Source organism: Coffea arabica, chromosome 10e (genome assembly GCF_036785885.1).
Source record: "Coffea arabica cultivar ET-39 chromosome 10e, Coffea Arabica ET-39 HiFi, whole genome shotgun sequence".
Taxonomy (NCBI): Eukaryota; Viridiplantae; Streptophyta; class Magnoliopsida; order Gentianales; family Rubiaceae; genus Coffea; species Coffea arabica.
Window position 1 is genome coordinate 18,319,224 of NC_092328.1, and position 72,089 is coordinate 18,391,312.

Below are 72,089 nucleotides of genomic sequence, written 5' to 3' on the forward strand. Positions count from 1 at the left end.
TAATACCATTAAATATTCATGAAGGCTCTAGGGTAATATAGCTCCCCATCTTCAAATGCAAAACGCGATATGAATAAGTAAATAAACAAAAGTAAATAGACAAACCATTCATCACATACACAAAAAACGAGAAACGAATACGAGTGTGAAATGCAAAACATTCTATAAAAGAAAAATGCAACATAAAACATCCAAATATGATAAGTGAAAGGGTTAGAAAGAGAAAAGACAACTAAACCAAGTGCTTGGACTCTCTAGCGTCCCCAATGGAGTGGCCAAATTGTCCTGCGCCCATTTGTCGCGATGAAAAAAAATATTTAAAATCATATTTACAAAAGATGTGATTTTATTTAAAAATAAGTGAAAAAGGACCTAGAATGGAACTTTAAAAAATGCGACAGTTTGGGTCCAAAATTTAATCTAAAATGGTTTTTAAGAAAAATAGGAGTCGCCACTCAATATTGAGTTTGGTGTACCAAATCACCCAAAAATATTTTTGACAAAAATAAAATAAAATAAAACCCTTTTCGACAACTTCAAATCTTTGAAAAAACAAGAGAAAATGAGTTTGAGAGTCACGGTTAAAGAAAGAGAAAGCAAAGGTTCAACTAACTCATACCTAAGGCACCATTTCAACCTAATCTAAGGTAGTTGCGAGATTTAGATAAAATTTTCGTAATCTAACCCTTAAATTTATCACGTTCGAATGTTTCGTACATGGATGCAAATCTAAATTTATAAAAATGTTGAGAGGGACAAATTGTCCATTCAAGAGTTTAATTGATACCAATCACATTAATTGCGAAGGTCAAAATTGATTTCTTGAAGGGGTCACGAGTATGCGAATGATGAAATTAAAAGAAAAAAAAAAGAAAGTTAAATTATGTATAAGTATGAGTGATCAAAGGAAAAGGAATGCAACATAATGGGTACAGGAGACAAAAAAAACTCGTGACATAATTTTTTTATACAGGAATCAATGGGGCATTTAAACTGAAGAGTTATAATCACTCATATCCATGTTCAAAGAATAATTCTCCTAATATGTACAAGCAAATGAATTAACTTATTTTACGATTTCTTAAATGAGATGCAATTCTAAATGATATGATTAATACATATAGAGGGTAGGGGGTGGAAGATAATATAATAGAAAATATCATGCAAATGAGAAAAAATCCAAAAAAATGTGCATGAAAATGTAATGAATGTCATGCAAGGGATGAATCTAACGCATGAACGATCTAAGAGTCTAGCGTTGGACTAACCCATTTCTAAAGAACCTTACTAGCGTTGGACTAGCAAGTAGACGGAGGGAGAAGTCACAACTAGCATTGAACTAGTGTGGTGACGCCATGCATTAATAATTTATAGTAAAACAAATAAAGCATAAATTAAAACAAATAAACACATAAGAGCACGTAGCACGTAACACGTAAGTATAATATCTAAATGCAAAAAAATCCTAAGGAAAGCGGGTAAAGCATATAACACATAAGCCACATAAACATACAAAACCTACCTATTACAACGAGGAATCTAACTACAATCTAAAATGGAGAAATATAAAAAATAAAACCTATATATTCTATCTATTACAGTATGGGACCTAATTACAATCTAAAGTCGAAAATATGATAAAATAAACCTATTTATCCTATCTATTACATTGGTCTATCTAATTACAATTTTTCAAAAAAGTATTACCTATCTATTACATCTTGAAGTATTTAAACACCTCTAAAATAATTATAAAATTAACTAAACAAACATAAGAAAATTTGAATGAACATTTGAATCAAATAAATAACAAAGCATATAAAAATATATAAACACATAGGAGCACATAAGTGTGACGCCCCCACTTCTCCCCAAGACGAACCAAAGGGTATCCGCGGGACGCCTGCCCAACTCTCGCCAGGACTCAAGCAATTTCCGTCCAAACTTAATACAATACTAGACGTTACGATTAAATATCATAAATACAATCAGTGCGTAAGCATTCAAGCTTATCAATATTCAACATCTGCCCAATCATTACATCGGGATCTCGAAATACATCAATATTCAAAATATACATCAATCACAAGTCTAGCCCCAAAGTGCAACGAAAACCCTAAAAACAAGAGTACGCCAAGAGGGGTTTCTCTAACATTTCTCCAAGTCCAATCCTGTTAAGGAAAACAAATCTATAGGGTGAGCAAAACGCTCGTGAGGCCAAGAACACACATGCAAGCACGTAGTCCAGATAACAGTCCCAAATAACAGTCCAAGAGATAATTACAAGTAATTAATAAAGCCAGTGAAAGTAAGCAGAAACAATTCAAGGATATAGTAGCTCTCAGGAGCTAAGTTCCACTTGCTTTGCCAGTTCATTCGTATATCTTCCCGCGATGACTCTCCGTCAACCGGGTTGATATTTCCAAACCGTAGATAACCACTTACTTCTCATCCGTCCACCCTACATCGCTTCGGGCCCGCACGACATTTATAAGGTTATACTCCACGAGTATGCCAAGCAAGATCTCTCAAATAGATCAAGCTTATCATGTGATTCTCATGACTCACCAAGGTACCCGACCAAGCCCATGCCGGCTCGAGTTCCAAGGTCGGCCTATGAGTTTGGACGTCCCCCATGTATCATGTAAGTGTCGAGGAGATTCACTCCAACGACGTATGCAACCATAGCATACAATGTCATGTAATAAAGCATTCGACAGGTTTAAGCATGTATTTCAGGTCATGTAAATCAGGCAAAACATTTTAAGCATGAGTCATTTGTTTCAAATGAGAACGAGTGCGATAAAGTACACACTCGACTCCATTTTTCAAAACCAAGTAGGCTAAGCATGTAATCAGGTAAGCCAAGCATGAATCAAGTCCATAGAGTTCAAGTAGCCATACACTTGACACTCACCGAGCAAATCAAGAAGAAATATTTTCTGGAAGTTCAAGTGTTCACTGTTGGATCCTCTTGAAGGTTCTCGAGTGCACCTGAGCAAAATATAATGTATTATCATTCACGTGCCCCAATTATCAAGGAAGATTGTATGTTAGTACAATCTAAGGAAATTTCATGAAAACGAACCTCAGTTACTCGTAAATCGAGGTTCAATTAGAGTTTCTTAAAGTACAAAAGCGATCGAGTTTTCATTTCGAAAAATCAAGTATAAAATGTTCAAGTAATATCGAAGGAATAAGGAGTGCTTGAAAACTCCCTTCCTTTGGAATTCGGAAAATTTTCAGTTTTGATACGATATTTTGAAAAATCGTATCTCACATTTTACATGTCAAAAATTGGAAAACTTGGTACCATTGGAAACTTATTTGAAAGTACTAAAAGTTCTTAGAAGACACTTTTCCATGATTCTAAATGGAAGACATTCAAAAATGGGCTCAAAGTTACTATTTCAGGGTACTTAAGGTTGTGTTGGGATTGGTTTTTCGCTAACTTTGGAAATTTGGCAAAATTCACACGTTGCGAGCTAGCCTCTGAAATCTATAATTCAATTAGAGTTTCAAGTAATGTTTTTAACAGAAAAAGTGGATCAAGAATCGGAGTTTCGAGCACCGAGATACGGTAGCTCAAAGTTGGGGAAAATTCGAGACTGTTGAACAAATTCCAGATTTGGGTTTCCGACTTGGGATCTTTAGTTAAGTGTCGAAACGGACTTGGATTGGTACCAAATTTGGCAGTATAATACTCCTATATGAAGGGTATCTCTCTATCAAATTTCATGAAATATACCTTCGGGAAGGTAGTCAACTATCCAACCAAAGTTTTGAAAAATTCTTAAGGCATAACTGCCTTGAACTTCTTGTTCTTCATTTCCAAACATTTGGCTAAGGAAAATCCTCCAAACATGGTTCATTTGTGTAGGAAAGGCCTAAGGAACATACATGGTACATTTGGTAGGTGTTTAACACCACGAAACTCAATTAGCAAAACCACTCCAAGTCTCAAATCAGTCTAAAAGTTGGGGTTTTCAAGAACAGGGCAGTCTCCGTATTTTGATCATAACTCACTCAATTTAACTCAAAATTCAGCATGGTTGATAGTGTTGGAAAATAAATTCATAGGGCTAAAATTTCTCAAAAGAAAATGTTTCGAAATTCAGTACACAACTAGCTCGAAATCGAGCTTCAAATCACAGCTTCTGTATTTCATTCGAACAGAACAGAGAAACAGAACAGCTGAATTCAAAAGAGTGGTGCGGCTCACACACATGGAACCAGAACATGAATTTTATACCGTTGGAAAGGTGGGAATATCTAGTTTCAAATGCCGCTGACGGCACTTGATTTCGACGTCGGAGCATGGAGTTATGGACGAAATACGAACACTGGTCTGAGCATTACGGGATCAGTTTCCAGATTACTAGCTTTGGGAAATAAATTCATTTGACCAACCAAAACTCAGTATTTTTCAATGAAAATTTTTATACAACTACTACAACATGTAAACAACACAATCAAGCCATTAAATCCTCAAATTTTTGCATTAAAGTGGCCGAACAAAGCAGGGGCAAAATGGTCAGATTTGGCCTTTGCACCCATCATGAGTTTCCATCAATTTTCCACCAATAATCCACTAGTTTAAGCACTAATCCAACATTATAAACATCATCAAGCATGAAATCAGCCTCCAAGACAAAGGTGGGAGTTCATAGAGCCCACCCATTTCATTTTACACCATAAACAAGTCATCCACATGAATATCCAAGCCTACAAGTGTAAATCAACTCTTATAAACCAAGTTTAGAGTGTTAGATCACTATATACCTCCTTGGTGTGCTTAAGACCAGAATTTCGGCCCTCCTTGAAGCTCCAAGAAACCGTGAAAGCTCCTCCCTTTTGAAGTTAGATGGACTCTCCAAGTAATAAGCTAGGTGGTCTTCAATTTTGGTGTGAATCTATGAAGGTTTGGTGCAAGAATTGAAGATGAAAAAAAAAGGCAACTCTTGTGTAGAATTTCCAGCTGATGTTCGGCCAAGAGAGAGACTAAGAGAGAGTATGTTTGGTCCAAATTTAGCTTCCTAAGGAAGATACAATGTGTGGTGCAAAGATCACCTCAAAGTCAACTCTCAATAGTGCGCGTAGGGCGCGATTGGGCTCGATTTTCTCTCGCATTTGTTTCACTAGTGCACTAAACCTCTAATGCACTTATATTCAGATAAATATTATTCACTCTTAATTGTCCCAAAATAATGGTCTAAAGTCCCTCAATTAAAATCACGCGTGTGAAAACGCGTATCTCCAATTTAAGCGTGATAACACGAAACTTCCGAGAAATTCTTACAACGATAATACTAATAACTATCACTTGAGTATTTAAACATGAAATTACCTAATTTAGGTCCATTGTATAAATCTTTAATATTCCAAGCCTATTGTACTCTCAATCGGGTAAAATTTCCAAGCACTATTCACTGTTCTCACTAAACGCGCTCCCAGAAATTAATTCTTGAAACAAGTCACTTTAAAAATATAACGAAGCTATATTTCCACGTAATTAGGTTCAATAGGTCTAGAAAATAATACTCAGAATAAATGAACAAGTAAATAATTAAATAAGCTCAAAATAGGGTTTTAATAGGAGTTTTACGAGTCCTCACATGAGTCGAGTATTAACTCCTTAAATCTCCAATAAATTTGTATCCATGCGTCTTTTGGAAAACTATCCACGCGTGAGTAGTATATGCTCATTTAGAACTTATTCACCTTGAAACACTCGTGTTCATTATTTCTCACTTAAACAATCCTCCGAAAATTGAAGTTGTTACCGGGACGTTTTAAAAGCATAATGAAGACATTGTTCCATACGAATGGATTTAAAATGGTTGTAATAAATTATTTGGGGAAAACAGGTGGATAAATACTTAGTTTAACCATTAATATTCGATAAAAATAAGAATTTTTTCGGGTCCTCACAATAAGAGCACGTAATTGACATTTAAATAATAATAGAGGTATCTCCCTTTTGAAGTGGTGACTAAATGGAGTCAAATTACCCTCAATGAAGGTTGTAGTTTTTTTATTAAAATTTTGATGAAATCCCAAGCTTCAATCCAACCGGTTGCTAACTCTTTTTTTTTTTTTTTTTATGTTGTGTGTGAGTGTGTTAGGAGAAGAGAGAGATGGCCGAGAGTGGAAATTGGGAAGTTAAGTTGGAATCCTCTTTTTTGTAGGTGTGGCTTTTTTTTTTGGAAGAAAGGAAGAAGCCCCAACCGAGAGCTCCTTTTCTTCTTGTGTTTTTGTATCTGTGATGGTATCTTGAGAGGTCCAAAAGTTGAGAGAGAGAGCCGAGAGATTGTATTAGGAGAAAGAGTGGAGTTTGGTTCTTGTCAAATGATGGCTTTTTTACCAAATGAAAAGAAAGGTGCATGGAAATTGAGTGTAAAAATGGGTTAATAGTGATTCTGGTAGGGGAGATGATTAAAATGTGTAAGTTTAGTCATGATTTGATTTTGATTTTTGCTTTTGATTTTTTTTCATAATTTTCTTTTCTTAAAATGAACCTACAAAAAGGAGAAAAAATATGCATTAAAATGTAAGAAAATAAATGACTCATCAAATAGAAAATATTCAAGAAAATATAAAAATTTGACAAAAATTTAGCAAAAATTTGGTGTCTACAAAAGTTTTGTGTCATTTTCTGGTGAAAGTATGGTAGCAATCTATGCAAGAATATGAAAAACTGACCAAATTAAGCAAAATATACTTTTGAGGCATTGCATGGTTGCGGAAACAAACTGTAAGGTAGCATTTGGACTAAGGGATTTGGGTGAATTTGATTTCTAATCCACCCAACTTTCCTTGGCTATTTGGATAACTTGTGAAAAATGGATTTGAAATCCACCAAAATTTGATGGTAAAAATGAGTGAATTTGAAATCCACTCAAATAATATGTCATATCAAATCCCCTTCACCGATGGATGTTGATGCAAGTGAAAGGGGTTTGTATCTCATAACCATGATGGCTCAGGTTCGAAATTCATGAGAAATGAAACGAACAACGTTGGAAGAACTTGCCCCCTAGGGGCCGGACTCGACTCAAATAGGATTAGTCGCAAATCATAAAACGAATGCAGACATATGTGATTTATATAATAAAATAAAATTCCATTCATTTAAATCTATCTTTGCTCTACAGAATCTGCGTTGTTATGTGCATGAGCCGAAGAGTGGATGGCCGCTGCCAATTGCCGTTGGGCAGAGTTATTAACAAAATATGACAACATGCAAGTGAGAAAATTATTGAGTTTACTTTGAAGAACCACACATTGTCTAAGTGGAAAAGGAGTGAGCCTTCTTAGGCTCCCCTTCCTGTAGAATAGGATAGATTAGGTTATACAAATGTTATCGTTATCCAAAAAAAAAAAAAAAAAAAGGAGTGATTGACCAGTCAATCGCCAGAAAATAGTTACTAAAACTGAAGCGGCTCCTTTGTATCAGTAACTCCGTAATAGCAACACGTAAACCTAACGGATGGAGGAGATGTGGAAGAATAAATAAAATTCAATTTCAACCATTAAACCATTAAACCTAACGGATGGAGGAGGAGATGTTTTCCAACGGAGGAGGGTGGAGTGGGGGTGAGATCTTTGGAGGACATGGTCAAGGCTTTTTCTTGTAAACTGTGGTGGAAGCTGAGGCAGCGAAGGTCGATCTGGGCGGAGTATATGTTCTCCAAGTATATAGGGGATCAGCATCCGAGTCAGGCGGTAGCACTCAGACCGAAAGGGGCATGGAAGCGTCTTATCGGTATACGCGACATGGCTGAGGCGAGTATTTCATGGAGCCTTGGCCCAGGTATGGTAGATTTCTGGTTGGACACCTGGTGCGAGCAGGGACCTCTTCAGTCATTGGTGGTAGCAGATGGTGACCGTCCTCATTTCTTGGTGGCCGAGTTTATGGGACGGGAAGGGTGGAACAAGGAGCGTCTCCTGCAGTGGCTGCCGCTGCACCTTGTGGAGATGGTTATGGAAATACCCTTTGACCTGGAGGGTCAGGATCAAATCATGTGGTCCCCATCGTCTTCGGCGGGGTTCTCGCTAAGCTCGGCTTGGGAGAGCTGTAGAAGGCGTCAAGGTAGATCCCCCATGCATGGGATGGTGTGGAATAGGGGTGTAATGCTGAAGATGTCTATGTTCTCCTGGCGTCTATTGAGAAGCTTTGTACCGGTGGATTCGGTTATCCGCCAGAGAGGGATACCTTTCGCCTCTCGCTGCTCTTGTTGTCTTGAAGAAGAAGAATCGGTGCTTCATCTCTTTGTCAATGGCCCCGTGGCTACGGAGGTTTGGGGTCGTTTTGGGAACAGGTTTGGGGTAGGGCGGCGACCAATTGAGGGGCTGGAAAGTTTGTGGAAGAAATGGGCTGCATCCCTTCCACGGTTGCCAGTCTCTCATATCAGATGTATCCTTCCGGTTCTGATATGGTGGTTCCTATGGAAGGGACGAAACAAGGCTCGATTTGAAGGTCAGACATTCTCTGCGCAGCAAGTTAGTTGGGAGGTGGATAACTTCATCCAGGATATGGGCCGTGCGGGGAGGCTGAGGAAGGCGCAGTTCTATGGAGATATGGAGGATAATTGGGCAAGGCTGGCCAGTCCGGTCATCCGTCATCGCCGGCCAATAGTGGTTTCCTGGCACAGGCCCCCGGCCCATCGGAGCAAATTAAACACAGACGCCAGCGTGATTAATGGCAGGGCGACCGGAGGAGGGGTTTTGCGTGACTCGGAAGGTAGGCTAATTTTCGCGTTTTACAAGGAGTTTGGTGAGAAGGGGGTATTGGGGGCCGAGGCGCTGGCGCTTCAGGAAGGATTGCGGGAATGTGTGACACGGGGGGTTCAGGGGGTATTGGTGGAGGTAGACTCGGCGGCGCTGGTATCTCTGGTCAACTCGTCGGCGTTGGGAGGGTGGGTGCATTGCAATCTGCTGCGTCGGATTCGCCGTCTGCTGAGGCAGGTGGTTGGCACAGTTACACACATTTACAGAGAAGCAAACATGGTGGCAGACAGATTAGCGGCCCTACAAGGTGGGCCAAGTTCGGTTTTTGAGTCAGTTCAGCAGTTACCGAGGGACGTTCGTGGGTGTCTGGCCATGGATGCTAGGGAATTCCCGTCCATTAGATTAGTACCAGGGTAGATAATGGTAAACAGGGTAGATAGTGGTTTTTATTGTATTTCCGCTGTATTTCGTGATTTTGGAATAAATATTGAAATTTTAAAAAAAAAAAAAAAAAAACCATTAAACTTTTTATTTATTCATTGTCTACCCCTCACTTTATATTAAATATAAATTCTTTTTCTCCAACCAAAACTTTTAGCCAAATAATGCAATTGGATTAGGAATGGATTCTAAACCCATTCATTTTAAATTCCCCATTAAGATCAAATTCATCGATCCAAACAGATCTTGAACATATACAGAGAATATAATGATTTATCTCATAGAGAATAATGATTTGTTTGCTCGAGATTAAAATTTTGTTACAAGAAGGAGTTTCTTAGCAAATCAACATCTTCATCTGCTAATTTCTATGTCTTCGACAGGTAAAGTGTATTTTAAATAATAGGAGGCAATTATGAGATAAGTGTAAAAATAAAAATTTGGTGGAAGCATAGAAAAGATGCAAAAAGGTTGATAAAAATTTTAAAAAATTTTAAAAGTTGGTACTAGCATAGCAAATAAGCACAAAATTTTCCCGCGACAACTAAACGTCAAGATTTCAATACCGATTTCCAGGTGGAGCCGCGAAATTAAGAGTACAATTTTGAAAATTTGATCCATCAACAGTTTTCTTTCTCCCAATATCACTTCCGCATCTGAAGATCTAGCGATCCAACATAGCCTTCATAGTTTTTAGATTCTACAGATGCACAGCATAGATTTGGGTTCTGAATATAGAGAGAGAAAACTATACTCCTGAACCTGCCTCCACGGCTCCGCCATTATCTCTGCCAGAGAAGTCCAGGCCTCCACCACAGCCGGAGCTTACTGTGAGTTTCTTCTTTGCTGAAATCATTTCATGTTACAGTGCTCTTATAGTGAATTTGAGCGATTTTAGTTCAAATAAATTTGAAATTTGTCGGTAGGTTCGAGCTGTAGAGCTTGAATTATTTGTTAAATAAAATTTTGGGGCCGGCCAAGTACACGATTGAGGGACTGATCAGGGTCGTTGATGTATATGCCTATGAGCTGTTTGATGAATTGTCTCAGTGATAAGCCTTTTTATTTGTCTTTAGTTTTAGTCTTGCTTGGTTTATTTCCAAATACCTACTGTTCATGCTTATGTCTATGGTCCACTTCATCAAATGCCCCAAAAGTGATGAACCTTTTTTTAATCCTGATGAATTTTCTTCTTTTCATCTAAACCAAGATGATACTTTATGTTTTTCTGTTTTCTTTTACTCTAGAATTTATTGTTATGCGAACACCCTATGGACTTGAATATTTCATGGAGGATGCCAAAGGCCAAGAATTGATAGATATACTTGGGTCTTATAACTTTGTGTTTGTAGTAGAATTTGAAAAGAAAGAGTTGCTAAATGTTGTTGTCTTGCAAAAAAGAGGTATCATTGTCAAAGATTGAAGGAAGTGTGTGGAGTTTGGATCAGATGGAGACTGGTGCGCAAGATGGATCCTCAGGATACTCGACAATGGATGATTACGAGTCTTTGATTTCAACAACAGATGCAGAACTCTTGAAACGTGCTTGGCAGAACGAGAAGGCTGCCCCACAAATTCTTCGATTTGAGGCCGCTCTGATTCAAAGGTCACGTGAACAAATTAAATTGATGGTATGAAACTTCACATGTATTATGCCTTCTATGAATCCCCAGATGTTGTAAATGTTCCTTTGATAGAATGTAGATATTTTTCTTAAACTGCTGTTGTTTACTTACAGGAAAAGTAGTTTCTTAGAGATTAAAGAGTATTTGACAATTTTGGAGTTGTGTTAGATAATTGTATTATAAATTATTCCCTTCTGTTCCAGTATTAGGTCCTGCATCTTTAATTGGTCTTCAGCATTTGGTTTGTATGCTGGATTAAGGTGTATGATTTTGTTATATATGGTATATTCTGTAGATTTTGTAGGTATTAATTGAACGTTGCCAAACATGCTTTAAAGAAATGATGTTTTCATCTCTTATTATTGTTTTTAGTTCTCCAGCTTGTCCACTCAAAGTTCGTCTATTATTGTTTTGCATTACCTTGATCTGTGGTAGTTTTCTTTTGAAGGTGCTCAAATTCATTGTCTTACTGAAACTTTAAACCCTCATTGTTTTACTCAATACCATGTTAGCTAAATCTTTAAATCCTCATTGTGTTACTCAATATGCGATATCTGAAACTTTTCTGTTCTCCTAAGGAACTACTGGTACTTTAAAGGAAGATCTAGTCAGAATGGCTTAAGGTTGTTGATGAGCCTGTATAGATCTAGTCAGATTATGTTTGTGAAATGGAAAGTCCTGATCATTTTCAATGCACTTTTCTTTCTTCTTTTTCTTTTCTGGCGATTATCTGTTTTTTTGGATCTTTAGTATGCCTGTATTGTCCAGATGAGGTGTTGCCTTCATGATTTACTCTGATCTGATGAACTAACATAGCATTATTTCATATGGAATTTTAAGTGCGGTAGGCTATATAGTTAAAAGGTAGCTGCTGGTACTCTCATTAAATGTTCTATTTGTTCTAAAATTGGATGTGCCCTAGTTGTGACCAAAAGCACAACAGAAGTGACATAGTTGAACATGGTGAAGCCGTGATGCAGGACGAGTTTTTGAGTTGTTTGTTTCGCAGGGTTGAATTTTGGGGTCTGATTTCTATAACTCACAAGCTGGTTTACTTTATATTTTAGGAAGAGACAGTGGGAGAATTCACAAGAAATGGCATTGATCCACTCACCGTGTCTCTTTATCAGATGGACTTGGACAGGACCATCTTTCTCTTGAGGTCATATCTACGGACTCGTCTTCAAAAGGTAGCCATGAATAAGGCCCATTTTGTTCTTTGTATTACATTGATTCATACATGCAATTGTCCTTTGATTTTCAGTTATTTAAACCAGTTTCACAATTGTCATGTTTAGCTCATATACTTCTACAGACAAAGTGCTAGATTAATTTTTTTCTAAAAAATCATCTAGAAAATGTAATCCAAGGGAGCTTTTCCTACATTACCATGTGGAGCTCTTCCTACATATACCATGTGAACTCCAGGGTACCTAGAACTTTACGAATCTCATTTGATCTGACTACTTGAAAATGAAATTGACAGAATGATGGATTCTTCCACATCTTGTGAGACATCTAATTCAAATATCTTCTGCCTGTGGATTAATTTTTCTGTATTTTCAGATTGAGAAGTATGTGTTTCACATCCAGAAAACTGCCGAGTTATGGAATCGGCTTTCCAGACAGGAGAAAAGGTTTGCTGAAAGGTAAAGGGAGAATGATTCTTCTTATTGTGAAATACATCTTGTAGGTATATTGTTGATTTGGGTGTCTTGTAATTGACTGAGTTCAGGTGTATAGAAGACATGGAAAAGCATTTGGATCAATCTGTTCTTTCAAAGTTGCCTAGCAGTTACAAGTCTCATTTAAAGCAATCTTCAAGTAGTGAAGAGGATGACATGGGTAAACCTCTTATACTGTTAGGAGTCTGTCAATTTGAGTTGCTGTATTTGTTTTTTCTTTGCTGTTATGCTTGTATGCTCGCTTTGTGTATGACAGATTTCTTTGGTTATGCATGTGAGGGAGTGTGTCTTTGTTTTGGAGTATATTGGCACAGTATGATTATGTTTATTGTCAGCTCCTTTTAAAATTTCACATAGCTTTTTCTTAGGTGATAAAAGAATTTAAAAGGCTTCCTGATAGAATTAGATGCAATAGAGAACATAAAAGAAAAAGAGAACAATTAAAGAAAATATATCATTTTGAAGTTTCCAAAGTTCCCACGGAAGAAAAGCTTATCCTCAAATTAATGTAAAAGAAAACCCATACATGACTGAGTGTTGTTGTGTAAACATCTGAAGTTAAAATCCCTACAGGGAACGAAAGGAAAATCCTGAAGTCCAAACGTCTTCCAAGAGTAAGTACATGCATGAAACAGAGCTGATCTTAAGGGGCTTTCTGGGGTATGTGACTACTTTGACTGGTCCAAAGTAGTTTCCAACTCCATTGAAAGCATACTAAAGCCCCTTTAATGTTCAGAGTTATGCTGGAAAGACTGAGCTTACCAATTATGGATTAGGCTGAATTGTGAAAATAATCAATAAAACTTGCTACTCAGTGGTTTAATTGAAAAACTATAGCATTTTGTTGTTTATAACACTCAAGCTTATAATCCACCTTGTTCTCAAGCCTTGTAATTTTTGTACCAAAGATTTTGTTTGTGGTACTTGAGCAACTTTATAGTGTTTCAACTAAATTTTCTAAAAGCAAAAGTTTAAATATGAGCTATTAAGGAACTAATTACACAACATTATTAGAAAGTTTGTTGAATTATGAACAGAAACACAGGTTTTGTGGAGTTAGGAGTTGACTGGAAAATCTGAATCGAGGATAGAAACCTAAGTATAGTTGTTTGTGCACTGAAGATCTTTATATAGTTATCCTTGGAGTAGAGGCTTTCGAACAGAATGTTATTGTGGATACTGCTTCTCTAGAAGCTTTAGGTGATCCTGCTGTATGTTACATGATGAATTCTCCAGTTCATCCTGCATCCATATTTCTTTCTTGAAACCTGAGTATAGCTTGACAACTTTCAATTTTGGCAATAGGGAAAAATGCACTTTTCATCCTCAAAGTTTGGGTTGTTGACCAATTTCACCTCAAAGTTTCACCCAAAACACATTTCATCCTCAAAGTTCCGTAATTTTGGCCAATTAAGGACAATTGACGGGAATTTGCAAATTTATCGTTAGAACCAACTTTAAACCCAACAAAAAATGGGTAAAACCGAATGGAGCCATTTTTTAACGGAACAATAATTTGCAACGGACAAAAACCAACATTCTTCTCCTTCTTCCCTCTACCTTCTCCCCTCTGCCTTTCTGCAACCCCAAAATTTTTTGTGCAGCTTCAGCCCAAGACTGCATCTCCTGATATGCATCACACAAATGCAGTAACCACATTATATAAAGATCTGGAACGCCTTCTGTAATTTTAGTAGTTTTGTCAAAACAACTAGCGTATTATTACTTCCTTGGTGATCTTTACTGAAGTTAGGGGGCGTCATGCAGGAAGTTAAATCCTTTTCGTGTATATATGCTAGTATTATATTTATATCTGGTACTCTTCTTTTTGGAGTTACTATTGTACTAGTCCCTTTAGAGCTGAACAGTTCATAAAATAGTTTAACCCTGTGGAAAGCTTGCCTGGCTTCTTTTACAGAGATCCCTTATGTGAACTAGAATTTAGTTACGAAACAATATGCAACTTCAACTCGCCTCCACCATGCATTATGCATAGGTAACAGGGTAAGGATATAAGGGGCCAGAAATTGGGGCCATTGGTTTGAATTCAACAGCTATCATATACAAGTTACTAGGTTTCGAATGCATTTGTTACTTAGCATCCCCTGAAGACGATAGCATACATTGTTGTTGCAACAATTTTCTTCAATCTTCTGATTGGAGCAGTGTAGTATTATTCATGTTCATTGCTCTGTATGTGGTATCATCACAGCGAACTGCACATTTTGCTGACTTGGTAAGTTAAAATCCGAAGCAAAAGCTTCCATCTTGAATAGCAACGTATGGCACAGCACTCAACCCAGCAATTTCCAACTCAAATATTACTGGTTCTTGGGGGAGGATGTCCACTTAGAAATGCTTTGAAAAGTGTGAGAGCTTGGGAGGGAGAAGTGAAGGGGACTTCATGGGCTGTTCCCTTAACGGTAGCATATGTCAAGTGTGTATTGTTTTTACTGTTCTCTAATCGACCAAATGATTGACTTCAGCCCCCAACCTGCAGGAGCAAAGGCCAATGCAAGTTTGTAAAAGGCCTCTGCTGCTGCATATCGATCCACAGTCATAATAGATGCCTAGAAGATTTTTTGATTAATACCATATATTAATAAAAATTCATCATGCATATTATATGTGGTAGGATTGATCATAACATCAAATATACCAGAAGCGCATGTTCCAAGCTAGCATCAAAAGCCAAAAGAAGGCTGTCAGCAAGATATTTGACCTCAGTCCAGGACCAATGGTTCTCTGATAAATTTTGAGGAACAGAGACAAGTGAATTATCTGGAAGACCACAATCATTTAACAAGTTAGGACTCTTAGATTCATCTGCCATTTCCCTCAACGATATTCTAAGAGCGCTTCACCACTTTCTTCAAGTGTTCCATCAGATTTCATCTGAGTCACTTGAACTTCAGATATCAATTCAGAAAGAGTAATAGTTACCATGACCCTTAGCCTAGCTGTTTGCGTGAAGTAGGAGAAAGAGCTCTACAACATGAAAAAGCTAAACTTTACTCAACATGTCAAGAAGCATATTTACTGCTGGAGCCATATAACTATCCTAAGTAAATCAGTAACTATACCCGGACAAGTATTTGTAGGCCAGTAACAGCTCTTTTCCTGATACTGTCATTCCGAAAAACTGCAAGACGAAGAAGATGAAAAGCAACTTGCTTCAAGAATCGATCATTTTCCCTTGCCATTAGTGTTGCTCCATGGAGTTCAAAGACACTGTTGAACACAGGGAACAGAGCTTTCCAGAATGCCAGGGGTTGATTACGAGAGAAGACATTCATAAATATAGAATTCAGGCAGTCAAGTTTCCCATAATCAGTTGCGATGCTGTGGGATGCAGCAGTTCTTGAAAATTTCTCAGCTATTTCCAGAACTTGAAGACTGATGGCCGCACTAATGTTTTCTTCCCAAAGTTCCTAAAAGAATGGAGAAGAAAGAAGGAGAAGAATGGAGCTTTTCCCTTTTGCTATTTTCCAAATTTTCGTTCGTTACAAAAAGTGGCTTCATTCGGTTTGACCCGTTTTTTGTTGGGTATAAAGTTGGATTTGACGGAGCGTGCTTCTCACGTGCAAAGTTCCGTCCAAATTAAATAATTATCCTTCATTTCCCGTCAATTGTCCTTAATTGGTCAAAATTACAGAACTTTGAGGATGAAATGTGTTTTGGGTGAAACTTTGAGGTGAAATTGGTCAACAACCTAAACTTTGAGGATGAAAAGTGCATTTTTCCCTTTGGCAATATATGTGTTGGTTCAACCATTGGGACTAGTTATTGTATATTCTTTTGTGATGTCTTGTAGTTCCTGAGCCACGGCTCGACACTTACGTCATCTGCAGAAGCAAGAGATTTTTAGGAGCCTTCCAGCTTGATGACAGGCAATTTGTTTTTCTCTTGAACGTGTAATTATTTATGATGCTTGATGTTTATTTTTCTGTTCGCTGATTTGTACTAAATCTGCCAACATGACAGTGCGGAAGAGCCTGTGAACATTGAAGCTGACGATCTGTATGCTTTACCTTACAAGTCAATAAAGCCTCTTGTGGAGACGGGTCAAATTGATCTGGTTTGAGCGTTTGGCAGCTATTCTAATGCTTATTCAGCCTACTATCGTTCTTATGTTATAAGCTAGGTATGATGAAAAACATTCGCATGTATTAATCAAACTTCCAGATTCTCCTTTTGTTACCTTTGAGTCTAGGACACCTTTCCTCTGTGAAACAGCAAGGCGGAGCTTGAATTGTATTCTACAGTTCCAGATAGGAGTAAAGGTTCTGAAAATGTTTCTGTTCCTACAGCTTTGGGACGGAAGCAGAAGAGCATTGATATTTATGGTTCAATCATTGAAGCATTTGGCAGTAAATGGTTAAGACTTGAAGAACTGGGACAGTTGAACACCAGTCTCACTTATGAGGCTTAGTATATACGGTTTATCCCCTGCCTGTGCACATTTAAGTGCAACGTCGTTCTATTTTATAGATTAAAAGGAAAAAAATAAGACTTCAATTTCCAAGAAAATATCCTAACAGGTTAAGGGCCTCTCTTGTTTATCCACATTTTTTGATTGCGGTTGTTATTGTACTACAGGATTCTTTGATGGCACGAGAGCACACATTATTGAAACTTCTATAGGTCTCTGGAAACGCAACATAACTCATAACACAACAAAAGAACTATCACTATTGCTTTTTAATTGTTATTGCTGTTGTGCTTTTGTGCTAGTTTTGGTCAGTAATGCTCAATATGAGAATAAGAGAAGGGTGGAAATGACGAAACGACAGAACAAGAAAAGTAAACGAAAAATAAAAGAGAAGAAAAGAAAGACGGTTTTATAAATTCAGGACTATTTTGGTCCAGTGATATTGTGAGAACTCGAAAAAATTATGTGTAAGCCTGAATTTATTTCATTTTATTTACTTTGTTCTTAGAAATATTATATATAACAAATAATTGGTCAAATTAAATGTCTAAATTGAAATTTTATAAAATTGAGGATTTAGAAATATCCTAGAATGGTGGAAAATTTTTATAGGAATATATAAATTGGAACAAATGAAGTTAGGAGTCGAAATCATAAAATTTCAACCCTTAGTGAGCAAATAAGCTACAACTAAAGGACCGAACCAACCTGGAATTTCAGACTAACTACCATGCAGCCAAGGAACAAGCTATTAGAATTTCATAAAACAAAACCGAGAGAGGAATATACTTGAGAAATTGGAACCGAATAGAAGCCAGACAACCATTTGCTAGTCTAAGCGGTGGAAGGGTAGAAATTGGCTGAGATTGGGGCTGTGAATAACACCTATTAAGACAGCTGTCAGGGAGAAAAACTACCAACCTTGCTATGTAAGCAGTGACTGAAAGAGTGCAGCTAAGAGAAACCATTTGTTAGGGATACCTGGGCGGTGGCTGAGAGCAAAACAAAACTACAGTCCCTCTCTTTATCAAGCTAACATCGAGAGAAAAACAGAGAGAGTGAGGAAGTGAGAGCAAGAGCATAGCTAGCTTTATCACCAAACAACCAAAGATAAGGAAGATACAGCAAGGAAGGCAGGAGAAGCTGGAATTAGGACTGAGGAACCGAGACAGAAAATTAAGCAGCCTGCAACAACGAACCTTAAGGGGGAAAAGGTAACACTCTCCATAACAACTCACTGTTTAGATAGTATAATTGGTTAAACATGAGATATAAGTTGAGCTTAGCTAGAAATTTAGCTTCTGGTTCAAGAAAGTGTTGTGCAGAAACTGTGAAATTGCAGAAACTGAGCTTCGACTGAAGAAAGAAATTCTGATTTGAAACTTAAAGGTTTATTGACTGAACAGTATGTGAACTCAGTGATGACCGACTGAAATTGCAGGTTGTTGGCGAAGGAAAATGGAAGAATGTTGTAGTAAATGTATGAAAATGCTTGTTTCTGGTATAAGGTGAAATTTAACTACAGGAACTTGTGAAAATGGGAACTATGAGCATGAAAGAAATCTGATGCAGGCTGCTATGCATTAGATTTTGCAGCCTGGTGCAGACATGGGATTTGATTTAGTTTTCTCATGGAATCTGGTCATAAACTCCTATGTTTAGCTTAGGATAACCTGTAGCTGGCCAAATAACCTCTGCTTGAGTGATTGAGACCTAAAACTGAAGAGGAAAAGATGAGGAAATATCCAGTGATAAACTCCTGCTTTGCTAGAAATTATTGACTGCAACCGAGGGGGAAAAGCTGGAAACTCTGGCTATCCTCTGCAAACTTTGGCCCCTAAACGAGTTTATAGAGTTGTAACATGTCAGAAAGTTTCATAACTCCATTCGGTAAGACAGAAACAAGTGTAAATTAGAATGTATAATGAAGGAAGCTGAATGTAAGTTATTGCAAGTAAGTTGGCCAAGGAAATGAAGCACAATGTGCAGCTTGTTACTTGAACAATTGGAAACACTTACTAGCAAACACATGAAATATGTATGATCTCTTGTCACGATTGAAAGGTACCCTGAAACTAGTAAACTTAGGAAAAGTCTAGCTAAATTTGGCAAAAAGGAAATGCAACCTGCTGTGAAACTGAGAGGGAGGAAATCAACTTTGATCAGATTTTCTTTCAATTTCTAACCCTGTAAACTTCCACAGATGATAACTAAGGCTGCTCTGTGATTAGTAATCATGTTTGGCACCATAAGTTAGGGTTAAACCGAAGCAATTAGGGAGTAAAAGCTGCAAATTAAGCTGCTACATTGTTAGAAAAACTAACAACTAATGCAAATAATGCTGACAGACTTTGTGAATAACGTTTGATTGAATGAGTTACTGGAACTAGGTGTGACTTGCCTTGGCTTATGCTGGACCGAAAGTACATTAAAGTACTTAAAGATGTAAGCAAGTAAAAGAATGAAGTTTTGTTGAAAATCTGAAGTAATATTGCTGGAATTTTGGTTTGTTGGCTGAAATGGTAATTAGTTAAGCCTTCTATGATGTTTTTGGAAACTCTAAGGTAACTAGCTGTAGCTATATACATTAAACAGCTTCTAACCACTTAATCTTGTCTTCATAAGCATTTTAAAGACTTTAGAACTTGAGGGGGCTGGTGTAGTGAAACCAAATCTAAACTACAAACAACTTAGAATCTGGTTTAGCTTAAATGGAACAAATGAAAAGTTCACTTGCTTTAATTCTTGAATATTGAATAGAGAATGGTTTAATCTTGGTTTAAACCTCTTACAAGACTTTAAACTTGGAATATATGTATATTTCTTTAGATTAAAATGATAAAGTTGATAAGTCGACATAAAATGTAAGATAGGTGTTGGATATATTATATCTTGTATTTTAAAGCCAAAACTTGACTTTAATAAGTTTAAATTATAAGGTCACAAATGATAAGTGATTATCTACTAATTGTATCTTCATTTTAGAATTATAAATTTATCTCTGTAGACACCAAATTTTTGGTGTTTTATTATTTATTTATTTACTATTCGTTTTTTATTTGTTCTATTTTTATTTGTCACAATTAGTTTTATTTACTTTTAGTTTTAGTTATTTTAGCCATTTTAGCGTAGAATTTCTCAAAGGAAAAAAGAAAAGCGTTCAAAAAATATGTTTTAGTTGTTTTAGATTTAGTTTCATTATTTAAAAATGAAAATGAAAAAAAAGGAAAATGGAATTTGCATTTTGTTGTTTCTAGTTTATTTATTCTTTATCCAATGTTAATTGTTTTGTTATTTCTTTTTATTATTATTAATTTTGTTTTAATTAATCTAAAAAAATCAAAAAAAAATCAAAAAAAATCAAAAAAAATCAAAAAAAATCACAATTCTATTTCTGCCGAATCCATTTCCACTTCACATTCTAGTATTTTCTATCCTTAGTGCCGGTTTATATCACCACGACCTCGCACCACCAATTCCATTTTTTTTTTCCTCGGCATCAATACATCCCAAAACCACAACAAGATTTTCCATCTGCCTCGTGATCATCGACAGGGAGAGAGAGAGAGTGAGCTGCAATCAGCAAGCCATGAGGACGAGAGGAAACCAGAGAAAGGGTGGAGTGAGTTGCGGCCTTGAGCTGTCCGAGAGAGGGTGAGAGCAAGAGGAGAAACCGCGGCTGCAAAATTTCCTGGTTCTGTCCGAAAGCTAGAGTGAAGCCAGGGAGAAACCGTGAGCAAGTTTCACCATTCTGCACTTCCATTTCTACCAGCTGCAATCAAGTTTCCCAGCCGCAACCACCACCAGTTCCATCATCTGCCACAGCCCAAGTAAACCTGTATTTCAGCCGTGCGTGAGAGCCGAGAGGAAGAAAAATTTTCAGACTTTCTGTGCAAGAGCTTAGCTTGCTGTGAGGTAATTTCTGGACTTTTTAGGTTGATTACTAGTGGAGGAAACTATATGCGAGTTGCATGTGAGGCTTGTACAGTCGGTGGATAGAAATCAAGCCATTAGGAAATTTCTGTTTTGGCTAAGTGTTGCTGCCGAGAAACTGATGAGAGAACGCAGCTGTATTTCTGTTTTTCTAGGACAATCTGAGCACCTAAGTGTACTTAGCCGAATGAAATTGTGATGATTAAGACCATGCATGTTAAATTGTGCATTCGGATGATGTTATGAAGCATGCAGAAATTCTGTTTTGGCTAAATGTCTCTGCCGATGAACTAATTTGGGACATGTAATTTTAATTCTGACTCCATGTGATAATCTGAGCTTAATTGAGGATCCAATTTGATAGATAACCTTTTTATTTGGTGTTGCATGTGAACCTTATGGCCAGGAATCTGATTGCATGGCTGGAATTTTTTTTATTAGAAGTTGTTGGACTGCTAAACACTTTTCCAGCTTAGCCGATGGAGTTGTTTTGGGAGTTGTATGGGTATTTTAGAATGAGATTTGCTGGAAAGTGTTTGATTCTCACTGGGTTGTGTGTTTAGCTAACTAAATGCTGGATGATTAAGCCCTGCATGAGATTAATTAGCTGTGTGTAAACCAGAAATTTGAATGAAACAAGAAAAAAAAATCTGCTGCATGCATGTCATCCGTAAATAGTTGAACAAATTCTGGAATTTTGGATACATTTTGTTGGTGACCGACCCTGTTTTGAACTGGAATTGATAATGACTTCATTTATTAGTCTTGCATGTTAGTTTTGGGTACATAATTTAGTGTTTCAGCCGAGGAAATTCGGTTTAAAGATGGACTAAAGCTGCTGGAATTTTTCCAGTGTAGCCGAGTGAAGAAGAAAAGAATTTTCCAGTTTGTTTTTGCGAATTCTGGGTTCTTATTCATGTTTGGGGGGCAAATTCCTTGTATTTGGTCTGTAAATGACAAATTGGTAGAACTGATTTGAGTGTTTGCATGCAAAGATGGCTGAGCTAAGATAAAAGGAGTAAAAAGCTGCTGCATCTTTTTGTCTTTTTGTTTTCTTTTCCATGGCTGTTTAAGGGACCCTTACGTTTAAATTGCTTGTTAAATCTGGTTTTAAGGAGAAGGAATGGAATGATTTGATGTTAAGTTTACGTTTGAGTCCTTAAAACACTTGAGCTATGATTAAACACCATGCTGAAAAATATTTGATCACGGTTGTGATTAAGAAGCTTGAGCTTGAGAAGAAAGTGCAGCAGTCTTCGGTTGCTAGAGTATGTGAAGTAATTGCAGAAACTTGTTTCATGGCTATTGCATAGAACTTGCATGTTTTTTCCTTCTAAGTTTTCTACCTGTTGAGGCGATGGTAATGACATAGTTTGCAGCTTAGTTAAAGCTATGTATGTGAACTTGAAATCTGATTTTTTGGAAAATAAGATGTGAGTTTGAGTTGGGTTTCGTTTGAGCAAGCATGAGAGAAAATATTGCAGAAACTCACTTTGAATTTGATTTACTTGCTTGTTTGGTTGTTAGATTCATGCTTTAATGTTTTGGTTAGAAGATTTTTCGATCAAAATGGTGTTAAGGTTGAGAAAATGAAAGTCACGGTTGTCTTCTGGGTTGCCGAAAGCTTTCAGCAGAAATTTCTGCTGCAGAATGTTGTTTCTCATGTTGATTTTCACGTAGCTTGCATGAAAACTGCATGAATTAATTTCTGAAAATTGCACTTTGATCCCCAAGTCTCCCCTTGTTCCACTATGGCCCAATTACATTCCATGTTCTTGCAATTAGGTCCTAAGATATTTGCATTTGAATCATTATTTGCCTTTTCTTTTGCCCTTGAACCCTGGAAGTTCCTAAAAGTGTTTGTTTAAGCTTGAATGCTTGGCTAGTGTTCATAATTGAATCTTTGGTAACATTAATGTTTCAATTCAATTACTTGCTTGACTTCATTGGTTACCATGTTTTGCTAAGGTGATACTTAAGGCAAGAGTTTAAGAACTTTGTGTTCAAATGAGCTTGTGTTCGCCTTTCTTTTTGAATTTTCTGAAATAATTTGGCTTTGGCCTTTTCTTGCTCTTGGAATTTCAAAGTTTCTAAGATGTTCCCATTGGCTTTGAATGGTTGATTAATGCTTGCATTTGGGTCCTCGGTGGATCCCTTTATTGGAAAACTATGTATTGTTTGATTTCATTTAAATTGCAATTAGGGGAGATTTAGTGACTTTGTGTTACTTTACTATTTGAGGTACCTTGACCTTTTTATTGTTTTGAAGCCATTTTTCTTTCATTTGGTCATCACTCGAAGGGGGCGGTATATTTTCTTTATCCCTTTTTGTGTCTCTCCTATGTGAACCAACATGCTACGTGAGAAATACATGTCTACTTTGCTTTCTTAGCCTTTCCTTAATTTCTTTTATTTATGTCATTTACTCTTGCTTTTCATTAAGTTATTCTTTTAATGGGGTATGTGTACACCTCTTGGCTTGTAATAGATAGGGCTTGGAGGAGCATTCAATGAAGACCTATCGAAGTCATGTGCCTAGCTAGCAAATGTAATAGTTAAGGCTTTAATTGTCTTATGTGTCTTGCATGCTTAGTTACTACGTGTTAATTTGCTTTGTTAGGGCCTTGCATCTAGTCGAGCATGCTAAATGTTATGTGCTATGTGTTTATAAGTGTTTGGCATGTCTACTCGCTTTCCATAGCCTGAATGAATGTGATGAATGAATGTACGTTTCCACTAGTCCAACGCTAGTCGGAATTCATAGAATGGGCTAGTCCAACGCTAGACCCTTAGGGATTTCCCCTCGTTAGTACATGTTTGCATGTTCACTACATTTCATGCATTTTTTTAGTTTTTATGGCATTTGGCATGTCCCTCTAACCTTTTCCCTTTCATTTTAGGCCTTTGCATTTCATGCTAGTTATAGGGTCCATTTGCCTGAGAAACCCCTTGGGTAAGGGAAACGAGCGAGTGTGGCTTCAAAATAGCCTTAGCATGCTAGTTCTCCCTTCTAATCAAAGGGAAAATTGAGATCACGAAATTAGAGGTCATTCCCGTACTCGACCTGATGCATCCCTCTAGGATCATGCACTTTCATATCATTTTCTCATTATTTTCCTCACTAATTATATATTGTAATTCACATGCCATATTCACACACTTCTTTTCCTTCTTTACTTTCTACCTCACACTTTGCACCCATTTATACCTATATATTTATATTTTCATCCATTTGCACACTAACACTTATATTTTCATCCATTTGCACACAAACACTTTTTCTCAAATTGCACACATGCACTTTTCTACACCTTGCACACTTACACTCTTATTAGAGTCCTCATTTGCATCATTCATGATTTTCTATGAGGACTTTCCTTATTGGCCGTCACGACTCGTGTGAATGGGACCAAAAGCCTCATAAGAAACATTTCTTAGATTTAGGATTGCATTTCTCATTCATTAGTCAAATCCAATTTGCAATACATACTTTGGGTAGAAAATATAGGAAAATAAGGGTTAAATCACGCAACTAGCCTTGGCTAGGTCGAAGGGGTGCCTTGGATTTTTATCCTTGCCTTCCCCTTCGTCAAATGTGACTCCCGAACCTTTGTCTTTGTTTTACGTGGACTAGGAGTCGTTTAAAAAGGGTTTCTTACTTTTTCCTATTTTACTTTAAACAATTCAATTTTTTGGGTGACTTGGTACACCCTAACTCTATACCAAGTGGCGACTCCATTTTTTATATAAAAACCCTTTTTAAACTATTTTTTTGGGTCAAATCGTCGCATTTTCAAAAGTCCCATTTAGACCCATTTTTGTTTTTATCAACAAAATTCATTTTTCCCAAATCCATATTTTTTCATCAAAAGAATTCATTTTTTTAAAATCAATAAAATTCAACAAAAAACAATTATTTTATTTTTTCCAAAAAAAGTGGGGCGCGACAATCTCAGGCGGTAGCTGTAAGCCAGAAAGCAAACCCGAGACTCGAGAGTAATTTATTTGGAATTTGGTGAGTGTTTCCGGATTTGTGTGCTTAACTGTTTATGTTTAACTGATTGTGTTTACTTAAGTGAAATTATGTGATAAATGTGCTTATTATGGAATATTGCTAGTGATTCATTGTAAAGTGTATCTCAATTGTTCCTCGCCTTCTAAGTCGGGGGTGTACTTTACGCACTCGATTTAGTTGAGTTTGAAGGTTAATAATTGACCAAATGTTACTGTAAGGTTAATAATTGACCAAATGTTACTGTAAGTGTGCATGAATGTAAGTCGCATGTGTACTTTACCGCATCGGCTGAACTGGGCCCCAAAACCCTTTGTTCAACGAACTATTCGAGCCAGCAAAGGGCTTGGTCGGATAGGACGGAAGCTTTGGGTAAATGTTTCGGTATACTCGAGTATTATCTTGAAGTTAGGAGATTATTGAACTGATTATTGAATGTAGGGAATTGTTTATTGTTTTGGAGGACATAAGGAGGGGAATTGGCGGAGTGTGCAATGATATTGAAATGAATGTACAATGATATTGAAATGAGTGTGCAATGATATTGAAATGACTCCCAAGAGGAGTTTGTATCCTTTTGAAAGTGGCTCTAATGCGAGCACCGTATCCTTTTAAAAGTGATTGCTCAGTGACGTGCTCTCTAATTCATTCAGTGAAGTGTTCCTTAGTTGTTTAATTGTATTACTTGCTTACTTTTACTGATTTAAGTGTTTATTGAATGTTACTTGTTCGGCAAACCTCACTGAGTTTTAGCTCAGCCTTGTAGTTTGTTTTCCTTACAGGAGTTGGTGGTCGAGAAACGAATAAGGGAGCTTAGCGAGTTAACATGAAGTCTTTTGAAATTGTAAATTATCTAGTATCATACCACGGCTGAAGTTTTGTATTAAACTTGGCATTGTAAAAGATTTAAACGTGTGGTTTTAGTATACCACAATGTTATCTCTGAAGTTAATGTAAGATTAATGAGAGTTTATCATGTGACAGCCCCACCTCCCCCTAGGGCGAACCAGAGGGTTCGGCGAGCCGCCTGCCCAGCTCTCGCCGGGACTCAGTCGTTCACTACAATCCTCAAATGAATTACAAGAATAAACCTCAAATATTACAATATAAATCTCCAATATACATCAAATTCTCCAAAAATTACATGTCATAAGCGAAACGTCCACGCTTCCACTGCGCCACTCTGATCCATGATCCCAATTATTATAAAGGAGGAATTCCACAACAATAAAATCACAACAAGCCTTCCTTCGCCACGAGCCCTGTGGAGGGGAATAAAATATTTTTGGGGTGAGCTAGAAGCTCAGTGAGTAACCAGTAAAATCAGTAATCAAATCGGTTTAACAATAGTTCATTTCAATGATGTCATAAATCAAATGATAAATCCAGAAACAATTACAACATGTACAAAACATTAAATTTGGAGTATCAATAATTCAAGAAACATTTACAATGGAAAGCGATAGTAACATTCATGAAAAGGATACGGGTGGCTCCCAAGCCAACTTTTTTGTCGAGTTTGATCACTGGTTGACCTTTAAGATCCTGAGCTACACAGCTCACTTCTCTTGCCCAAGTCACGAGCAATAAATGCTCTAAAATATTTTTCAAGCAATAAATGCTCTGGTTCAAGCAATAAATGCTCTCAAGCAATAAATGCTCTCAAGCAATGCTCTGGTTCAAGCAATAAATGCTCTGGTTCAAGCAATAAATGCTCTCAAGCAATAAATGCTCTGGTTCAAGCAATAAATGCTCTGGTTCAAGCAATAAATGCTCTCAAGCAATAAATGCTCTGCAAATATTCACAAGCCATGAATGCTCTATAACAAATCATAAAAATCATATTTCACAGGTATTAATAGCAACTAATGGGGTTTAGATCGAGTGCGATAAAGTACACCCTCGCCTAAGTGCCCATTCATAGTAAACTCATTTTCGTATTGAGTTACACGGAAATCCTGATCACTCACATGCAAGCACGCATGATATGCAAGAAAACAGTTCAAAAGTAACTTTGGAAACAGTTCAAAAGTAAATAATGCAAGAAACGTTTCACAAGTACTTTGGAAATAGTTTAGGGTCACTCACCTCCATGGCTCAGAAATCATCCATCATATAACATTGCCTTGCTCAAATCCAAGCCTTAGATCACAAACTTAATGCAAACAAGTCCCTTCAAAGTTCGGACAGCACTTCCCCTAAATTTGCTAACTTTTCCGACCATCATGGCTTCATTATATCCTCAGCCAGTCCCAAAGGTACACACACAACAACAAGTTCATCCAATAGCCATTCAGCAAGCTCCAAGTAGTACTAGTACAAGTCAAGTTAGGGAAAAGTCCGGAAATGAAAGTCAAGCTCAAAACCAGAAAAACAGTTTTGGACGTCATTTTGCGGTAATGGTACCAAAGGCGCTACGATTGTCGGATGAAGGTACAAGACCCACCGTTTCGAAGCTAAGAGATAGGGCTACAATATTACAGAAGGTCACTCAACCCAGTTTCGAGTGTAACCAGGTCAAAAATGCAAGAAACTACACCAGAACCGGAAAAACAGATTCACAGAACGCATTCTAGCGGAAACATCATAAATCAGGCTATCCAAGTCCAAATCCAGAAATTCCAAAGCCATCCGAAAGATTAGAAACAGGGCTACATTTCATCAGAAGGCCTCAACAACCAATTCGGAAGCAATGCCAGCCAAAACAACCAATTACAGACGCAATTCTTACATTCGGGTAAAACCAGGACAGCAATAGTAATTTCGACTTTTCTCATTCTACACTACTCCGATTGATCTGAAGTTTTGTAGGCACCTCAAAAATGTCATTCCCTACAACTTTCATGTTTTAAGCCAAGGCCAAATCATGCATTTTCATGGTCAAAAATGGAAAACTACACGAAAACAGAATTCTGGGCGCGAAACAGGTTTCATGGACAGTCAATGGTATTTCGGTCATTTCACATGCTACAGTGGTCGAATCAAGTTGAAAATTTTCAGGCAACTAGTTTATACCCTTGGCTACAACTTTCATGTTTTGGGAAAAATCTAATTCGGTAAGGATCATGGTGAAAAGTCACGATTAGATTGGGTGAAAAGACAACCCTGTTCACTGAACTCCTACCTAGACCAGTCTGGGTATTTCCGTCTTATCTCAGGTTACCCAGCTCAGATTGGGATGAAAATTTACAGGCAACTAGAAAACATCATTCTCTACAACTTTCATGTTTTGTGCTAAGGCCAATTCGGCCTCTAACTAGGTGCTACAGTGCCGAGCAGAATTGGGGAAAAATGAAACCCTAACTGGAAATTTTTGCATTCAAGCCAGAAATTTTCCACTAAAACACCTCTTTAGCTATCACAAGTCATTAATTTAACATAATCAAGAACAAAGGAAAGATGGCTAGACATGATACCTTCAAATATCAAGAAAGGTGATGACTTAGGGATTTTTCTTTCAAAACAACTCCACCAAGAGCTTCAATCTTCCTTAGCTAGCAAGTTTTATGGAGTGGGTTGCAATTTAATCGGTTGGAACTCAAGATTTGGACAAGAAATTGAAGTGGAAGATGATGGATTTTCTCTCTCTTTTCTGTCAAAATTTCGTCCAAGACAAGCTAAAATGGAGAGAAATTGGGTCCAAATTGGTTTTAGTAAAGTTAGAAAAGTCTTGGTCAAATGTCAAGGTCCAATGGTTTTGTAACAAATGGTCCTTTAGGGTTTTAATCTTATCTTTTTGTCTCTCCAACTCTCATCCATCTAAGTAACATCTAATTATCTCTTAGCACCTTGTAAAATAATCACAGTATCCCAAACTTACACTAATTGGCCGAATTTTTCCGAACTTTCCGCACTAGCGGGTCCCACGTCCGATATATGCTCTTAATTTCTCAAAAACTATCCGATACTAGAAAAATCATCTAAAAACTATATTTACTCATAAAATGCTCTGGGAACATTTTCTAATAAAGAAATTGTCAAAAAGGCGGGCGATCAATAAAATAAACCCTAGAAACTTAGAAAATTTTCGGGTTCTCGCACTCATTCTTTCGGGGCGTCACAATCTCCCCTCCTTAAAAGAATGTCGTCCTCGACATTCCACTTGTACTAATCAGATCAAATATCCCTCAAGAGTCACTCGAGCATTTTCACTCAAGCATTAGGAGTTACTCTAATCCCACTTGTCGGATTTTCATTCCTACAAGGGATCACTTACATTTCAAACCAGACCCACAGTCCGGCATCCTAAACTTCAAGCCTAGGATACTCTACAGAGATCTGAAGCCTAAGCTCTGATACCAACTGTGACAGCCCCACCTCCCCCTAGGGCGAACCAGAGGGTTCGGCGAGCCGCCTGCCCAACTCTCGCCGGGACTCAGTCGTTCACTACAATCCTCAAATGAATTACAAGAATAAACCTCAAATATTACAATATAAATCTCCAATATTCATCAAATTCTCCAAAAATTACATGTCATAAGCGAAGCGTCCACGCTTCCACTGCGCCACTCTGATCCATGATCCCAATTATTATACAGGAGAAATTCCACAACAATAAAATCACAACAAGCCTTCCTTCGCCACGAGCCCTGTGGAGGGGAATAAAATATTTTTGGGGTGAGCTAGAAGCTCAGTGAGTAACCAGTAAAATCAGTAATCAAATCGGTTTAACAATAGTTCATTTCAAATGATAAATCCAGAACCAATAGTTCATTTTAACAATAGTTCATTTTAACAATAGTTCTTATCTTTTTGTCTCTCCAACTCTCATCCATCTAAGTAACATCTAATTATCTCTTAGCACCTTGTAAAATAATCACAGTATCCCAAACTTACACTAATTGGCCGAATTTTTCCGAACTTTCCGCACTAGCGGGTCCCACGTCCGATATATGCTCTTAATTTCTCAAAAACTATCCGATACTAGAAAAATCATCTAAAAACTATATTTACTCATAAAATGCTCTGGGAACATTTTCTAATAAAGAAATTGTCAAAAAGGCGGGCGATCAATAAAATAAACCCTAGAAACTTAGAAAATTTTCGGGTTCTCGCACTCATTCTTTCGGGGCGTCACATATCAAATGTTATCTCTAAAGTTAACATGAAATTAATGAGTCCTGGCGAGAGTCAGACAGACGATCCACTAACTTTTAAGGTACACCCTAGAAGGAGGTAGGGTCGTCACAGATATTCTTACCTCAATTTTAAATTAAAAGGAAAGTAATATTTACGATCTACCTTACTTTTGGTTTCTGAAGGAGAATTCTTTTAGAGAAACTAAAAATGAAATTGGCCAATAAATACTTAAAAGTATAGCTGTCAAACAAATCCATTTAACTAAATTTACCCATACCCGCCCATGAATAGATGGGCATGGGTATCTTAAAATTTTGCATATGGGTATAAATGGTTTGCCCAATAATATCCATTTGGGTATTATTGGGTAATCCATCAAATCCAATTAACCCATTTAGAATTGTCTTCCTACAAACCTCCTCTCTTCCCTCACCTTCTTTTTTTCAAAATTTTCATTTTGTCATGATGTTAACCAATGTTTTGCAAATCGGACCGGACCGGCCGTTCGACCGGTCGAACCGCAAACTAGCCATGCCTCCGGTCCGGTTCAATCACAAAGCCAAAGAATTAATTAAACCGGTCAAGACCCGATTGAACCGGTAAAAATTGGGAGGTTCAACCGGTTTTTATTAAATAGTTATTTTCTAAAGTAAATATTTTAGTTTTATTCAAAATTTTTAATACTAAAATGAATAAAAAATTATTAAACTTTTGAATCGGGGTTGAACCGGTCGAACTATGAACTGGAAGGTTTTCCGGTTTACTCCCCGGTCCGGGTTTAAAAACATTGATGTTAACTACTTTTGTTGTATTATTATTATTATTTATTAGTTTTATCTTATCATTTTATTTTCTCTTAGTTTGTTAACTTACTCATTTTTCACCATTACCAATTTATGGCAAGTTTTAGCCTCTTTTCTTACTTTTCCAAAATGAAATTTTAAATTTACACACAGAAAAATGCTAGAGATTCAAAATTTTTGGATTAAGTTTTTATGTTAACTTTTATAGTACTTAGTTCAAATTTTTATATTTTTATTGTTTAATTATTAAATAGTATGTAATTTTGTGACATATAGTGTGGATGGAAAAAAAATTGACAATTAGGCTTATTGAACATTATAAGTAAATATTTAAAACTAATGATGGATGCAAAGGATAGTATAAATTGATAATTTAGTTTGCAAAAATGAATTTAAATGAATTTACAAAAAGTTAAAATAAATGGGTTATAAATGGGTAATTGGGTTACCGAATTCATTTTTTGACTTACCCATTTATATCCATCTAATTAAATGGGTTGACTCACTTATACCCATTACCCATTTTACCCAATCCAAATCCGTCCAAATCACCCATTTTGACACCTCTACTTAAAAGCAAGAATGTTTACAAGCCTAGATAACCGAAAAACAAAGAGAATATGATAAAACTCCAGCAAATTTACATGTCACTCTCCATAGTATGTGACCTCCCATTGTATGAAACAAACCGGTTTCCTTTATGTGGTTTTGATGTTTTTGTTGCTACTTGAGCTTGAGCTTTAGTACCAGCACACGAGGTACCAATACCACAACTTTTATCGGTCATTAAAATCGTGAATTCATTTTTTCCTTCAAAATAATGTTCCTGCAACGAAGAAAATGATCTTACAAGCTTCCTTATTTGATGGATCTTTTAATTTTTCTTTCGTATCAAAATATCAATCCTATAAATTAACTAGGATTAACAATATATCAATTAGTTCATATTTGTATTATATGCCACGAAGGAATTTATTCTTTTTTTTTTCGACAACGATAACAATTGTATAATCTATTCTTTTCTAATTTACGGGGGAGGGGGAGTCTAAAGAAGTTTTGTGTTAGGGACTAGCCGGCATACAGACTTAACTAAATCAAAAGGATATTTTAGGATCACCCTTGAATTTTTTTCATTGCAGGTGAAATTTGAACCCTACCAAAAGGGTGCTTTGGCACCACAAAGGAATTTGTTCAAGAGTGACACTTTGTGGGTTAACTTACTTTTCGTCCTGCAAGCCAGCCAAAAATCTCAGTTGAGCCTCTTGAAGTTAAACGGCTCAAATTTGTCTTATTAGACAAAAAATGGTTTTACGCATTTGGCCTTGGTTTCAATTTCATTGGCTTTGTTAATGTTCCAATTTATAAGTTTCTCTGAAATCCTCTTGTATGGTCTTCTTTATATGCCTCGCACTTCTTATTGCAAACCATATATAAGTTAAGGATTAATCATTTTTGCACTGATAGTGTATAAATTAGTGGATTTATATGCATTACATTTTATCTCAATTTAAAATTTAAAATTTTCACATGTCGCACGTATTCACTTTTGTCAGTGTAAAAAAGATTAATCTTTGAGTTGATAGTTTTACTTTCATGGATTCGTTTTTCTTACACTGACAGTATATATGTTATCGGACCTAGATTCATGACGCGTTATCTCAATTTTACAAATGTGATACTCATTTAGATGTCTAATTCCTTTGTTTATTGTCCAAAAAAAAAATCGTAAGAATAATGGTCTGACATGATGAAAGTATAGAACAATGCTAGCAAGCAAGCCATTTTTTATTATTTTTTTTAAATGCTGGGCTCAGCCCGGCAGCCAGCTATAATTTTTTTTTTTAAAAAAATATGATGGCTACTGGCTGACACAGGCCACAGCCATCGGATACGGGGCACAAACGGTTGCACAGGTGCAACCGTTTGTGCCGGTTGTCCTCATTTTGCACTGCACGTAACATTGGTTAAACACGATGTAACTTTTTTTTCACAGGATGTATTTTCAGAACAGATAGTGGTGGGCCCCACACTTGGCGCGGAAAGCGAGTTACATGGTGTAATCTCAGCCGCACAAAATTTTGAGGGCAAATCTTGGCCCTTAACCGTGCAGGGACGGTCATCAGTATGACCATCCCTGCCCCAAATCCGCAGCCATCATCTAAAAGAAAAAAAAATGCAGTACCTTATTGAGTAAATGCATTACCTTTACGTTAGGGTGGTGAAGGCGAAAGATTTACCTGGGAAGGATGTTACTGTGCCATGACACTTGGAAACTGTCGCGCCCCACTTTTTTGAATGTGATGTGTGTTGTGTGTGGTGTGAGATGTGAGTGTGTAGTGTGTGTGTGAACGTGTGCAAGATGAAAATAAAGGCCATGGGACTTGATAATGCGACGGTTTGGCCATATAAAGTTCAAAAAAGGGTTTTTAATGAAAATGGAGTCGCCACTTGGTATAGAGTTAGGGTGTACCAAGTCACCCAAAAATGATTTTTGTTTTTTAATGAAAAAGTAAATAAACCCTTTTAGAGAACTTTTGGGTCTACGTAACCAAAAGAGGGATCGGGGGTCACATTTGACGAAGGGGAAGGCAAGGATAAAAATCCAAGGCACCCCTTCGACCTAGCCAAGGCTAGTTGCGTGACTTAAACCAATTTTTCCTAATTTTTCTACCCAAGGTATGTATCGCGTGTTGGATATGTCTATATGAATGCAAAAACCTAGACCTAAGGGGACATGGGGGAAATTTCTCTTCAAAGGTTGAGTGGTGCCAATCACATTAATTGTGAAGCCCAATAATGATCCTTTGGAGAGGTCACACGTAATCCTAAATGACGTAAAAAAAATGAGTGGAATGCATGCCATGTGAAAGTGTGAGTTTGTGTGAAGTGAGAAAAATGATAAAAGTAATAAGATATAAGTGGAGGTGTGCAAATGTCTTTACAAGGTAAGGTAAGTAAAGAATAATAAGGTGAAAAATGCCATAAGGTGCATGTGTGCGAGTGATATGGTATAGAGTGTAAGTAGTTGAATAAAACGTGTAAAATGAAAGTAGTGTGAAGTGAGAATGTAGAAAGAGGAATGGAACATAAAGTAAGTGATAGTGAATGAATGAAATGCATGAATCCTATAGGAATGCAAGCAAAACGGGTACGGGGACTCCTAACTTTGTGACTTGATTTTTCCTTTGATAGAGGGAATATAAGCGTGCTAAGGCTTAGAAAAAGCCACACTCGTCTATATCCCATATTTAAGGGGACTCTTCAGGCAAATGTACCCTAACTAGCATGAGATGCAAGACCTAAAGTGAGGGGAAAGGGGAATCGAGGAGCATGCCAAATGATAAAACTAAGAAAAATGCATGACATGTAGTGAACATGCAAACATGTACTAACGAGGGGAAATCCCTAAGGGTCTAGCGTTGGACTAGCCCATTCTATGAATTCCGACTAGCGTTGGACTAGCGGAAACGTACATTCATCCATCACATTCATTCATGACTATGGAAAGCGAGTAGGCATGCCAAACATTCATAAACACATAGCATATAACATTTAGCATGCTCGACTAGATGTAAGGCCCTAACAAAGCAAATTAACACGTAGTAACTAAGCATGCAAGACACATAAGACAATTAAAGCCCTAACTATTACATTTGCTAGCTAGGCACATGACTTCGATAGGTCTTCATTGAATGCTCCTCCAAGCCCTATCTATTACATTAGGGAGACCCTACTACAATCTAAAAGGGGGAAAATGAATAAAATAATTAAATCCCTAACTATTACAAGCCAAGAGGTGTACACATACCCCATAAAGAATAACTTAAATAAAAAGCAAAAGTAAATGACATAAATAAAAGAAATTAAAGAAAGGCAAAGAAAGCGAAGTAGACATGCATATTCACATAACACGTAGGAGCACGTAGGGTCAAATGAAGTGCAAATAAGGGATAGAGTGTACCTCCCTCGAATCGATGCCTTAAATGGAGTGAAATCACTTATTTATCCTCCAAAATAAAAGAAATGGTCAAGGTACCAATTTATTTGGGAAAAATTAAAGAAAATAGGCAAACCCAAGCTCACTTGGTCATAAAGCCCCTAACGTCATGACTTAAGTGCAATTGACAAAGCATGGTAGTTAATTGAAGCAAAGCAAGCAATGAAATTGCACAAATTAAAATTATCAAGGACCAATTTGATGAAATTCTTTAATTGATTGGGTCCTAGTGGAACAAGGAGAGACTTGGGGGGCCAAAGTGTAAAATCTGGAAATTATTTCATGCAAATTCATGCAAGCTACGTGGGCAAACATTCTGCAACCAAAAAACAAACATTTCTGCAGCCAAGAGACCATCGCAAATCACATTCTTGCAAGCAGATTTCAACCTCAATACCAATTTGATCAAAAACCTTTTGACCAAAACATCCCAAAACTTATCAGAGCAACATGACACACCATTGCAGCATTCAAACCAGCACAACCGTAGAAGAAAATTCATGCCAAAGCTGGAAAAATCTATGCAAAAGGGTTCGGCAGTCCTATCATGCTACTACTCAGCAAGCATTCGATTATAACTAGCTCAATTTTTCCTTTTTAGCCCCAAACATGCAAAACATAGAAAGAGATCATGCACACATTGAATCTGAATCATGCAAGACCCACGGAGAAAGCTTCTGTTATCAAACGAAGAACTGCAACTTCAGACTAAGCAGCAAAACCAACAACTTCCACACCCCAACAATCGAAAACATAGCAGCAAACTTGAAGAACATTTCTGCCATAACAAATTTCGGCAATTGATGAAGCTTTTAGCAACAAAACTAACTGCTACTTCCATTTTTAAAATGCAGATTTTCAGACTCAAAACAAGAGTAACAAGAATGCCGCAAGAATTTCTGCAAAGCTAGGAAGCTTTCGGCAACCCATAATGAATCAGGATTTTTAACCAAGCATCAAAGGCTTTAGATTAACAACAGCTACCCAAACCGCAAGCCCAAACAAGGAAACAAAAAAAAACTCAAGAAAGCTATCACGCAAATCTGGAAAATCAGAAGCTTTGCTGCAGTTTTCAGCCGCGACTTGTGTCCAGAATTTCTAGTTTATCATGCAAACAGATTCAACAGGGAACTGGAATTCTACCTATCTATCATCAACTAAACACGCAACTTTGTAGCAGGATTGAAAACAGAAAAAATGAAGCTAACCAACAATACATGAAAGTAAACAGCAAAAAACAACGATAGAAAGAAAAAGACAAAGTGCCGCAAGTTTTCCTGCAATTTTACCCAGCCGCGGCTTTCCATTTCATCAAGCAAACCAGATTCAGGTAAAAATCTAAACATAGCTTTGATGGATAGCTTGGAAATATACCTTGAGAGATGGATAGAAGCTAGTGTAGTCTGTGAAAGAACAAAGACGGCCGATGGAGAAAGTTTCCGGCAATCCCTCCTCCTCTCTGCTTTGGCTGCTGCTCCCTTTCTCTTTCGGCCGTAGCCTCTCCCTTTTCTTTTGCTCCGAATCTATCCCAGCTTCACTCTCCACTCTCTTTCTCTCTCAGACCTCAGCCCAGATTTCTCTTCTTTTCTCTCTGTTTTCCTTAGCCGTTCCTCAAAGAAAAGCTTCCTCTCTTTTTTTTGTTTTCTTCTCCCCCCCCCGACTCTCTCTTGTCTCCTCCTTGCTGTCTCGTTTTGCCTTGCTTCCCCTAGTTTTTTTTTTTGGTTCTTTCCGTTCAAAGCTCGCTCCTTTCACTACCCGTAGCCTCCCCTTCTAGTTATTTTCTCTCCACAGCCACCAACCAAAGCTCTCCTTTTTCCTCTCCGCTGTTTCCTTTTTCCCTCTCAAAACTCCCCCTTCTCTCCTTGCGGCTACCCTAACCATCTCTCCTCTTAACCCGTTAACTCTCAAAACTCTCCTGGTTTTCCTTTTGCTTTTTTCCTTTCCCTTTCCAGATTTGCGGCTGTCAATCTCTAGCTCCCCTTCTCTCCTTGCGGCTGTCCATCCTTTTTGCTATTTATATGGGAATTTCCAACCCTAAAACAACTCAGTCCTCTTTCCATATTGCAGCTAAGGGCTCCCCGAGTCCTTCCTTGCAAAGCTGCAAAAAAAATGCAGCTTGCATGCGACTGTTGTTTTTTCTTTTTTTTTTTTTTTTTTTTTAAGTATAATATAAATATAGATAACCAATTACCTACTAATGAATAATAAAAAATAAAAAAAATAAATGCAGAAATGCTAACGAAATGCTAATTTTCTTTCTTTTTCTTTATTTTTTCTTTTTCCCTTCTTTTTCCAAGGAAACATTGAAATTAAATCCCAAACAACTAAAACATACTTTCGAATGCTTTTCTTTCTTTTTTCCTTTTTTCGAGAAATTTTATGCTGAAACGTAAAAGTAAAAATAAAAACTGAAAAGACTAAAACTAATAAGTGAATAAAACTAAAACGACAAATAAAAAACTAAATGCTAAAAATTGGTGTCTACAGTTTGCCCCTCTTTGTCTGAGTTTTGAAAAAACTTGAGACAAAGAAGTAGACACCAAATGCTTACCTGTGTTATTTGGCTGCGAATTACTCAAACGATGGGGACTGACCCCTGACAGAAAATTTTAAAATCGGGACTGACCCGAACAGGAATTTAGACGGGACTGACCAGAACAGAATTTAAACGGGACTGACCCGAACAGGAATTTAAACGGGACTGACCCGAACAGGAATTTAAACGGGACTGACCCGAACAGGAATTTAAACGGGACTGACCCGAACAAGAATTTAAACGGGACTGACCCGAACAGAAATTAAACGGGACTGACCCGAACAGAAAATGTAAATGGGATAGACCCAAACAGAAAATGTAAATGGGATAGACCCACGGGATAGACCCGGACAGAAATGTAAATGGGATAGACCCACGGGATAGACCTGGACAGAAATGTAAATGAGATAGACCCACGGGATAGACCCGAACTGAAATGTAAATGGGATAGACCCGAATAAGCTTTTAATCATGGGACTGACCCGAATAAAATGAAAATCATGGTGCACACTAGTGGGACTGACCCACGGCTAATGGCAATGACAAATGAAAGACACACTAGTGGGACAAACCCAACGGCTAGCGGCGAATGCAAATGAAAGGCACACTAGTGGGACAAACCCAACGGCTAGCGGCAAAGCAAATGAAAGGCACACTAGTGGGACAAACCCAACGGCTAGCGGTGGATGCAAATGAAAGGCACACTAGTGGGACAAACCCAACGGCTAGCGGCAAAGCAAATGAAAGGCACACTAGTGGGACAAACCCAACGGCTAGCGGCGGATGCAAATGAAAGGCACACTAGTGGGACAAACCCAACGGCTAGCGGCGAATGCAATTAAAAGGCACACTAGTGGGACAAACCCAACGGCTAGCGGCAAATGCAAATGAAAGGCACACTAGTGGGACAAACCCAACGGCTAGCGGCGAATGCAATTAAAAGGCACACTAGTGGGACAAACCCAACGGCTAGCGGCAAAGCAAATGAAAGGCACACTAGTGGGACAAACCCAACGGCTAGCGGCGGATGCAAATGAAAGGCACACTAGTGGGACAAACCCAACGGCTAGTGGCAAAGCAAATGAACATGCTTACTGGCGGGACAAACCCAGCTCCAGCAGCGATGAAAATGAAATGCTTACTGGCGGGACAAACCCAGCTCCAGTAGCGATGAATGAAATGCACACTGGCGGGACTAACCTCTGCTCCAGTGGCTATGAATGAAATGCACACTGGCGGGACTAACCTCTGCTCCAGTGGCTGTGCAAATGTCTTGACAATCGGACAGTGGGATCAAACCCGAGCCTGCCGAGGTTGGCGGGATAAAACCCGTGCCCTAACGAAAATAAAAGCGGTCAGTGGGACAAAACCCGAGCCTGCCGAGGTCGGAGGGATAAAACCCGTGCCCTAATGAAAATAAAAGCGGTCAGTGGGATAAAACCCGAGCCTGCCGAGGTCGGAGGGATAAAACCCGTGCCCTAATGAAAATAAAAACGGTCAGTGGGATAAAACCCATGCCCTAATGAAAAATAAAAGCGGTCAGTGGGATAAAACCCGAGCCTGCCGAGGTCGGAGGGATAAAACCCATGCCCTAATGAAAATTAAAAGCGGCCAGTGGGATAAAACCTGAGCCTGCCGAGGTCGGAGGGATAAAACCCATGCCCTAATGAAAATAAAAACGGTCAGTGGGATAAAACCCGAGCCTGCCGAGGTCGGAGGGATAAAACCCATGCCCTAATGAAAATAAAAACGGTTAGTGGGATAAAACCCGAGCCTGCCGAGGTCGGAGGGATAAAAACCCGTGCCCTAATGAAAAATAAAAGCGGCCAGTGGGATAAAACCCGAGCCTGCCGAGGTCGGAGGGATAAAACCCATGCCCTAATGGAAAATAAAAACGGTCAGTGGGATAAAACCCGAGCCTGCCGAGGTCGGAGGGATAAAACCCCTGCCCAACGAAAATAAAAGCGGTCAGTGGGATAAAACCCGAGCCTGCCGAGGTCGGAGGGATAAAACCCATGCCCTAATGAAAATAAAAACGGTCAGTGGGATAAAACCCGAGCCTGCCGAGGTCGGAGGGATAAAACCCCTGCCCTACGAAAATAAAAACGGTCAGTGGGATAAAACCCGAGCCTGCCGAGGTCGGAGGGATAAAACCCGTGTCCAACGAAAATAAAAGCGGTCAGTGGGATAAAACCCGAGCCTGCCGAGGTTGGCGGGATAAGACCCAGTTCCAACGTGATTTTTGTGAAGTTGGTGGCACGGAGTCCAGGCCCAACGTGATAAAGTGAAGTTGGCGGCACTAAATCCAGGCCCAACGTGACATTTGTGAGGTTGGCGGCACGAAGTCCAGGCCCAACGTGATAAAGTGAAGTTGGCGGCACGAAACTCAGGCCCAACTTGATCTTTGAAATGTTGGCGGCACAAAATCCAGGCCCAACATGATCTTTGAAATGTTGGCGGCACAAAATCCAGGCCCAACGTGCTTTTTGTGAAGTTGGCGGCACAACGTCCAGGCCCAACTTGATCTTTGGAATGTTTGTGAATGGTCAGTGGGATAAGACCCAGTCCTGCCATCCAATTGGTCAAGAAATTGAATTTGATTTTCCAAGAAACAAGAATTTGAACTTGATTTTTGACTTTTGAATTTTTCTGATTTTTCGAGAGAATCTTTTCCAAAAATAATTTGCCCCAAGTGTAGGGCCCTTTTCCCTTCTTTCTTCTCTTTCTTCGGCATCGGCTTCCCACATCACCAGATGCTTTTTCGTCATTTTGAACCATGAATACCTGTACAAGGGGTTCATCAAAGTATGACATGCATTCAAATTTCTTATTTGGAAAGAACAGCGTGATTGGTTTGACATCCTCAAATGTATTACAAAAATTTTGCCCCAGTGTGGGCTATTTTGCAAAATCTCTCACATGAAAATTTGCCCCAGTGTAGGCCTATTTAATTGCAAAAAATTTGTTTGAATGACCCTCTATTTATTTGAACAAAGTAAGCAATTGCTTTTTCTAACATATCATGTGAAGAAAATTGAATGTCTTGCTTAAAACTCATATAGCACATTTCATGATGAATTTCTCAAAATAATGCCAAATTACGAAAGATTTCTTCCCCACTTTAGCATCAATGCTTTGGGTAATGGGTCACCATTCCTTGTTGGCTCATTTTTCAGGACCAATCAAGCGACTTTATTTTTGAAATGGCTAAGGAAATGGGAGGTCAGAATCTGTCTCATTTTTTGTGCCCCAATTGTATATAATCCATTCAATGTCACATGTTAGTGAAAGCAAAGAGTTTGTCACTCTTATTTCTTAAGAAAACTTAGTCAACGTATAAGCTTTATAGGCTTGCAACAACATGGGTAGAAGCGATAGCTAAACCTGTGAAAACTGGTTATACCCCCATGATCACAAATGATTGATGGATTTCTTACGAGCATAATCCTCACTTTGGATTGTCATGAAGAAATAAGTCAACGATGGACTTTATTAGCTTGTAATGTAGCTTGAAAACGATAGTTAAAGAATAAAACTTTCAAGGACATTGCACCGAAGATCGCATTTTTCAAAATTGCCCCTATTTTGAACTCAAAAAATCTCAGACTTTGCTTGCATTTTTCTCATCATTCACCAGGGACTTCAGCGTCGAATTTTTCCGCATTTTCTTTTCTTGCTTTTCTTTCGCTTCTTTTCTTTTCCCTCGAGCTGATGGGTTTTCACATGGTGAGTAGCGTCAACCCCATACCCAGGCAATTCAGAAATACAGCTAAAATTTTCCGGCATCAGAAATTTTCTTGACAGGGCCATTGCAAAGAATAGAAGTCAGGACTTTTGGCTTTTGTAATGGGGTCAGGTTGGGTGCTTAGAAAAGTTAAGGCTTGAAAGCGGATTTCAAAAGTGGTTTGAAGAATCTGAGATCACATTGTTGTGCCAACCCTATTTTAGGGTTAAATCAGAATTTGCCAGAGCTTGTGCTCAATTGAGGCTTTTTCTCTTTCATTTTCTTTCTTCTTTTGATTTTTCAGCTTTTTGCCATTCTTTTGAAATTTGACAAAATTTGCCCCAGTTTATTTGTGAACTGAGGTTCTCTTTTCTTCTTTTGTCTTTTTGATTTTGTAGCTTTTCACTTTTTCACTTCTTGAAATTTTCCTTTTCAACTCAAACTTGCCCCAGTGTGGGGTTTGCGATTCTCAGGGGTTGCCAAATGAAGTAATTTATTCTGATGGGTCAAAAGGGATAACTAGGGATAGAATGTTTGATTGGAAAAAGAAGAGGGCCTGACTTTTATTCTGTTCCTTACAATAACTCTGAAATGAAACTTTCATTAATGGGAAATTTCTTGCATGTATCTGAATTAACTGACTGAGGAAGACCCTCCATAAGTGGTTCGTCTGACAAAACCCTTCCTTTCTCCCTTTTTCCAAAATTGAAACCCAGATAGATTCAAATTTCTCCAATTTGTGATTCCCTCTTTTCTTTTCTTTTAGCATTTTTGCTTTTCTCTTTTTTTTTGAAAAATTTTCCAATCTCCCTCCCCAATGTGGGGTGCGATCATAGATGCTTTGAAAAGAACCTCCAATTTTGGCTCAAATGAGGATGCAAGGGATAAATGGTGTTTAGGTTGTAGAAACGATGGCCAAAGTATCATTCTTACACCTCATGACAACCAAGGTAAACAAATTGCTCGTTGAGAATCCATTTCCTTTTGAAAATTTTCCCAATGTAGGGTAGTGATCATTAGGGATCTTATTTGAAACGAAATTATTCTTTCAAAGGCTCAAATGGGAGAGCAAATGATAAAATGTGTATAGGTAGAGAAACGAATGCTCAAAGTATCATTCCAAATTTTCAAAATAAATAAGTATAATGCACATTTTTGCTTTCACTTAGATGTGAATTGAATCGGTTAAACACAATGGGGATTTTTCCAAGCAAAGATTGTCCCAATTTGCAATTTATCAATCAATGTGACCGATTTTATTTTGGGATTAAATGAAGGAGAAAAGATATCTCATGGGCCCTTTAAGCGACCTCTTTTAATTTTGAGCACTCTTATTGTGTAACTCGGATCACCAATCTAGTGTACACAAGGATTTTAAGAAGCAGACACTTGTGAATTTTCAGGCCAGAGGTCGAAGAAAATCTCAATTTGGTCTTATTCCTTAAAATTCATCACGAAATCTCCAATGAGCAAAAGAATGAAATGTACATGAATATACACAAAACAATAATTGTCCAAAAATTTTATTGCTGAAAAAGTTTGAAACAAAATTTCTCGTTCAAATGAGAATAGAAAGCTTCTAAAGAGCTCCACATATATATCCTTTTTGTCTCCTTTTCTTTTGACAAAAATATATTAACAAGTCAAATATACAGAGTTTTCCTTGAAAGCAATTATAAAATCTCTTAGAAACTCTTAGCCTAGAGCTTTCAGATGGATCTTTCATGTCTCCATTGTTGGATCTGCCCAAGAATCAAATAATAATTTCCAAACTTTATCGGATCAAAGATTGTTATCCAATATAGGGAAATATTTTCATCTTATTGAAACATTTTTATGAATGCAGGGGAGGGGGGAAACAAAAGAAAAATACCCTGAATTAGTAATCACGATTATAAAATCGGCATGCATGTCCTATGGGGGAACCCTTTTATGCCAAGGGTAGGCCTAGCATGAAAATGCAATTCGCTAGAGTAGGCACTATACAATACCTGATGGATCCAATCAGCTTATGGAGTGAAAAATAATTTGAAAAATTTGGCCCATTGGAATGAGAAAAGACGTTTTTCAAAATGAGGACCTCGTCCGAAGGGATTGATCACTTTTGATCGATACAAGAACTTGCAAAAACGCACGGGTTTTACCTTGATGAACTTCCTATCGAAGAGATTGGAATTCGTTTTGACAACTTTTCTTAGTGAAGCACAGGTCAAAACTCCAACTGATCAAATGGCTGGATGCAATGGATGCTTTTCAAAATCGACTAGGTTTTCCATTTTGAAATTCGACATTGAAACCCTAATTGGTCAAATGAAATTGACAATTTATTAAAAATCGACCGGATCACCCTAAAAAGGGAAACAGGTCAAATGAATTGAATGAAATTTAATTTATCCAAAATTAATCAGATCACCCTAAAAAGGGTAAATTGATCAAATAGATTGAACGAAACTTGATTTATTCAAAATCGGTTCGGTTGCCCTAAAAATGGGTAAATTGGCCAAATGAATGAAATTGAATTAGTGATTTATTAAAAAATCGGCCGAATGACCCTAAAAAGGGTAAATTGGTCAAATGAATTGATGATTTATTCAAAATCGACCAGGTGACCCTAAAAAGGGTAAATTGGTCAAATGAATTGACGATTTATTGAATGAATTGGCAAAATGGATTGGTTGAATTGTCCGGCCATTGGTTATTTCAAAATTATTAAGGTGCATTAGTCTATGACCTTCTAAAAATCAAATTTTGGCCTCAATTTATTTATCGTCTCAATTGGAGGAATCATTTGTGAATTTCTTCAAATTAATGTCCTTCACGCAAGGGATTTTTACCAATTTGATAAAATGGCCAAAAAGTGATTATTAGATGCTCATATTCCAAAAATCACTCTATGAAAAATGATCGGATCCTACCTTACCTTGTGCACTACCCCTTTGGATGGTACAAAATGTAAACGTGCAAGTCTCTTTGGATTAAGTATCCGAGACACAAGGTGGTTTATTCCTGACACGGGATCCCCTAAATGGCATTCCCTTTCTAGGGTTTATGCATGATGCCAGTTTATTAAAGCAGTAAAACATGCAATTTGAAATGAAATCATGACATAAAAGGACCTTTTATACGCCAAGGTAGGCTTAGAATGCCATGCAATTATTAATCTATGAATGCAATATACCAAAATCTTTAAACGTGTAATAACCTATCTACGAGGGTAGGTTCTAAAAGAAGGTCATGCCGGACCTCTTATTTGCTAGGGTTTGTGAATGCAATGGGGACACAAAACCAAGAAGAATTAGTTCAGCCAGATAAATACACATAACACATTGTAGCAACGAGATAAAGCAATAATAATCAAAGACATAAAGCAATAAAAAGGAAAAGGGGTTGGATCCCTCCCCTCGTGAATCGTGTCCCTAATAAGGCAAGGCCGACTCTATCCTAGGCAAGCTATCATGGATGCATGAGGTATTGGCTCACTAATGCAATTAGACTCGATTGGTTTAGGTCCCCGAGCCTTCAGACTTGGAAACCAAGGGTTATCAATCCCAAGGTTCTTTGTCGGTGGCTCGAGCGATTCCCCAGACATTGCTACGTACACATCGTGTCACGGCTACATGTCATGAGTGAATCTATCAAAAATCCTCAACCTTCGACTAAAAGCTAAAGGTTATGAACCCAAAGCTTAAAATGGAAGGTTGAGTGACCCCTTGGATCAAGCTACGCACACATCGTGTCGCGATAGCAAGTCCAAGTGAGTCGCCTAAAATCCTAATAGGGTGGAGTGGCGTGACAAGCCACTAAAAAGAAAAAAATAAAGGAGGGATAAGAAATTAAAGCGTATGCACGTATGCTTGTGCTCGTTTGGAAGAGAGGGATCAAGAACCAACGCGAGGCTCTAGGGTATGTCCCCCACCCAAATGCAATGCAAAGCGCGAGATAAAACAAGTACAACATACATCCAATCAACCAATCATACATACGCAAGTGAGGGAATAGTTTGATGCGCGCGCGAGGCAAAAGGTCCTAAAAATAGAAAATGCAACCCTAATATCCAAATGCTATGCATAAAAAGGGTAGAAAGGGGAAAAGAATAGCCAAATCAAATGCTTGGACCCACTTAGAAACTCCCCAGTGGAGTCGCCAACTGTCGCGCCCCACTTTTTTGAATGTGATGTGTGTTGTGTGTGGTGTGAGATGTGAGTGTGTAGTGTGTGTGTGAACGTGTGCAAGATGAAAATAAAGGCCATGGGACTTGATAATGCGACGGTTTGGCCATATAAAGTTCAAAAAAGGGTTTTTAATGAAAATGGAGTCGCCACTTGGTATAGAGTTAGGGTGTACCAAGTCACCCAAAAATGATTTTTGTTTTTTAATGAAAAAGTAAATAAACCCTTTTAGAGAACTTTTGGGTCTACGTAACCAAAAGAGGGATCGGGGGTCACATTTGACGAAGGGGAAGGCAAGGATAAAAATCCAAGGCACCCCTTCGACCTAGCCAAGGCTAGTTGCGTGACTTAAACCAATTTTTCCTAATTTTTCTACCCAAGGTATGTATCGCGTGTTGGATATGTCTATATGAATGCAAAAACCTAGACCTAGGGGGACATGGGGGAAATTTCTTTTCAAAGGTTGAGTGGTGCCAATCACATTAATTGTAAAGCCCAATAATGATCCTTTGGAGAGGTCACACGTAATCCTAAATGACGTAAAAAAAATGAGTGGAATGCATGCCATGTGAAAGTGTGAGTTTGTGTGAAGTGAGAAAAATGATAAAAGTAATAAGATATAAGTGGAGGTGTGCAAATGTCTTTACAAGGTAAGGTAAGTAAAGAATAATAAGGTGAAAAATGCCATAAGGTGCATGTGTGCGAGTGATATGGTATAGAGTGTAAGTAGTTGAATAAAACGTGTAAAATGAAAGTAGTGTGAAGTGAGAATGTAGAAAGAGGAATGGAACATAAAGTAAGAGATAGTGAATGAATGAAATGCATGAATCCTATAGGAATGCAAGCAAAACGGGTACGGGGACTCCTAACTTTGTGACTTGATTTTTCCTTTGATAGAGGGAATATAAGCGTGCTAAGGCTTAGAAAAAGCCACACTCGTCTATATCCCATATTTAAGGGGACTCTTCAGGCAAATGTACCCTAACTAGCATGAGATGCAAGACCTAAAGTGAGGGGAAAGGGGAATCGAGGAGCATGCCAAATGATAAAACTAAGAAAAATGCATGACATGTAGTGAACATGCAAACATGTACTAACGAGGGGAAATCCCTAAGGGTCTAGCGTTGGACTAGCCCATTCTATGAATTCCGACTAGCGTTGGACTAGCGGAAACGTACATTCATCCATCACATTCATTCATGACTATGGAAAGCGAGTAGGCATGCCAAACATTCATAAACACATAGCATATAACATTTAGCATGCTCGACTAGATGTAAGGCCCTAACAAAGCAAATTAACACGTAGTAACTAAGCATGCAAGACACATAAGACAATTAAAGCCCTAACTATTACATTTGCTAGCTAGGCACATGACTTCGATAGGTCTTCATTGAATGCTCCTCCAAGCCCTATCTATTACATTAGGGAGACCCTACTACAATCTAAAAGGGGGAAAAGGAATAAAATAATTAAATCCCTAACTATTACAAGCCAAGAGGTGTACACATACCCCATAAAGAATAACTTAAATAAAAAGCAAAAGTAAATGACATAAATAAAAGAAATTAAAGAAAGGCAAAGAAAGCGAAGTAGACATGCATATTCACATAACACGTAGGAGCACGTAGGGTCAAATGAAGTGCAAATAAGGGATAGAGTGTACCTCCCTCGAATCGATGCCTTAAATGGAGTGAAATCACTTATTTATCCTCCAAAATAAAAGAAATGGTCAAGGTACCAATTTATTTGGGAAAAATTAAAGAAAATAGGCAAACCCAAGCTCACTTGGTCATAAAGCCCCTAACGTCATGACTTAAGTGCAATTGACAAAGCATGGTAGTTAATTGAAGCAAAGCAAGCAATGAAATTGCACAAATTAAAATTATCAAGGACCAATTTGATGAAATTCTTTAATTGATTGGGTCCTAGTGGAACAAGGAGAGACTTGGGGGGCCAAAGTGTAAAATCTGGAAATTATTTCATGCAAATTCATGCAAGCTACGTGGGCAAACATTCTGCAACCAAAAAACAAACATTTCTGCAGCCAAGAGACCATCGCAAATCACATTCTTGCAAGCAGATTTCAACCTCAATACCAATTTGATCAAAAACCTTTTGACCAAAACATCCCAAAACTTATCAGAGCAACATGACACACCATTGCAGCATTCAAACCAGCACAACCGTAGAAGAAAATTCATGCCAAAGCTGGAAAAATCTATGCAAAAGGGTTCGGCAGTCCTATCATGCTACTACTCAGCAAGCATTCGATTATAACTAGCTCAATTTTTCCTTTTTAGCCCCAAACATGCAAAACATAGAAAGAGATCATGCACACATTGAATCTGAATCATGCAAGACCCACGGAGAAAGCTTCTGTTATCAAACGAAGAACTGCAACTTCAGACTAAGCAGCAAAACCAACAACTTCCACACCCCAACAATCGAAAACATAGCAGCAAACTTGAAGAACATTTCTGCCATAACAAATTTCGGCAATTGATGAAGCTTTTAGCAACAAAACTAACTGCTACTTCCATTTTTAAAATGCAGATTTTCAGACTCAAAACAAGAGTAACAAGAATGCCGCAAGAATTTCTGCAAAGCTAGGAAGCTTTCGGCAACCCATAATGAATCAGGATTTTTAACCAAGCATCAAAGGCTTTAGATTAACAACAGCTACCCAAACCGCAAGCCCAAACAAGGAAACAAAAAAAAACTCAAGAAAGCTATCACGCAAATCTGGAAAATCAGAAGCTTTGCTGCAGTTTTCAGCCGCGACTTGTGTCCAGAATTTCTAGTTTATCATGCAAACAGATTCAACAGGGAACTGGAATTCTACCTATCTATCATCAACTAAACACGCAACTTTGTAGCAGGATTGAAAACAGAAAAAATGAAGCTAACCAACAATACATGAAAGTAAACAGCAAAAAACAACGATAGAAAGAAAAAGACAAAGTGCCGCAAGTTTTCCTGCAATTTTACCCAGCCGCGGCTTTCCATTTCATCAAGCAAACCAGATTCAGGTAAAAATCTAAACATAGCTTTGATGGATAGCTTGGAAATATACCTTGAGAGATGGATAGAAGCTAGTGTAGTCTGTGAAAGAACAAAGACGGCCGATGGAGAAAGTTTCCGGCAATCCCTCCTCCTCTCTGCTTTGGCTGCTGCTCCCTTTCTCTTTCGGCCGTAGCCTCTCCCTTTTCTTTTGCTCCGAATCTATCCCAGCTTCACTCTCCACTCTCTTTCTCTCTCAGACCTCAGCCCAGATTTCTCTTCTTTTCTCTCTGTTTTCCTTAGCCGTTCCTCAAAGAAAAGCTTCCTCTCTTTTTTTTGTTTTCTTCTCCCCCCCCCGACTCTCTCTTGTCTCCTCCTTGCTGTCTCGTTTTGCCTTGCTTCCCCTAGTTTTTTTTTTTGGTTCTTTCCGTTCAAAGCTCGCTCTCTTCACTACCCGTAGCCTCCCCTTCTAGTTATTTTCTCTCCACAGCCACCAACCAAAGCTCTCCTTTTTCCTCTCCGCTGTTTCCTTTTTCCTTCTCAAAACTCCCCCTTCTCTCCTTGCGGCTACCCTAACCATCTCTCCTCTTAACCCGTTAACTCTCAAAACTCTCCTGGTTTTCCTTTTGCTTTTTTCCTTTCCCTTTCCAGATTTGCGGCTGTCAATCTCTAGCTCCCCTTCTCTCCTTGCGGCTGTCCATCCTTTTTGCTATTTATATGGGAACTTCCAACCCTAAAACAACTCAGTCCTCTTTCCATATTGCAGCTAAGGGCTCCCCGAGTCCTTCCTTGCAAAGCTGCAAAAAAAATGCAGCTTGCATGCGACTGTTGTTTTTTCCTTTTTTTTTTTTTTTAAGTATAATATAAATATAGATAACCAATTACCTACTAATGAATAATAAAAAATAAAAAAAATAAACGCAGAAATGCTAACGAAATGCTAATTTTCTTTCTTTTTCTTTATTTTTTCTTTTTCCCTTCTTTTTCCAAGGAAACATTGAAATTAAATCCCAAACAACTAAAACATACTTTCGAATGCTTTTCTTTCTTTTTTCCTTTTTTCGAGAAATTTTATGCTGAAACGTAAAAGTAAAAATAAAAACTAAAAAGACTAAAACTAATAAGTGAATAAAACTAAAACGACAAATAAAAAACTAAATGCTAAAAATTGGTGTCTACAGAAACGAGACCCTTGTGAGAATAGGGAACCACCTCAACCGGACAAAAAGGGCTCTTAAGATAGCGTCCTTTTACAGGTTGGTAGGTGTCTAAAAGTTCATGCCAAAAATTGTAAGGACTGTTTTGAACGAGTTTGGATAACAAGTTATTCATACAAATTTATCCATTTTTTTTATAAACATATTTTTTAATGATATTTTTATTTTACATATATCCATATCAAAAAAGTGTTATAGTATTTTTTTTAAAAAAAAATTATACCAAATAATCTCCTATCCAAACAAACTAAATTAGAAGTAAAGTGATAATTGCACCGTATAATATAGGTACTTAAATTACAAATATAAATATTAAGATTTTTAAAATTTTTGAAGCCATGGGATAGTACATAAATAGTTCATTTCTTTAGTTCAGCTTTTAATTTAAGTTGAACCCCATCAAAGTCACCTGGCAGAATCTGGCATTCTGGGGTGGTCGTCTAGGGATATGGGCACAAACAGTCATTAGAAGAACCGTTCAGGAGCAGTCCTCTGACATTGCCAAACAAGAGGTCCAACAACAACCACGTTGCCAAGGAATAAGCAACGCCAAAACGACCTCGTTTCAATTAGTTAGACAGATAAAAAAAAAATAAAAGGGATTGCTTACCCTAATAGACTCCGTTAAAGCCAAATGGGTTTTTCAAATTTCAATTTTTGAAATGAATTTGTGAATTGGTTTGTGACTTCAATATGAAATCTGGGAAAAATCACCTACCATAATATTGAACAAAACACCATTCTCTATCTAGCTAGGAAAGGAAAAAATTAGTAGAGAGATAAACTTCCATACATTAAGTTTTGGTGGGGAGGGACGGGAATCTGTTGGAAGGAGATGTATGGGGTAATTTGAACTGAAGAAGGAAGGTGCACTTTGTCTTTCATATGCTAGTGGTGGATTTCAACTATAGAATCATTAAGAAGAAAGCTATAGTAATTTTGTACCACACAATATTCCGACCACCAAGCATATGGACGGTGATATGAAATAGGAAAGAGACCAAATACAGCTATATCTGTCTCCAACAAATTCAGTAAAGTGAACAGCGGTTTGAAGCAAACCACATATAGTATGGTGGTCAAGCACAACGCCAAAGTCCGATGAAGGTAATGGCACTAACCCATTTATTGAATTGTGGTTACTCGTAGGCTTAATAATATATAATTGTAGCAAACAAAAGAAATCATTTGTTAAGTCTGTGCATGAGGACTATATGATACTATGATGAGCAATTATATGATGGCCAATCGTTGTGTTTGTGTGTTTGTACAAAAAGTGATGCAATAGTTACACTAGTTTGGTATGAGTGTACGTGTGTAAATTCCGTTTCTTTGTCATCGGGCCTTAGAAAGTATGCACTACCTAGATATGATTTATAAGTCATAAGTTATTAAGTAAGTGCATGCCGTGACATACATAAAGAATTAAGTGATGTACTCTGTGTCTATCAGAGTGTGTAATTGTTACTCATCAATAAAGAACTAAGTGTACACATGGTGTGTGGTTGTGCACAATATGTTTCCCATAGTGTACATCTTGCTAGGTGAAAATTATGGTGAACAGTATATTGAAAAATGGAGGGCAGTGATACGCACACCCTTATACTAGTTGTAGGAGCCTTGAACTCATGCAACATCTTGGATTGGATTTGTTTTTGCATGATTTAGTGCTAATTTACATGATATAACTCATGTCGCACGTTATTTTTAAAAGTGTGGACCTTATGAATTAATCATTGCAGTTTGTTAATTTGTTAGTATGAGTACAATTAAGTCTTCACCTTTCTCTTCCTTGCATAGTTTGTATAGCACAGTGAATGTAACTATGTGAGCTGAATTGCATTCTAAATACTTTGGTAAAGTTGATATTTGCATGTTTCTGTGAAGTGTGCACATTGTTAGTGGGTATGGCATAGTGATATATGTTTTGTATGTTGACGCAGTCATAAATTTACAGAATTTAGCCTATTGCTTGAATTTGCATTTGGTTATTGGTTCCTATGTACTGTCATGTTTATGACACATAAAGTGAGAATGAACTTACTATACTGCTGTTCATTGGCTACATGGAGTTCATATAGGTGTACAATTGGCGTATGATTAGCTATACCCTATATGTAATTGATAGCCCTGTAAAACCTTTTCGCACAACTTGTACATTAAATAGGTCACATTGTGATAACTAATGTACATGTGGTGATTTTCAAGAATTGGAATTGTAGAAAGTAGCAAATAGACAAAAGGTGGAACTCCACAATTAGGAATAGAGTTTGATATAGAAGATAATGCCTATAAATTTTACAACAAATATAGTTCTGTCACGAGTACAATATAGCTTTCTTTGAAATCATCCAAGGTACTTGTTATGGTTGATAAGTTGTTGCAAATGAACCTTTTTCACTCACAATATTTTTTGTTGCTTTTTGTGAAAAGTTCAAACCTCTTGGACAATTCCATCAAACTTACACGAAAAAGCAAGCTATGCAGTCCTACTATTAGTCCAGAAAAACTATAATTGTAAATTGTTGAAGAAGATTTGAGTACCGTTCCTATGCTTGTATAGCCCCCTTCCTTTGTCATCTTTAATTGGCAGTGATTCGTTTAATGTATAGGCTGGTTTATTACTATCGCCATTGCCAGGAGACATACAAATTGCATCTAGGTAGCCATAAGAACAATGTTACCATTGTAACATTAGCCAATAAATTTTTATGCATACTCTGTTTGTGGCACTGACAAATCAATTGTGTAAAATTTAGAGTTTAAAGTAAATTACAAAACAAAAAATTATTTATATTCATGTTAATCAAATTTGCAAATTGTTCGTAGAGGGCGAAGAATGGATGTAACGTTCTCAAAATGGCTTGTAATATAGTGTTCACTATTTGTATATTTTCACAATAGAAATGCAATTATTATGATTGGAACCTACCCGAACAACTGCTAAATTTATTACACTTGTATTTTGAGATTATGCAAGCAATTATTAAGGAGCTAGAACTTGTGTAGACAGCGTTATATTGATCAAGAATGAATTATTTCATGTTACATTAGGAATTCTAAATTGCAGAACTTAGGTAATCCTAAATTTATCACACTTGTGTTGTGAGATTGTACAAACAATTAATAAGGAGTCATAAATTGTGCAAACGATGTCACACCGATTAGAAACTATTTATTTTCATGTTATGTTAGGAATCCTAAATTGCTAGAACTCAAACAATGCTAAATTTATGTTGCTAATATTTTAAGGTTGTACAAGCAACGAACAAGGATGTACAACTTGTGTAAACGGTGTTATACTAATCAAGAAAGGTTTATTTTGCATTATGTTAGGAATCCTAAATTGCTAGAACTTAGGTAGTCCTAAATTTATCACATTTGTGTCGTGAGGTTTTACAAGCTATTAATAAGGACTTACAAATTGTGTAGACAATGTTATACTGATTAGGTATTGTGTTAGGAATCCTAAATTACTAGAATTCAAGTAGTGCTAAATTTATGATACTTGTGTTGTAAAGTTGTACAAGCAATTAAAGAGAATGAACAACTTATGTAGATAGTATTATACTTATTAAGGATGGTTTATTTTGTGTTACGTTAGGAGTCTTAAATTGCTAGAATTTGGGTAGTCCAAAATTTATCACACCTGTGTTGTAAGGTTATACAAGCAATTAATAAGGAGTTACAAATTGTGTAGATGGTGTTACACCGATCAGGAACAATTTATTTTCATATTGTGTTGGCAATCCAAAATTGCTAGAATTCAGGTAGTGCTAAATTTATGATACATGTATTGTAAAGTTATACAAGCAATTAATAAGGATGTATAAATTGTGTAGACGGTGTTATACTGATCGAAAATAGTTTGTTTCGTGTTACATTAGGAATCTTGAATTCCTAAAACTTAGGTAGTTCTAAATTTATCACATTTATGTTGTGAAATTTTATAAGTAATTTGTAAGGAGTTACAAATTGTATAGATGGTATTACACCAATCAGAAATGGTTTGTTTTTGTGGTATGTTAGGAATCATAAATTACTAGAACTAGGGTAGTGCTAAATCTATGACGCTTATGTTATGAGGTTGTACAAGCGATTAATAAGGAGGTACAACTTGTGTAAATGGCATTACACTGATCAGGAACAATTTATTTCCAGTTATGTAAATGCACAAGCACTAAATTTGACATGATCTCCCTACACGTATACATGATCAATTTGTTCTCATGTAAAAGTACTATGCCGTGCTCAAAATATCACCAATTAATTTAGCATATTAGAGAACTTTTATTTTGTTTAATGGAATCAACTGAAATCCATTAATTAGTCAAACATATGTGCTGGATAATAACTCCAATGATTGCCACAAAGAGGTATACAAATACAACACTATTCATTTTCATTGCATTCACAAATTTACAAAAAAATACTATTATTTTTCTAACATGGATGAACTTTTTCCACCTATTGCCCTTAACAAAAACAAAAACCATCTGAATATCTGAATATAGTCATTTGCTTACTAACTTGCAGCAGTCATTTTAGTGTACATCCGACTTCAAGTATTGGCAAAAATTAGTCTTGTTCTATTTGGAATCTGCAAGGCCATAATGATTTCCTTGAAGTTAACATTGTGCTCTGAAGTACATAGCTAAGCTGTGTACAGCAACCAATACTTGGTATCATTTTCATGCAAATTTTTTAACTCTAGTCATTCATTTTCCCACAAAAGTTATTCAATATATAAACAACTAACTTTGTAGGTTATGGGCCATGAACAATTTCAATAAATCTAAATGATGCGCAGCCAACCTTTCACTCTAGTATATTGTGTGCGCTTCCCTATCTCTTTCCCCCTTTCTTTTTAAATTTTCCTTCCATTGTCAATTTTCTATTCCTTGTTTTAATATTGTTATGTTAATGGATTATTGATTTTCAATTGCATCAAAGCATTGCTCCAATGTCACTAATTAGTCACATGATGTAATACATAGCCAACAAAATGTATAGGCATGCGTAATAATCTTGTAACTAATTTTTAACAGTAGATGAGATACATTGAGTAATGTTTAAATTTAGCACAAACAAATCCCAATCAGTAGTCATGCTAATCAATTGTAAAGCAATTAGTTCCAATTACTGATTTAGATTGCAACCCACTATTTCTTCCTTATAATTAGTTCATCTAAAAAAAATATTTGCTATCCAACATGATATTACGACATACGCACTTAAACATCTTCACCTATATCTACTTTTGACGAGCCACTTTGCTTACCTTTTCTCTTACTATGTGTCTTAGTTTATTTCAAAGTGATCACCCATAAATACCTAGTAATAGTATATACACCATAAGGTTTCCTTGCTTACCCAAAAAAAAAAAAAACATTTTAAATTTCCCTATTTTTTTAATTGCCTAAAATCTCCTCACTTATTGTGTAAAGTTTCTCATATAGTTCGTATAATGACTACACCATTCTTATTATTGTGGAAACTTGTGGCCCCCGTTTATCCTCTACTAGCAATTCCTTCCAATAATTGGTTGGACAGTTGTCCTTTACTTTTTCACAAATGCTTGTTGTGCAAAATTTTCTTCCACTTTCATTCTTCATATGGTCCATCAACATATTTAACTTCTACTATTCATACGGGTTTCCCAAACAAACTTTCAATTTTATTTGTTTTATAGCATTTAAATCAAGTTGTGCACTTATAACAAGTAAAAGTAAAATTGTTCCATACCATTGTCAAAATATGTAAATTATGTGGTAAGCTTGCAGTATTATTACTTGGGTATGTCTTGGCTTAGTGTTTGCTCCGGATCCCCCCATCTCCTACTTTACAATTTGACTTCATCTTCCCTAAGCTTTTTAGATTTCAAACTTCCAAGACTATCACTTTTTGCCACTATTTCTTCCTTCTCCCCATTGTAATTTTTGTTGGGTGACAGTGAATTTCCACCATTTTTCTTCTTTTCCCTTAGTCTACCATTTTCCTATTCTACGATATTATTTTGCCTATGCTATCTTGCCCTATTTTCTAGAGTTGTGGATGATTGAATATTGGCAATTATTTTGGAGGGAGAGCAAGGAACTTTTTGTTTCAATGATTGCTTCCTGTTCATTTGGGCGGCATTTTATGGAACGGAGTCCTAATGCTTCGTGACGGAATCTGTTAAAGTAAGACATCCTTTTTTTTAGCCTAATTGAAACGAGGTTGGTTTGTCTCCTGTTTGCTCCCTTTGCGACGTGGCTCTTGCTGAGCCTCTTGTTGGAGCATATGATAGGACCACTCTTGAATAGTCCTTTTGATGACCGTTTGTGCCCCATATTCGTCTACAACTGTGTTAGGTGGTTAATTGTGTACTTAATTTATGAATATTTTTCCATTTATTTTGCTAAAATATGATTTAATTGTTAGATTCTACTGATATTTGGTTTTTGGTGTTATTTCTGGGAAATTGCTATGAAAAAGGAGTAAAAAGGCCATTAAAGCTGAATTTTCAGAAGACTACATTCTATAAGGTGTGACAACATCTTATTCTACTGCGAAGTCCAAAGTTCGTAGGACACGAGATAAATCTATCATTTGATTAAGAAGTCAATTAGGTCTCTTGGTTGTCCATATTAGCCACGAATTAGAAGTTCTGATCAATTGTGGAGTGGTGCATTCCATTTAGAAAGCAATTAGCCTATTGAATTTTTATTAGTTTATTAGTTTAATTAGGAATAAGACTAGAAAAGGAAGTCTTTTCCTTTCAGAAGACTATTCATGCAAGAACAAAAGGGAGGAAATGATCCTCAAGCCCTTTCCATTATTCCTTTTTTCTCTTTTTCTCTTTTTCTTCTGTAATAAACCCCAACTTATTTTTGGCCATGAATCCACCGTGAGGAGTGGCTGAACTTTCTCTCTAGTTGAAGTGTAATTGAAGCTTTGGTTCAATGATACTGTGAGATTTAATTTAGTTTTTATTATTTAATTTATTTATAAGTATTTATATGTTCCCTGTTCGTTCATGAGTATGATTATTTTATACGATTAAATAACTGGCCACTATTTAATTGTTAGAATAATCTATTGCCATCTAAAATATCAAATCCGTAATTGTTTGATGGTTTTAGTGTTTGTGGCGAGTGATATCATTTGATCGTAGAAGAAACTTTTGAATTTATGTCACGAGAATATATAATCTAGTTTAAATGAACTGAACTTGTGTGTTTGTTGGTTAGAATTTATAGCTTCTCTAATTATTAATGTTGTCAATAAGTTAAATCCTAAGAGCTTGTTTAGGGTTGTTTAATTGGCAAGAGAAATAATCACAGAATTTGTTGTGGTTATCGAAACAGTAAGGAGAGGTAGGTTGCCAGAACTCGTTGACAGCCATAACCAGTTTATTTATAAACGAATGAATTTTACATTTGTATCGATGATTAGTTAAATAAATCAAAGTAGAGATCTAACCTTTGACTAGAGAGTTGTCTACTGTTCATTTAGTTTTATTTAATTTTTTTGAATTATTATTTTTATTTAAGTAAATTACTTAGGTTAATTTTCCACAATCCCCCTTTTTGTTTATTGTTTCTCTAAGAAGATAAATCACCCAATCCCTGTGGATACGACCCTATTCACCACTACACTTGAATTCATATTTTTAGAGTAGGAATTTTATTTTTACTAGTTTGACTCCCAACAATTTTAGCGCTGGGGACTGGTGCCTTATTGATTTGTTTTCTTTAATTTTTTTTATTTTCCCCTTATTCTGGTGCTAGTTTATGGCTGACTATACTTAACAATTTGGTGATAGACAGGATTTCATTCATAGGAGGGTTAATAATGTAGGTGTCTCTTCTATTGATCAACATTTATATTTTCTAACATTTCTTGTAGAAAAGTTGGTTGTAGGGCAAGTGCAGTAAATAAAAACTTGTGAAATATGTCATCTCTCAGGTCATCCAAGTAACATGTGTCCTACACAACAAGATAGTTTGAATGCTGAAGTTTATGTTGTTAGAGGATTCCCAAATCCACCTCAAATGAGGTATGATTTGTATTCAAACATGTACACTCAAGGATGGAGGGATAACCTTAGCTTCAGTTATGCAACGAGGCCACCAAATTTTCAACAGCAATATCAAAGGCAACAACCAATTTTTACATTAGGTATATCTCTTGAAGAAACTATTAAATCACTAGCTACTAACATACAACAATTTCAACAGAAGACAAGAACGAGTATTCGAAACCTGGAGGATCAATTGAGTCAACTAGCATCTACATTGAACCCACTGGAGTCTCAAATTTTTGAAGAATTGCACTGGCAGACCATTGTCAACCCCAAACAAAATATGAGTCCAATTACCCTGAGAAGTGATAAAGGATTGCAAGAGTTTCAAAAGATAGGATTCAAACATGTAGTTGAAGATGAAATTGAGAAAGAAGGAATGAGATTCCAACCTTAAACCTCATCAACAAAAGAGTCCAGTGAACAACCCCCAACTGTGGTAATGCATCCTTCATTTCCTAACCAATTTATAAGGTCCAATGAAGAGGAGGAGGAGGAGAAATTCTGGAAATGTTTTACAAAGTTGAGAAGTTGAATGGCAATGAGAAAATCTGTATGGAGGAAAATGCTTCAACCGTACTGCAATAGAATTACCTCCTAAATGTGAGAATCTAAAAGTTTTTAAGGTCAATGGTTTAGATAAGTTAGGAGTTGCAATGATTAAACATTTTGAACCGAAAAACAAAGTAGCTCGTTTGCTTAAGAATTATTGGCATGAGGAGGAAGTAATGAAACGAACAAAAAGATTTTATTCCCCTTGATCAAACATGGTATCGTCTAGCCAAAAACGTTAAAGAAAGGTACTACTTGGGAGACAACTCAAGAGTTTCAATTTTTAGTCATTTTGTATTTTTATTTCATATTTTTGTGTTAAAGTTAAGTTTATTTCGCTTCCTATTGACAGAAAGCTTTTTGTTGTAGGTCACGGGTGTGCTCGATGATATTTTTATTTGGATTAGAGGCAAATTCTTGGGCAGAAGACTTTCTGTTATAAGTCGTGCCCATGCTTCATGTCAAAAGCAAATTAGTGCTTTAAAAGATTAATGGACAGAAGACTATTTCTTATACAACGTGCCCATGCTTTACAACAAAATCTCCAATACTGCGATCCCAACTTGAACCTCACTACGTGCTTTGCTTGCATTGATTTTTAAGCAACTTATTTCCTCCCCCCCCCCCCGAGTGTTTAGCTCAATAATCAGGGAAGTCCCCTTCTTTTTCTTTTTGCACTTAAGTTTCATCCATTGAGGACAATGTCCGATTTAGGTGTGGGGGAGGGGATCTTTCAAGTGAAAGTTAGTAAAAATTTTTTTGTCATGAAAATTTTTCAAATCTAGTTTTAGAGCTTCTATTGTGTTTTACAAAAAGCAATCAGGATGCAAATATGAATAGTGTAGTGTAACTAGCATGAGTATGTAATTTTCTTGCAGTTGATTTGAATGATAGATGTGCAAGATTTGACATATTTTTGACCACCTTGTGAGCTTTAGAACCTAATGAGCAATTTGTTATAGGGTGCTCCATTTTCTTTTGTTGAGTGGTTATCACACATGGTTTGACATTCTAGAACTTACTTTGTTATGCATGTTGAGACCATGCTTGAATTTAACGCATTAAAATGAAAAGGGCAATTAGGACTAACCTCTTTTGACTTTCTAAAGGCCTACCTTGATTATATTTTCTCCTAGTTAATCATGTTTGAGCCTTGACTTATTTTTTTTCAAGTGAAAATTAGTGAAAATTTTTACAAAAAATTTTCAAGTGAAAAATTTTCAAATCTAGTTTTGGAGCTTCTATTGCGTTTTTAGTTGAAAGTGCAAAACTAAGCACAAAGAAGAACTGCAAGGTAGATCCATGAGGCATACACCTCGCGGATCCCTAAATCGAAGTTGCAAGTTGTTCTGCAACTTGCAATCTCTTCACACCAACCTTTTGACCAATTTTTCTACAAAAAAAAAATGGCTGGAACCAGTTAAATTTGAGTTGGAGAAGTGGAAAACAACTCTGTGACTATATTATGAGAACATCTTCTCATCCAAAAACATCTATAAATACCTCTTGTATCTCATTAATTTAAGAAGGATGTAGTACCTTGTAGTATCTTGAAACACTTTGTAGTATAGAGTAGAAGTAGAGATAGGAGTAGTTTTAACTCTACTTTCATATTTCAAGTTTCAAAGTTAGTTCAAGTAGTTTTGAGAGGGAGGTGAAAACACTCTTGTATCAAGTTTAATTGAGAGATCAACTTGTGAAGGAATTCAAGGATTCAAGATTCAAGACATTGAATAAGAATTCTTCTTCTTAAACTTTGTCTCTTATTTTTATTTGCCATGCTTTGTTACAAGTTTGTTATATACTTATATGTTCTTAATATGATGTCTAGCTAAACATTTTCATATCCTAGGGTGAAGATGAACTTGTTATAGTCTTGATTTGAAGTAGTTAGGCGATGATTATGCTTTTTCATGATTTGTTAATTTGAGAACTTGTGCTTATGCTTTATGGTTGTTAGTCATCAACTATGAATGATTTGATAATTGTTGAACAATGAAAGTTGCCTTCCAATAGATCTAATTCTTAAACATTAGCCTTTATTCTCATGAAAGTAGTGAATAATGGTTGGTTGGATTCATCTAATAACTTCATTGAACTTATTTAACTTGTTTCTTACCTTTTCTCTATGAAAATAGGTGAAGGATAATTCAAGGAGTTAAAGAAATTGGCGACAACAATTTCTAGAGAAATTAGCCAAGGCGGTTTCTCTTAAATGTCCATTGGCGAAAGCAAGGACATACATTTAGAAGTTATTCCTTAACAATTCATGGAAGCACAAGCATAATCACCTTAACTAATTTCTAATCTTGATATAACAAGAGATTCTAATCTAGGATCCTCTCACTTAATCTTTAAAGCAATTCTAATCTAACTTGTCTTTATTTTCATTTACTTTCTTGCACCATACCACCTAGATGGTTGGTTTTACCACCTAATGGTTGGTTTTATATTATTTACTTTTGCTATATCGTCGGTTGTACCGCCTAACTATGTGAGGACCCGTACTTTTCTTAATTTCTAGGTTTTAATTGCACGTTTTTCCACATTTTCTTTATTCAAAAATTTTAAAAATAAATTTTATGAGTAAATATAGGTTTTAAATGATTTTTCTAGTATCGGTTAGTTTTTGAGAAATTAAGAGCGTATACAGGACGTGGGACCCGTTAGTGCGAAAAGTTCGGAAAAATTCGGCCAACTAGGTTAAGTTTTGGATACTGGATTTAAATTATCGGGTGTTAAGAGATAATTAGAGGGTGCTATTTGGATTGGTGTGAGAGGAAACAAAAAGATAGGGATGCATTAAATAAAGTGACAAGTGTCACTTAGTGGTTGGTTGGACTTGAAGACCACTATTCACCTTTTTCCATTTGACCAAATAAATCACAAAAATTACCAAAATTTCATCATTTTCTTCTTCTCTTTGGCCGGCCACTTCAAGAAAAAAAGAAAGGGAAAAGCTCTCCAAGTTTTGCTTCAATCTTGCTCCAATCTACCAAATCAACCATTGAATTTTGTTTTTGCTCCATAGAAACACTTAAGGGAGTGATAGTGAGGTGTTTTGTGGAGTTGTTTGGAAGGCTAAAGTGATTAGTTGCTCTCTCTCTTGCATTGCCAAGGTGAGTAGTTAAGGACCCCTATCCTCCCTCTAATGATGCTTAATTCATGATTGGTGGTAGTATAAGATGCAATTTTATGGATTATATCTTGATTTTTGGTTGAATTGGTGAAGTTTTATAATTATTGGGGATTTTTCTGTTTTCATATGAATAAGATTATGTGGTCATGTATGATGATTGGAAATGATATTTAAGGAAGTTAGAAGGTGGAAAAAGTGGTTAATTGCAAGCAATTTCTGTTTTGGAAGAAAATTGGAAAGTTAGGGTTTCTTTGATTTACATTCTGCCCGGCACTATAGCTCATAATTAGGGTCTGAATTGGCCTTGGATTAAAACATGAAAGTTGTAGGGAATGATATTTTAGAGATGCCTACAAAATTTCAGGTCAATCGGAGTAGCGTAGCTTGAGAAAAGATGGAATTATCCTTGCTGCCCTGGTTTTACCCGAATTTGAGAATTGCTTCTGTAATGGGTTATTTTGGTTGGGAATGCTTCGGAATTAGTTGTTCAGGTCTTCTGATGAATTGTATCCCTGTTTCTTACCTTTTGGATGGCTTTGGAATTCCTGGATTTTGACTTAGGTAGGCTGACTTATGATGTTTGAACCAGAATGCGTTCTGTGAATCTGTTTTTCCGGTTCTGGTGTAGTATCTTGCATTTTTGACCTGGTTACACTCGAAACTGGGCTAAATGACCTTCTGTAATATTGTAGCCCTATCTCTTAGGTTCGAAATGGTGTATCTTGTACCTCCATCCGAAAATCGTAGTGCCATTGGTACCAAAACCGCAAAATGATGTCAAAAACTGTTTTTTTGGGTTAACACTTAACTCCATTTCCGGATTTTTCTGGTTTCCTCTAATGCTTATGTATGCTTATGGAACCCTATTTCGGTAGTATTTGGCATTGGTTTATGACTTGTAATCGAGTCTTATTGTGCTTATTGGAATATTTTAGGGTTTGACTTTCCTTTCCGGTCATTTTCCTAACTAAATAACTTGAATGACTTTGAGCCTATTGAACGGCTGTTGTGATGAATTATATTTCATATGACTTTGGGGCTGGCTGAGGAAATAATGAAGCCATGACGGCTGGAAAAGTAAGCAAATTTAGGGGAAATGCTGTCCAATTTTCTAGGCCGTTTGGTTCCTTTAAGTTTGAATTGCCTTTTGGTAGAAATGAAGGGCTTTTGGGTTGTTTGAGCCTAGGTCTTCATGTTACCTTTTCGTTTCAAAAAAATCATGTTTTGCACTCTTGCCTTAGTAATTATTTGGCGAGGCATACGACTGGTAGTCGAGCCTCACATGTGCATTCTGTATACTCAATTTTTGAAAGTGGAACCTTCAATTGTTTTACTTTGATTATTTTAGGGTTTCTTGGTGATTAAAGCTCCCTTTTGGGCAAAAAACTTTTGAGGTATCTGTACTGACACCGGTGAGTGTACCACTCCCCTTAATTGTTACTTACCTTGGTTTCTGTACTTGCAATCTGTGATCTGAATGACTGTACTATCTGTTTATTCTGTTTGAGACGAGGGTGTACTTTATCACACTCGTTCTCTTGTCTGTTCATATGCCAAATTTTGGTGCGAATCTGAATCTGTTATCTGTCATCTGTATCTGTATCTGTATCTGTTCTGATGTCGTTTGGAAGTTGGTATCCAACGACCTTTCTGTGACCTCTGAGCTCAACACCTGTGGCCAGTTACTCGAGTCGGGCCGGCAAGGGCCTGGTCGATTAGATAACGAACCACGGTAGTCTGTTTTGGGATCTTTGGGTATTGAGACCCTTGATTCCGGTATACTCGAGTATTACCATTTCTGATCTGATTGGATTTTGGGCCCGGTGGGGGTATGTGAGGTGGAAGGAATCGAAGAAAGTGGGGTCTACGGTATTGGTTACTCCTTTAGCGTTGACGGAGTGTCAACTGTTATTTCGATCAAGCTTCGGTGACGCAAATGGGAATTTGGCTCCTGAGAGCCACCTGTATCCTTCCTATTTGAATCATTGGTTCCTTTACTTTACATCTGGCATGTGTACCTGATTTTTTACATGTGAAAGGCCATGATTTTATTGCTATATGTCTGGTACCTCATTGAGCGCAAGCTCACCCCTTTCTGTCCCTTTTGTTTTCCTTACAGGAAAATAAATCCTTTTGGACTGGATTTGATAGTTGGTTGCCGACTTGAGCTAGATGGACATATCTTTTGTATAGCTCATTGATTGAAACCCTAAATGTACTTCTGGGTCCGTTTCTCTTTTGATTTGGCAAACCGTACATGTATCAACTTTTGAATACTTTTGTGTGCCACTTTGGGTTGTATATGCTTAATTTCAACATGTAAAGATTTGCTTGATGTTTGGTTGGGTTTTGACGTGTCGGTTACTATTCATGGCCGACTCCGGTTTCATTTTTTTTATTTTGACATTTTGACTTGTTTACGCGCGTTTGTATGTTCCGGAACGTATTAGATCGCTCCAAACCGAACCGTTAGTCCTAGCGAGAGCTGGACAGGCAGTCCGCTAACCCCTTTGGTTTGCCTTAGGGGAAGGTGGGGCTGTCACAAACTAACTTCTAACTTTTATGGCTAGTTGTACCTCCTAAACTAACATTTTCTACGGCCGATTTGACCGCCTAGTTAACTTTCTTCATTTTTGCTTCCTTAACTTTGATTGTCTAGATAATAGAGTAAGTAATTGAACTCAAGTGATTTCCAATTTCTAAGTCTCTGTGGGATCGATACCTATTATCTCTATACTCAATAAACGAACCGTGCACTTCTGGAAGTAGGGTAATAAGGTTTCAAAATTTGTAGTGTAATAAAAGCTCTATCAATAAGCAATTAACACACAAATACGGAAACACTCACCATGTAGTTTGAAATTACGCTTCGGCACTCAGATCCTCTTTCCATTCACCTTCGGTTCCTGAGATATTTGCAAACTTATTAGACTACTTGTTAAACTCGCAATGGTGATGCTTAAGTAATTGAAGTTCACACCTCAGGGAAGGGTTTCATTTCTAGCTCAAACTCGACTCCTGGAGTGACGACCCTGCCTTTCCCTAAGGCGTACCCCAAGGGTTAGCGGACCACCTACTCAGCTCTCACCAGGACTCACTCACTCACATTAACTTTAGAGATAACATTAACTGCAAAGTAAGCACAAAATTCTTCAAGAAATATTGCATCTATCCGACTTCACAAAACATTCATACTTAGGTGCACAACTAAACGGATAAAAATAGAAGTAATTCAATCACCTCACGAAGTGTAAAAAGATGGCAATTACTTAAAATGAGGATTACAACTTTTTGAGCTCACTATTCTTTGAATGCCAAATCAATACACCATAATTCTTCAATATACCATGTACCTGCTACAAATCATCCGAATATACAAGTCAAAGTACAAGCCAAAAGTAAGAGCTTAAACAACTAGTACTATAATACAGTATCGGCCAAATACAAGTTCAAAATTCTTAATACAACTAGTACTATTCTTGTCTCTCTCATCCCCGCACCCTGTTAAGGAAAACAAATAAAGGGATGAGTTAAAAACCCAGTGAGATTCCAAGAAAAGATGCAGTCAAAATGGCAAAATATCTTTCACATATTTCAAAATCTTAGAACGAAAATAATAAACAGTTACAAATAATGTCATGGACCGTTCACACATTCAAATAAGCATTTTAACACCAGCAAGAAAAGGATACGGTACTGATACGGTGGCTTCCTCCAGGTTCTAGGCAGAGCACCCAGGATTCATATGTTGATGCAGCTGATATGGTGCTCCTACCAGATTTCAAGCGTAGCACTTAATTCCGTACAGTGTTTCACTTGCAGCCAGTTCCGCAGCAACATTTTCCAAGTCCGTTGACACTCAGTCAATGTTTGAGACATAGTAACAAGTCCAGTAGAGCACCACTTATCTCCAATCTTCATCCACCAATCAATCCCCTACCGGGCTCGAACTCCAATATAAATAGTGATGGTAATACTCAAGCATACCAATTAGTCAAGAAGATAACATTCCACTCGATAAAACAGTAGACCCAGGGTTCGTTATCTAATCGACCAGACCCTTGTTGGCTCGACTCGATTAACTAGCCGATAGAGTTTAGGATCCAGGCCGTTACTTTCAACTCATGCGCATGAATATCAATTCACTTGTAAACAATTCATTTATAGGAGCAAAACAAGAATTTATTCAAGTTAGGTCGAGTGCTATAAAGTACACACTTGCCTATGTAATAATGAGCCAACTTAGGCAACAAGTCATTTGAGCAACAAGTAGTATGGAACATGTAGTTGAAACACTCACCATTTTTAGAAAAGTTAACTTTCCTCGGTGAAAGGATCCACGGGTTCGCTTTCGAAACTTGTGATCAAATACATAAGGTAAGTGAACTAAAGAAGTTCACCGTTTTAAAACATTTGGATAAAGTAGTCGAACCCCCAAGTGCAAGCTTTTAATCCAAAAGTATCACCTATCCTTGCTCAAGCCACAAAGGAAAACTTTTGATGCTAAAGTCAAAAATAAATTTAAACGGGACAAAACAAGGTTTTAAATGAGGCAAGGATATGGTAAGGTGATATAATAACATTTACTCTTGTCAAAACGTTCAACAAGCGACTCGGGAAGAAAAGTCACTCGTTCTTTAAAACACCCTAATTTTAAGTGAAAACTCACATATAAGTAGTGATCTAGGGGTTAACAAGGCATAGTCGTTTAAAAGCCACAAATTCACCATCCAAGTACCAAGTTATAGCTAGAATTCTTCTTCATAAGTCCTACCATCCTATACTAAACCTTTAATACCATCAAATAAGGATTTCATGCTACGCACTATTCAAATAATGACTAAGAGCTAGTAGGGAAACTTGGTTTTGAACAATCAACAATCACTATTCCACTCAAAGGTATAAAGTTGTGAGAAAACCTCAATTCCACTCATAAAACCAAGCTCAAAATGGTTTAACAACTCCAACTTAAAGTTGGAAATGGAAGCAAGAACAAGTTTAGAAAACAAAATTTTCTCCAGTTCTGCGCAACACTGTTTGAAAATCCGTATCTCAAGCTCCTTAAGTCCAAAATTGATAAGTTGTATACCGTTGGGAAATAGACTCAAAGGACTACAATTTTCCAGAATACACATTTGTAAGATTTTGTCCATAAATCAGTCAAATTCCAGTCTCAAATTGCTGCTACATCAAGTAGAAAAACAGAACAAGTGTGAAAATTCAGTCAATTTTGGAAAATCATAGATATTCATACGAATTGAGAAAAATTCTGAAATTTTCACGGTAGAATTCTCTCTAAATCTAGTTTCAAACACAATAAGTGGAACTCAATTTGGATATTTCTACACCAAGATATAACAGATTTCCCAAGACTGCTCAGAGTTTCCTGTGGGAAAATTTCCAGCAACACTTCCCCTTATTTTCTTAACTTTTCCATCCAAATTCAACACCTATATTCATATCAATCCAACCTCAATCACAATCACAAGTTACAAGCTATAAAGTACACTTGTTTAAGGCCACAAAACCATCCAATATAGCCACGTTTCTAGCTCAAGACCAACCATAACAAAGCTGAAATTTTGAAACCCTAAGCTGAAAATTTCCTCTACAAGCTGAAGTTTTCTATAATCAAGCCAAAATAACATATAAAAGCTAGCAAATTCACATAGCAAAGCTACTAGATCATGGCAAAGTTCAAAGCATCATATCAAAGCTGAAATTTAACCATCAAAGCTGAAATTTCCAATCACCGCTTAAACCATGAAATTTTCCATGACTACCACCATAATTAACCCTTAAATCCACTCAAAAGCAAGTTAAATGACAAGAGATGGTTCTAGACTTTGTTACCTTGAAACCGAAGGAAGACCAAGCAGCCACAAGCTTCTTTCCCCAAAAAATCTCCATTAAAGTTCCTCCTCTTACCTCAAGATCACCTTTTATGGATTGATTTGCAAGGTTAAGGTGAAAACTCAAGGATCAAGCAAGGTTTTTCTGTTGGAAATGGAGTTTTCTTTCTTTCTTCTTTTGAAGAGAGGTTCGGCCAAGGGAAGATGGAGAATGAAGGAAATTTGGTTAATTTTTCCAAGATAAAGACCATGACTAATCTTGGTCAATGCCTGCTTAGGTGACCGACAAGTGTCCCTCTTAAGTTGAAGCTTATCACTTTGTTTTTCCTTTGTCTTATCTCACTAATCCATATTGTTTTGCTCTAATCCACTCTTACCACTACTAACCACATAAACCCTTTAGTAAAGTATCCATTTTTGTTTACTAAATTTATTACGCAACACACTAGTGGATTCCACTTCCATAATGTACTACTAACTTAACATGAACTAACTTATAGGAGAAAAATAATTAAAACCTTGATTCACTTATAAAAATATCTAGAAAATTAAGGCAATAAATTAAAATAAAGAAAATGCATTCAAAGAAATAAAATAAAATATAAAATAATTTTCGAGTCCTCACACCTGGAATCAATATGAACACTTATAGTTATTGTTTATTTCCTTAGTATAAGGTTTAAGAACTAAGTTTCTCTTTGTCATACCTAATTTTGCAAAAGTAGATGTCTATGATGAAAATTATGGTTTAATCAATAATTAAGTCTTAAAAACAAGTTCAAGGACCCGAAATCCTAAAATTATAAACCTGGCCATAATGTAGCATTTTGACACTTCATTAACTAGTTTCAAAATTCATTATAACTTTCCAGACTTTCCCACATAATCTCAACATTAAACATACTAAAACTCCATATGAACATTCATCAAAGTACAAAGCATTAAACCTTAGTAAAATCCATTCAAAAGTCAAGTTAAAAAAGAATATTCATTTCTTTCTTCCAATCGGTTATAAACTAGAAACTTTCCAACAAAGTAGCTTTATGTTCTCATTTTAATCTCCAATTCCTTCACTTACTTTAGAATATAGCACATGAAACAACATATAAACATCTAGCAAGGTATATAACTGATTAGCCTTTATTATACCTATTTCTAGTTAGGTTTTAGGTTATTTTTTGGTGTGTGTTAAGTTAAAATGGAAGATTTGAATTCCTTTATAAGTTAATTTTCATACAAGTACTGTTTCTTAACCAAAACATGCAAAAGTGTGGGTTAATATGCAAGTTTATGTTGTTTTTGTAGGTTTTGGTCTCATATGAATTGATTGAAGACAAATGGAGTTTCACAGCTTTGACACATTGTGGTATTTTGGCGATATCTTTATCTACAAGTATTGGATTGAGGTGATTCTTGAATCGTTTTGAACCTAAGACATAGCTATACAATTCTTGTGAGAACAATGAAATCCATTTCATTGAGCTTCCTAGTCATAAAGTCAAAATACAGTAGGGAACATTTTCTATGAAAAGTTGAAATAGAGCATTTACTAGTTAGGGGTATTTTGGTCATTTATCAGACAACATATATCCAAATGAGATGATTCTTGATCCATTGGAAAGCTACCGCAAAGAGCTACAGCTTTTATGTTTTGTGAAACAGCTAATTCAGCTTCATCATCAAGAAAATCACAGTTGAAGTTGGACAAAAAATATAGCAAAGTTGAGATTGAAACTGAAAGTGTAAAACTGAGTGCAACGAAGATCCATGAGGCAATCCATGAGGTATAGGGTCGCGGATCCACCTCGCGGATCTTTGAATCAAAGTTGTAACTTGCTCTGCAACTTAAATTTTGTTCACACAACCTTTTTGACCAATTCCTCCGCAAGAAAAATGGCTGGAGCCAGGCAGAATTGAGTTGGAGAGGTAGAAAACAAGTTTGTGTCTACATTATGAGAACATCTTCTCTTCCAAAACATCTATAAATACCCATTGAATCTCATTCATTTGAGCATCATGCTAGCAAGAGATAGCATCTTGTAAAATAGAGTAGAAGTAGAGATAGAAGTGGTTTAGCTCTAGTTTCATATTGAGAGTTTTTTTCTTTGTTTAAAGAGCTTTGAGAGGGAGGTTCAAACACTCTTGTATAAAACTTATTTGAGAGATCAACTTGTGAAGGAATTCAAGGATTCAAGTTTCAAGATATTGAATAAGAATTCGTCTTCCTAAATTTTGTCTCTTGTTCTTATTTGCCATGCTTTGTTAGAAGTTTGTTTCATGCTTAGATGTTCTTAATATGATATCTAGCTAAGCTTTTTCATACCCTAGGGTGAAGATGAACTTGTTATAGTTTTGATTTTGAAGTAGTTAAGGGATGATTATGCTTTTTCATGATTGGTTAGATTGAAAACTTGTGCTTATGCTTTATAGTTGTTTGGCCATCAACTATGAATGATTTGAGGAAGTTGAGCAATGAAAGTTGCCTTGTAATAGACCTAAGTTCTTAAACGTTAGCCTTATTCTCATGAAAGTAGTGAATATTGATTGGTTGGATTCATATAATAACTTCATTGAGCTTATTTAACTTGTATCTTATCCCTTCTCTATGAACATAGGTAAAGGATGATTCAAGGAGTTAAAAGAATTGGCGAAAGAAATTTCTAGAGGAATTAGCCAAGGCAGTTTCTTTTAAATGTCCATTGGCGAAAGCAAGGACATCTATTTGGAAGTTACTCCTTGACAATTCATGGAAGCATAAGCATAATCATCTTAACAAACTTCTAAACTTGACATAACAAGGGATTCTAATCTCAAGGATCCTCTCATTTAATCTTTAAGCAATTCTAATTTAACTTGTTTTTACTTTTATTTACTTTCTTGCAATTTATTTCTTGTATGGCCGTTTTTACCATTTAATGGCAGGTTTTACATTATTTGCTTATAACTTCTATGGTCGATTGTACCACCTAAGCTAACTTCTAACTCTTATGACTGGTTGTACCACATAAACTAACTTTTATGGCCAATTTTACCGCCTAATTAACTTTCTTTACTTTTACTTCCTTAAACTTTCATTATCTAGATAATAAAGCAAGCGATTAAGTTCAAGTGATTGCCAAACTCTAAGTTGTTGTGGGATCGACATCTATTATCCCTATGCTCAATAAACAAACCCTGCACTTGTGGAAATTGTGTAATAAGGTTTTAAAAATTGTAGTGTTGTAAAATACCCTATCAATAACATAGGTCCTAGCAAGGATTTCATCAACAAGTCAGGATGAAAGTTGAAAATTCCAGCCTTCCTACATTCGGATCAACTTGGAAAATTTTTAGCAAAATCAATGAACATGTAACTATAATTTCAACCATATAAACATACCAAATTCTATATAAACAGTTGTCATGATATAAAACATGAAATCTTAGCAAAAATTCACTCAAAATTCAAGGTAAAAACTGAAAATTTCAGTTCTACTCTAATCGGCCCACATGCATTAACCTCAATAGAATTTCTAGCAAAGTTTCTTCACAAATCAAGTCTTATTCCTCATGAATTTAAACAAAATATTACATGCATGTCATAGAAAGAGAGATGGGAGATATATAAGTTACATTTAGACAAATTCCATCAAGATTTCTTGGAAGAAAAGAACCAAACTTGTAGCTTCACTCCATTGGTTTCACGGAAATTATTCAGCTTTGTTTCTTCTAGTTTTCTCACATCTAAGCCAACAACTTGTTACTAAAACCAAAGGCAATATGCTATATATATACTAAACAATAAGTATAACATATATATCAGGAATTCCTAGTGGAAACTCCTCAAAATTTTGAAATAAGAGGCTGTAAAATGAGCCTATGTCCTCCTCGGTCAAATCTGGAAACTTTTCAGCATACAAATCAACTTCTAATGAGGTTTATTCCCACAAGATTTCCATTTGCCCGGCTAGAAGCTAACATGCATCAATCACCTTGGTGTGCGTGAGAAAATGGAATGTCTGGCTAGCAAATTTACCTCTTGCCTTGCAAGAATAAAAGTTGGAAAATTTTGGTCTCTCTCACCCGTTTCCTTTAGCTCAACTAGTTGAAATGGTGACTTGTTTCTTGCTAGAGTTCCACAGTTGAAGAAGGATGAAAGCTTCAAATTTTCTCTCGGTCTGTCAACTCTCTTTCTCTCTCTCTCGGTTTTTGGAAATGGCCAAGACAAGAATGAAACTAAAATTGGTGTTTGGAAGGTTTTGTCTTGACATAACTTGCATGGTTCCCCCCCCTTTTGCCAAGTGTAAAAAGTAATGACAAATGTGAAGTCTCATGCATGCAAGGGGTTTATTATACTATGGCCTCGTATTTCCATACTTTTATACCATTACCTCACCAATATCTTGTTTCAATTAGTGTTAATTTCCATGAGCGTGAATCATACATGAAATTAAAATATTCTAATATAGTTAAGTACAAGACAATCAATTAAACACTCCAATTAACCAATGATAAAACAAAGTACGTTCAAATTTTCTAATAAAAGTATATGCAAATAAGTATAAATTTTCAAACTCTTACAATGTCTTCTGCATCTATGGTCCCCATGTTTCAGAAACACGAGCACACTCAAATTTTTTTTAAAAAAAATTTGAATAGCCCTCGAGTTTCACAAACTCTGGGCCCATATTTTATACAATGGTCCCTGCCCATGGCAAGGACCAAAATAACAATAAAGTCCCCCTGCATTTCTAAAACACGGGTGAAACTTGAGGAAAAAAAAAGCAACGGTCATATTTTTCAATGGCCAGAACTCCGCAACTGTCGAATCCAACAGCTAATTCTTCCTCGCATTCCCTATAAGTAATACACCTCCTTCCATTTCCACCATCACACTTACGTGCTCCTCTCTCTCTATCTCTCTATGTGATCTCTCAAAGTTGTCTCTCAAGTTCCAGTTGCATCAGTTAAAGAAACGCTTGACTACTCAACTCATTGTTCTTTTACATCAAACATCGGCTACTAAGCCCTTGAGTTTTCCAACAATGGTAGCCCGCAATTTATAGGTTGTAAGTTGTAATTTATATGTTACAATAGCATTTAATTTCATCATCAA

The 72,089-nt window shown here is 36.8% G+C and overlaps 1 protein-coding gene and 2 long non-coding RNA genes across 6 annotated transcripts; 2 read left to right on the plus strand and 1 right to left on the minus strand.

Annotated features, from left to right (window-relative positions):
- Positions 1-9,564: 9,564 nt before the first annotated feature.
- LOC113711814 (DNA replication complex GINS protein SLD5) lies at positions 9,565-17,032 on the plus strand. 3 transcript variants are annotated; one of them, XR_011822191.1, is made up of 8 exons: positions 9,565-10,001; positions 10,573-10,802; positions 11,864-11,986; positions 12,363-12,445; positions 12,532-12,641; positions 16,296-16,371; positions 16,466-16,625; positions 16,792-17,032. XR_011822191.1 is itself a non-coding variant. In XM_027235025.2 (7 exons), the coding sequence occupies exons 2-7, from the start codon at positions 10,620-10,622 to the stop codon at positions 16,563-16,565; spliced, it is 675 nt and encodes a 224-aa protein (XP_027090826.1). In that variant the 5' UTR covers positions 9,566-10,001; positions 10,573-10,619; the 3' UTR covers positions 16,566-16,954. The 3 variants fall into 3 exon arrangements, 1 of the variants encoding a protein (XP_027090826.1); XR_003453161.2 differs by having other exon boundaries at positions 16,718-16,954; XM_027235025.2 differs by having other exon boundaries at positions 9,566-10,001; positions 16,466-16,954.
- Positions 17,033-17,695: 663 nt separating this feature from the next.
- On the plus strand, positions 17,696-25,834 carry LOC113712019 (uncharacterized). Of its 2 annotated transcripts, XR_011821983.1 has the most exons (3): positions 17,713-18,127; positions 20,469-24,861; positions 25,641-25,834. It is a non-coding gene; the product is annotated as an uncharacterized lncRNA (long non-coding RNA). The 2 variants fall into 2 exon arrangements; XR_011821982.1 differs by lacking the exon at positions 25,641-25,834 and having other exon boundaries at positions 17,696-18,127; positions 20,469-25,510.
- Positions 25,835-64,391: 38,557 nt separating this feature from the next.
- LOC140015033 (uncharacterized) lies at positions 64,392-67,187 on the minus strand. Its single transcript, XR_011821796.1, has 2 exons — positions 66,996-67,187; positions 64,392-64,643 (listed from the first exon to the last, which is right to left on the minus strand). It is a non-coding gene; the product is annotated as an uncharacterized lncRNA (long non-coding RNA).
- Positions 67,188-72,089: the final 4,902 nt, after the last annotated feature.

Excerpts from the sequence above, each read along its gene's own strand:
- LOC113711814 (XM_027235025.2), top strand. The coding sequence starts at position 10,620 with ATGGAGACTGGTGCGCAAGATGGATCCTCAGGATACTCGACAATGGAT. Across the intron at positions 12,446-12,531 it reads GAGAAAAGGTTTGCTGAAAG|GTGTATAGAAGACATGGAAA; the intron begins GTAAAGGGAGAA and ends GACTGAGTTCAG. Across the intron at positions 12,642-16,295 it reads TAGTGAAGAGGATGACATGG|TTCCTGAGCCACGGCTCGAC; the intron begins GTAAACCTCTTA and ends GATGTCTTGTAG.